Source organism: Salvelinus fontinalis, chromosome 31, assembly GCF_029448725.1.
Source record: "Salvelinus fontinalis isolate EN_2023a chromosome 31, ASM2944872v1, whole genome shotgun sequence".
Lineage (NCBI taxonomy): Eukaryota > Metazoa > Chordata > Actinopteri > Salmoniformes > Salmonidae > Salvelinus > Salvelinus fontinalis.
In genome coordinates this window covers 43549178-43614379 of record NC_074695.1, presented here as the reverse complement: position 1 = coordinate 43614379, position 65202 = coordinate 43549178, and the positions used below count along the sequence as shown (strand labels likewise).

The following is a 65202-nucleotide window of genomic DNA, read 5'->3' as shown; positions in this document are numbered from 1 at the left end:
ATCATGAAGTGCTTTGAGGGACTAGTCAAGGATCATATCACCTCCACCTTACCTGTCACCCTAGATCCACTCCAATTGCCATCACACTACACACTGCCCTATCCCAGCTGGACAAGAGGAATACCTATGTAAGAATGCTGTTCTTTTACTACAGCTCAGCATTCAACCCCATAGTACCATCCAAACTCATCATTAAGCTTGAGTCCCCGGGGCTCGACCCCGCCCTGTGCAACTGGATCCTGGACTTCCTGACGGGCCACCCCAGGTGGTGAAGGTAGGAAACAACATCTCCACTCCGCTGATCCTCAACACTGGGGCCCCACAAGGGTGCGTTCTCAGCCCTCTCCTGTACTCCCTGTTCACCCATGACTGCATGGCCATGCAGACGACACTACAGTGGTAGGCTTTATTACCAACAACGATGAGACAGCCTACAGGGAGGAGGTGAGGGCCCTCGGAGTGTGGTGTCAGGAAAATAACCTCTCACTCAGTAAAAACAAAAGAGATGATTGTGGACTTCAGGAAACAGCAGAGGGAACACCCCCCTATCCACATCAATGGGACAGCAGTGGAGAACGTGGAAAGCTGTAAGTTCCTTGGTGTACATATCACCGACAAACTGAAATGGTCTACGCACACATACAGTGTGGTGAAGAAGGCGCAACAGCGCAATAACCAGTGCGCCAGAGATCTTTCAGAGGGAGATCAGCAAGCTCCTGAGAGGACACGAGGGCTCAGTCGTGATGGATGGTCTACGGTGCAAACAAGGAAGAACACGACAGGAATCTGAGCGAAGTGCTACAGACCGTCAAAGAGTCAGGACTAAAGCTGAACAAAGACAAGTGCCACTTTGGGAAGTCGGAGATCCAGTTCTTTAGTCATGTGATTGGAGCGGATGGGATAAAGCCGGATGACAGAAAAGTTACCGCCCTCCACTTTTCATTATCAATATTTATTACAGACACTGTAGTAAACAGGCAACCTACTCTATTTCAATGAGACCACACATACAAGGCGCACTTGAACTCTCACGCCCAACTAGGAGAGGTAGGCTACTGAAGTTGAAGCAGCGAGTGTGTGAATAATGCGGAAAAATATGTGCTTTTAATACAATAGGTAGGCTAACACATACAAAGCAGAATGAGGACTGTTTCAAAATAATATTTGGGACAACAAAAATATTTTTGTCCAAAAGTCGTCTGTGTGACCGACTGCAGCATGAAAAATGCCGATTGCCGATGGTCTCTGTCGGGACCCACAGGCATCCCGCAGGAATGCAGCCCTTTATTGCTCATCATGTTTTAGCAGGATCAGGTGATGACGGGGGTCCCAGCAGGGTCAGACAGCCAGGGAAGACCAGTTTAAGGAGCTCAGGTGAATTGTTATGTATATTCAGTGAATTATATAAAGTTCCATCTTGAATTGATGGGTAGACACCTAGTGGTGTGGGGGCTGTGCTTTGGCAAAGTGGGTGGGGTTTTATCCTGCCTGTTTGGCCCTGTCCGGGGGTATCATCGGATGGGGCAACAGTGTCTTCTGACCCCTCCTGTCTCGGCCTCCAGTATTTATGCTGCAGTAGTTTATGTGTCGGGGGGCTAGGGTCAGCCTGTTATATCTGGAGTATTTCTCCTGTCTTATCCGGTGTCCTGTGTGAATTTAAGTATGCTCTCTCTTTCTTTCTCTCTCTCGGAGGACCTGAGCCCTAGGACCATGCCTCAGGACTACCTAGCATGATGACTCCTTGCTGTCCCCAGTCCACCTGGCCATGCTGCTGCTCCAGTTTCAATTGTTCTGCCTGCGGCTACGGAACCCTGACCTATTCACCGGACGTGCTAAAAAAGCCAACTGACATTTACTCCTGAGGTGCTGACTTGCTGCACCCTCGACAACTACTGTGATTATTATTATTTGACCATGCTGGTCATTTATGAACATTTGAACATCTTGGCCATGTTCTGTTATAATCTCCACCCGGCACAGCCAGAAGAGGACTAGCCACACAGTCTCAATGGGGATAGCTGAGCTGACTACATTGACTATGCTAGTGGCAGACTCCACTAAACTGGCAGGCTGGCTAACAGCCTGCTGCCTGGCCTGCACCCTATTTCATTGTGGAGCTAGAGGAGTTAGAGCCCTGTCTATGTTGGTAGATAAGATGAGAGCACCCCTCCAGCTAGGATGGAGTCCGTCACTCCTCAGCAAGCCAGGCTTGGTCCTGTTTGTGGGTGAGTCCCAGAAAGAGGGCCAATTATTTACAAATTCTATCTTTTGGGAGGGGCAGAAAACCGTTTTCAACCAGCGATGGAGTTGTGAGACTAAAGGGTCTGAATACTTATGTAACTAATGTTTCCAATTTTTTTTTTTTGATATATTGCCGGTTTTTGCTTTGTCATTAAGAGGTATTGTGTGTAGATTGATGAGGGGGGAATAAGGCTGTAATGTAAAAAATGTGGAAAAAGTCAAGGGGTCTGAATACTTTTCGAATGCGGTGCATGTTAATTCGGAAGGCAGATAAAGCCAAAAACAACCACTTTTGCAGGTGAAAACAGGGCCGGATTAACAAATCTTATGCTTTGTTTTTTTTAAGCCCCTAAATAGAAATATTTTCTGTTTCATAGCATTATATTCTTACTAAAAAATGTATGTGTGTTGTTGACTGTGATAAAGGCGTGGGATTATAAGCATGTCTTCTCTAAATAAATGAATGAAATAGGGCCTAGGCATGGGCATTGCACGTATACACAGCATGTTCACACTATTGATTCAGGACAACGGGACAGTTGATGCAACTGTTCACGAGCCATCGCAAAGAAAACAGGAGCGCGGCCTCTGCCATTTCAGCACCACCAGCTGGACAAAGCCTATCCAGCGGGCGAGCATTAGGCCTATGCAGTGCATTATTACAGAAAGTGTAATGGCTTACCTTCAAAGCATTTCCTCCTTGTTTTCTGAGCAGAAAAATCTGCAACGATGTCCTTGAAATCAAGTGTCCTGAGTACATCACTCTGAAGATCCATAAGAGTCAAATGGTTCAGTGGCCTTTCCTGTCTCATTGCTGATCTCTTTCTGTCTAAATTCTTGCTCCCCCTGTTCTTTTATTTTCTGGAATACATTTTTCGGGGACCCACTCAGGCCACTCTAACTTTCTCCCACCATAGCTAGGAAGATTTTTTTTCTCGCACGGTCACGGTAGACAACGAAAACCGCGTTGCGTACTGGTGCCATAATTGGTTAACAGCTTTCTGATTGGATTATAAATCGACACGTCTCACACAATTTACCAGTCACATACTCGTATTTATTTATTATGCAGTTAAATCATATTTTTATTAATCAGTTACCCAACCAAGGCAGAACCCCCTAGTTACTCAGCAGGGCCCCATACCTCCTCTCCTCCCCCATCTGATTAGCAGAGTGGCAAGAGGAGGCTATCTACACTTATTGAGTGCAGGTTCCTGTGATAGGCGGTTGCAGTAAAAAAAACTACAAAAATATTACATTTGCATTTTTTCTGCCTCAAGGACCCCCGACTGGCTTTGGCCCTGGGGCTTCAGCCCCTTCAGTAGTCAGGCCCTGTGTGAAAACACAGAATACTACTCATTACTCCATGTGCTTAACCTACTTTACTTTTGTTTTGAGTCGCCGTTGGCCAAAATGGGGCATCTGGCTCACGCCCGTTAACGTAGCCTGGTTCCAAAACTAATGCAATCACTTTTCACCTGGTGCAAACCCTTGCCAGATAATCAGGGGAAACCCTTGCCAGATAATCAAATCCCCATCTGATGTGTATATACCACATCAATGGGTACTGCCCCCACTGCAGGTTACTTTGATTTTCTCACCTCCACGTTAGTTGGGGCAGCAGATAGCCTAGTGGTTGGAGCGTTGGACTAGTAACCGGAAGGTTGCGAGATCGAATCCTCGAGCCGACAAGGTCAAAATCTGTCCTTCTGCCCCTGAACAAGGCAGTCAACCCACTGTTCCTAGGCCATCATTGAAAAGAAGGATTTGTTCTTAACTGACTTGCCTAGTTAAATAAAAAGTTGATTTTCTAGTCTGACTTTTCTCCAGCAGAAGGAGCTATACTCCATGTAATAACTCCTGTCTCATCAGCAGTCACTGGTAGGCTGTGTTCTGTTGCCTTTCTCCCTGCAGTGTGCATCATGTACTGTAGGTGTTTGCACTTTCACAGAGAGGCGCCATTACATGCCATGGGCAAGAGTGGTGGCTGGAGAGAGTGATGGAGGGAGAAAAACTGCATTCCCCTTTAACTCCGAGAGGATGAACCTAGCAGGATGCTCAAAAGACATTTGGATTCCCCAGGTGCATTACATTTGTATGCCATATGTAACCAAAATGAAAGAAAATGTACAAAACACAGGTTTGCTGAAGAAATGCGTCATTAGTTATTCCTTAACAACAACAACAACAACAGCGATATCTTCACTTGTTTTTGTTTTCTACTCTAGACAAATTTAAATAAACATTGTATAAATCCTCTACAGAGTACCTAACCCGGATCCGGGAGCACCCCCCACCCCACCCACACTGATTAGCATCGCTAGCATAGCGTCACAATTAAATAGTAGCATCTAAATATCATTAAATCACAAGTCCAAGACACCCAATGAAAGACACAGATCTTGTGAATAAAACCACCATTTCAGATTTTTTAAATGTTTTACAGGGAAGACACAATATGTAAATCTATTAGCTAAACACGTTAGCAAAAGACACCATTTTCTTACTCCAACAGTTTCTTACTCCATCAGGTGCTATCACCAATTCGGCTAAACTAAGATATTGATAGCCACTAACCAACAAACAAATTCATAAGATGACAGTCTGATAACATATTTATGGTATAGCATAGTTTTTTTTTTTAAATGTGCATTTTTCAGGTATAAATCACAGTTCTACATTGCAGCTGCAATCTGATATAGTGCTGATGCAGCTAGAACAATTACAGAGACCAACGTTATATAACTAATTACTTGTCTTAAAACATTTCAGAAAAAATACACAGCGTACAGACATTGAAAGCCCAACATCTGGTGAATCCAAACAATATTTCAGATTTTTTAAATGTTTTATAGCGAAAACAAAATGTAGCGCTAAATTAGCATAACCAGGCCAGCCAGAACCAGCTGGACGCGCCCGACCAGTTCACATGCACGACAGATATATGAAATAACATCGTAAATTGGGTCTTACTATTGCTGATCTTTCATCAGAATGTTGATCAAGGTGTCCTTAGTCCTGATGAGTCGTTCAATTCATTCACAATGGCAACTTCCCCTCTTCATTTAGCCTGGGTACTGGTCGACTGGCACGGTCCCTGTCCAAAGTTAAAAAACTCAAAGAACGGAACACGGCAAAACTCCCGAAAAAATTCTAATAATCTGATTAAACTATATTGAAAAAACATACATTACGGTGATATGGTCACATGTATCAAACAAACTTCGAGACGGAGATAGTTTTCATCCGTAACGTCAGCATAACAAAAGACAATGGCACCTCTACAACGCGCATTTCAGAAAACCGGAAGTTGTCGGTCACGCTAAAGAAATAGGTCTTATTTCACGTCAGTACAAGATAAACAAAAAAATTCTCCTCTGACAACTTCCTGACACCCAGAGGAAGAAGAATGAAGTGTGTTTCGGGTCATAGGTGGCATGACCATATATAGGCAGAGCGTTGAAGCGAGCATACACATCTTGCAATCTTCTTCTGGCTCAGGGAAAGTGCTGTGAAATGACCTGTGTTTCACTCAGAGACAAAATTGGAACGGTTTTAGAAACCATTGCTTGTTTTCTATCCAATGGTATATGGTTATATGCATATAGTAACAGCAATAATTGAATAAGAGGCAGTTTAATCTGTAGAGGCAATTATGCTAATGCGAAACAGCACCCCCTGTATTCTCAAGAAGATAAGTACCGAAACGTTAATAATATGTCTACATCAAAGTACTGTACACTAAATCTGTGTTTAGTAACAATAACCTCTAAACAGGGATAGGTGATCCATCTTGTGTGTATAGCGATGAAAAATTAGGACATTTACAATTGATTGATTATAATATCATAGCACCTGAATTAACACTAAGTGCACCAAGAAAATGATAAAGATGAATCCAGATAAAAATCTACTAATTCCCCATAAAACATTGATTAAAACATAGAAATTGTTTTGCATACATGTCATAAAAATTTAGTAAACAACAAAAAAAGGATATAGTTAATAAATCACATTTTATAACATGGCACTATTGTACCAGCATGCAAAGCTAAAAGCTAAGAAATAACAGTGTTTCACAGTTCCAGATTAGAAGTCTGTGCGTTCCATTCTGATGGTTGTTATGGTGATCCGGTGAGCTCTTCAACATGCTGACCTGCTCAACAAACAGAAGGGGACATGTCTGTGACATTATATTTAATAAAATACTCAAATCACATTTACTCAAACACATACTAGATTCTGTATACTTTCATATACAGTACATTCATAACAATTCTAAACTGGGTGGTTCGAGCCCTGAATGCTGATTGGCTGACAGCTGTGGTATATCAGACCGTATACCACGGGTATGACAAAACATTTATTTTAACTACTGTAATTACGTTGGTAACCAGTTTATAATAGCAATAAGGCTACGGCTAAGGGCTGTCCAGAATAGCCTTTAGCCGTGGTATATTGGCCCTATACTGTACCACACCTCCTCGGGCCTTATTGCTTATTGCTTATTGCATAGTCAACTCTGTATATATGCAACAGCTAGTGTGCAGCACACACAGTCCCAAGCCGTTGAAGGCATAAATAGCAGGAGTTGAAAGAGTGGCTGATTGGACTAACCTGCATTCAGTGTTAGCTATGTTCAGTAATGGTGTAGGGTAGAGAAATTCACCTGAATAGTGTTGACCTCAGCCACATTAAACCAGTTCCACATTCGGTTCAGAACACCTGTGCTAAATCATTTTTATTGTTGAAAGGTAGAGACTGTCACCTGGTTGGTCTTGGCGTGTCTTCCTGGGTACCCTGGTTTCCCCTAAACATAGTTATCAACACTTTACAACAGGGTTCAATCAGAGCTAGTTATCAACACTTTACAACAGGGTTCAATCAGAGCTACAGTTATCAACACTTTACAACATGGTTCAATCAGAGCTACAGTTATCAACACTTTACAACATGACTCAATCAGAGCTAGTTATCAACACTTTACAACAGGGTTCAATCAGAGCTAGTTATCAACACTTTACAACATGGTTCAATCAGAGCTAGTTATCAACACTTTACAACATGGTTCAATCAGAGCTAGTTATCAACACTTTACAACACGGTTCAATCAGAGCTAGTTATCAACACTTTACAACAGGTTTGAATGAGAGCTAGTTATCAATACTTTACAACATGGTTCAATCAGAGCTAGTTATCAATACTTTACAACATGGTTCAATCAGAGCTAGCTATCAACACTTCACAACGTGACTCAATCAGAACTAGTTATCAACACTTTACAACATGGTTCAATCAGAGCTAGTTATCAACACTTTACAACATGGTTCAATCAGAGCTAGTTATCAACACTTTACAACATGGTTCAATCAGAGCTAGTTATCAACACTTTACAACATGGTTCAATCAGAGCTAGTTATCAACACTTTACAACAGGTTTGAATGAGAGCTCGTTATCAACACTTTACAACATGGTTCAATCAGAGCTAGTTATCAACACTTTACAACATGGTTCAATCAGAGCTAATTATCAACACTTTACAACAGGGTTCAATCAGAGCTACAGTTATCAACACTTCACAACATGACTTAATCAGAGCTAGTTATCAACACTTCACAACATGACTCAATCAGAGCTAGTTATCAACACTTCACAACATGACTCAATCAGAGCTAATAATCAACACTTTACAACAGGTTTCAATCAGAGCTACAGTTATCAACACTTCACAACATGACTTAATCAGAGCTACAGTTATCAACACTTCACAACATGACTCAATCAGAGCTAGTTATCAACACTTCACAACATGACTCAATCAGAGCTAGTTATCAACACTTTACAACATAGTTCAATCAGAGCTAGTTATCAACACTTTACAACATGGTTCAATCAGAGCTAGTTATCAACACTTTACAACACGGTTCAATCAGAGCTAGTTATCAATACTTCACAACATGACTCAATCAGAGCTAGTTATCAACACTTTACAACAGGTTTGAATGAGAGCTAGTTATCAATACTTTACAACATGGTTCAATCAGAGCTAGTTATCAATACTTTACAACATGGTTCAATCAGAGCTAGCTATCAACACTTCACAACGTGACTCAATCAGAACTAGTTATCAACACTTTACAACATGGTTCAATCAGAGCTAGTTATGAACACTTTACAACATGGTTCAATCAGAGCTAGTTATCAACACTTTACAACATGGTTCAATCAGAGCTAGTTATCAACACTTTACAACAGGGTTCAATCAGAGCTAGTTATCAACACTTTACAACATGGTTCAATCAGAGCTAGTTATCAACACTTTACAACATGGTTCAATCAGAGCTAGTTATCAACACTTTACAACACGGTTCAATCAGAGCTAGTTATCAACACTTTACAACAGGTTTGAATGAGAGCTAGTTATCAATACTTTACAACATGGTTCAATCAGAGCTAGTTATCAATACTTTACAACATGGTTCAATCAGAGCTAGCTATCAACACTTCACAACGTGACTCAATCAGAACTAGTTATCAACACTTTACAACATGGTTCAATCAGAGCTAGTTATCAACACTTTACAACATGGTTCAATCAGAGCTAGTTATCAACACTTTACAACATGGTTCAATCAGAGCTAGTTATCAACACTTTACAACATGGTTCAATCAGAGCTAGTTATCAACACTTTACAACAGGTTTGAATGAGAGCTCGTTATCAACACTTTACAACATGGTTCAATCAGAGCTAGTTATCAACACTTTACAACATGGTTCAATCAGAGCTAATTATCAACACTTTACAACAGGGTTCAATCAGAGCTACAGTTATCAACACTTCACAACATGACTTAATCAGAGCTAGTTATCAACACTTCACAACATGACTCAATCAGAGCTAGTTATCAACACTTCACAACATGACTCAATCAGAGCTAATAATCAACACTTTACAACAGGTTTCAATCAGAGCTACAGTTATCAACACTTCACAACATGACTTAATCAGAGCTACAGTTATCAACACTTCACAACATGACTCAATCAGAGCTAGTTATCAACACTTCACAACATGACTCAATCAGAGCTAGTTATCAACACTTTACAACATAGTTCAATCAGAGCTAGTTATCAACACTTTACAACATGGTTCAATCAGAGCTAGTTATCAACACTTTACAACACGGTTCAATCAGAGCTAGTTATCAATACTTCACAACATGACTCAATCAGAGCTAGTTATCAACACTTTACAACAGGTTTGAATGAGAGCTAGTTATCAATACTTTACAACATGGTTCAATCAGAGCTAGTTATCAATACTTTACAACATGGTTCAATCAGAGCTAGCTATCAACACTTCACAACGTGACTCAATCAGAACTAGTTATCAACACTTTACAACATGGTTCAATCAGAGCTAGTTATGAACACTTTACAACATGGTTCAATCAGAGCTAGTTATCAACACTTTACAACATGGTTCAATCAGAGCTAGTTATCAACACTTTACAACATGGTTCAATCAGAGCTAGTTATCAACACTTTACAACAGGTTTGAATGAGAGCTCGTTATCAACACTTTACAACATGGTTCAATCAGAGCTAGTTATCAACACTTTACAACATGGTTCAATCAGAGCTAATTATCAACACTTTACAACAGGGTTCAATCAGAGCTACAGTTATCAACACTTCACAACATGACTTAATCAGAGCTAGTTATCAACACTTCACAACATGACTCAATCAGAGCTAGTTATCAACACTTCACAACATGACTCAATCAGAGCTAATAATCAACACTTTACAACAGGTTTCAATCAGAGCTACAGTTATCAACACTTCACAACATGACTTAATCAGAGCTACAGTTATCAACACTTCACAACATGACTCAATCAGAGCTAGTTATCAACACTTTACAACATAGTTCAATCAGAGCTAGTTATCAACACTTTACAACATGGTTCAATCAGAGCTAGTTATCAACACTTTACAACACGGTTCAATCAGAGCTAGTTATCAATACTTCACAACATGACTCAATCAGAGCTAGTTATCAACACTTTACAACAGGTTTGAATGAGAGCTAGTTATCAATACTTTACAACATGGTTCAATCAGAGCTAGTTATCAATACTTTACAACATGGTTCAATCAGAGCTAGTTATCAATACTTCACAACATGACTCAATCAGAGCTAATTATCAACACTTTACAACAGGGTTCAATCAGAGCTAATTATCAACACTTTACAACAGGGTTCAATCAGAGCTAGTTATCAATACTTTACAACATGGTTCAATCAGAGCTAGCTATCAACACTTCACAACATGACTCAATCAGAACTAGTTATCAACACTTTACAACATGGTTCAATCAGAGCTAGTTATCAACACTTTACAACATGGTTCAATCAGAGCTAGTTATCAACACTTTACAACATGGTTCAATCAGAGCTAGTTATCAACACTTTACAACAGGTTTGAATGAGAGCTCGTTATCAACACTTTACAACATGGTTCAATCAGAGCTAGTTATCAATACTTTACAACAGGGTTCAATCAGAGCTAGTTATCAACACTTTACAACATGGTTCAATCAGAGCTAGTTATCAACACTTTACAACATCGTTCAATCAGAGCTAATTATCAACACTTTACAACAGGGTTAAATCAGAGCTACAGTGATCAACACTTTACAACATGACTCAATCAGAGCTAGTTATCAACACTTTACAGCATAGTTCAATCAGAGCTACAGTTATCAACACTTCACAACATGACTTAATCAGAGCTAGTTATCAACACTTTACAACATGGTTCAATCAGAGCTAGTTATCAACACTTCGCAACATGACTCAATCAGAGCTAATAATCAACACTTTACAACAGGTTTCAATCAGAGCTACAGTTATCAACACTTCACAACATGACTCAATCAGAGCTAGTTATCAACACTTTACAACATAGTTCAATCAGAGCTAGTTATCAACAATTTACAACATGGTTCAATCAGAGCTACAGTTATTAACACTTTACAACATGGTTCAATCAGAGCTACAGTGTTCAACACTTTACAACATAACTCAATCAGAGCTAGTTATCAACACTTTACAACATGACTCAATCAGAGCTAGTTATCAACACTTTACAACAGGGTTCAATCAGAGCTAGTTATCAAAACTTTACAACATGGCTCAATCAGAGCTACAGTTATCAACACTTTACAACATGGTTCGATCAGAGCTACAGTGATCAACACTTTACAACAGGGTTCAATCAGAGCTAGTTATCAACACTTTACAACAGGGTTCAATCAGAGCTAGTTATCAACACTTTACAACAGGGTTCTATCAGAGCTAGTTATCAACACTTTACAACGTGGTTCAATCAGAGCTACAGTGATCAACACTTTACAACAGGGTTCAATCAGAGCTAGTTATCAACACTTTAAAACAGGGTTCAATCAGAGCTAGTTATCAACACTTTACAATATGACTCAATCAGAGCTAGCTATCAACACTTTACAACATGGTTCAATCAGAGCTAATTATCAACACTTTACAACAGGGTTCAATCAGAGCTAATTATCAACACTTTACAACAGGGTTCAATCAGAGCTAGTTATCAACACTTTACAACATGGTCCAATCGGAGATAGTTATCAACACTTTACAACATGTCTCAATCAGAACTAGTTATCAACACTTTAAAGCGTGGTTCAATACAAGCAACAGTTGTCAACACTCATGAGTCACAGTATAAGGCTGTTGCAAATTGTAAATGTATACACCATATCATGGTTAAGGTTCCTCACCTTGAGCCCAGCGTCTACGGCATTTCACCAGCAGTACGATGGTCACCAACAGGTAGGGAGACACCACCAGTAGACTACACAGCAGCCTGGGCAGAGACTCGGACCACACAGGCCATGGGCCTAGAAAGAGAATTATACAATTTAAAATATATATATTTTTTTAAATACACACACACACACACCTGTCACAGTCATCCAGCTCGCTGGTGATTCTCCTTCAGAGTTGTTACACTTGTAGAGCCCTTCATCTGACTTGGATACTGCAGGGATGGTCATCTGTCCTGTCGTCTCAGTCCTGATGAGGGATCCATCTTTGTAGAAATCAGCTGTGAAGTTTGATGACGTGTCCTTCGTTTTCTTGTCTTCATGTCTGCAGCGCAGAGTCACAGAATCTCCTTCAGTTACAGGAAGGGCGGGGCTCTCCAGGATCACAGCACCACCTGTACGAATGAAAGGTTAGTCCGTGTTTATCAATCCATTGCTGGGGAACCCTTAGGGTGTCACGTTCCTGACCTATTTCTGTTAGTTTGTTGTATGTGTTAGTTGGTCAGGACGTGAGTTTGGGTGGGCATTCTATGTTTTCTGTTTCTATGTTGGTTTAGGGTTGCCTGGTATGGCTCTCAATTAGAAGCAGGTGTTTGGCGTTTCCTCTAATTGAGAGTCATATTTAGGTAGGTTGTTTCACAGTGTTCGTGGTGGGTGGTTGTCTCCTGTGTTAGTGTTTGTTGCACCATACGGGACTGTTTCGTGCGTTCTTTGTTTTATGTAGTCATTTTTCCTGTTGTGCGTTCTTCGGGTTTTATGTAAGTTCGTATGTTCAGGTTTGTCTACATTCGTTTTGTTATTTTGTTAATTATTTCAAGTGGTTTCGTTTCGTGTTTTTCCCGTCTTGTTTAATTAAAATTATGTCATTTCAAAACGCTGCGCCTTGGTTCAATCCATGCTCCTCCTCTTCGGATGAAGAGGAGGAGGAACACCGTTACATAGGGTGTGCATTTTTTTTCTATAGTCCTGCAAAACACACCGATTTAACTAATCAAGCAAGCACCAAGCCCTAGATTGGTTGTATCAGTTCTGTTAGTGTTGGGCTGGAACAAAAATGTGCATACCCTGTGGGTCCCCCAGGAATGGATTGATAAAAACTGGATGAGCTATTTGACCTAAAATAATACGGTAATGTAGGTACTGCAAAGGCAATAAACACGAATGTAAATATTGTCTGTGGATGTACCGTGTACGGTGATGTTGACAGCATTGCTGCGTTGTCCAGACCGAGACTCACACCAGTACACTCCACTGTCTGATGTTTTGGCTGTCTTGATGATGTATTTGGAACCGTGATTGAACCCCCAGTCGACTCCAGTCACTGTGTACCTCTTCAGTCTCCATCCAGCAGAACTCACCTGAACCTCACAGCTCAGAGAGACAGACTTATATTCAAGGAACTGAGATCTGTCGGGACTGATACTCAGCGAGGCTGAAGACCAACCTGAGAGAGAGGGAGAGAGTGAGAGAAAGACAGGACACATTGCACATACAAATGTACTGTCACGCCCTGACCTTAGATATCTCTGTTTTCTATATATTTTGGTTAGGTCAGGGTGTGACTAGGGTGGGTACTCTAGGTTTTTGTATGTCTAGGTTTTTTTGTATGTCTAGGGGTTTTGTATGTGTAGGGGTTTTGTATGTCTATGTTGGCCTGATATGGTTCCCAATCAGAGACAGCTGTTTATCGTTGTCTCTGATTGGGGATCATATTTAGGCAGCCCTTTTTCCCACTTTCCGGTGTGGGATCTTGTCTACAGTTAGGTGCCTGTGTGCACACTAGTAGCGTCACGTTTCGTTTGGTTGTTTGTTGTTTTGTTGAGTTTCAGTTCATTAAAAATATGTGGAACTCTATTCATGCTGAGCCTTGGTCTCACTCTTACGACGAACGTGACACGTACAAAATGGCTTCACATTTATATTAACTAAACCAAAATAAGAAATATACGATTAAAAAATATATATATTATAATTCTGCATGTGATTTTATTTTACTCACCTGTCACAGTCATCCAGCTCGCTGGTGATTCTCCTTCAGAGTTGTTACACTTGTAGAGCCCTTCATCTGACTTGGATACCGCATGGATGGTCATCTGTCCTGTCGTCTCAGTCCGGATGAGGGATCCATCTTTGTAGAAATCAGCTGTGAGTTCAGCGAGAGTTGCCTGATATTTGCAGCGCAGAATCACAGAATCATCCTTAGTTACAGGAAGGGCGGGGCTCTCCAAGATCACAGCACCCCCTGTATGCAGGACAATTATAACATCATCAGATAATCAAAATAAAATAACGTAACATCATTTACAGACAATGGTATAGTGATAGCTTCTAGTCCAGGGCTATTCAACTCTTACCCTACGAGGTCCGGAGCCTGCTGGTTTTCTGTTCTACCCGATAATTAATTGCACACACCTGGTGTCCCAGGTCTAAATCAGTCCCTGATCAGAGGGGGGGAAATTAAAAAATACAGTGGAACTGGCTTCGAAGTCCAGTGTTGAGTTTGAAGGTTCTAGTCCAGGGGTACTCAGGTACTATTTGAGAAGGTCCCTTCACACGCATATCCTAGGTGGCAAAGGCCCAGATGGATAATGTCCAGATGGATAATGGATGATGTCCAGATGGATAATGTCCAGCAAAGGTCCAGATGGATATTGGCATTGTAACAAACCCCCACCTCGCAACCCATGCGACCTCAAACTGTTCATACTGTCACGTTCCTGACCTGTTTTTCCTTTTTCTTGTATTTATTTAGTTGGTCAGGGCGTGAGTTAGGGTGGGTTGTCTATGTGTTATTTTCTATGTTGGGATGTTTGTGTTCGGCCGGGTATGATTCTCAATCAGAGACAGCTGTCAATCGTTGTCCCTGATTGAGAATCATTCTTAGGCAGCCTGGGTTTCACGTGTGTTTTATGGGTGTTTGTTTCCGTGTCTGTGTTTGTTGCACCACACGGTACTGTATCGGTCTATGCACTTTGTTTATTTGTTTTGTAATTCAGTATTCAGTTTCGTTTTAATAAATCATTATGAACACTAACCACTCTGTGTATTGGTCCGATCCGTCTCGCCTCTCCTCGTCCGAGGAGGAGGAAGAATATGACGATATCCGTAACACATACCCCTCTTGTTGGCAGAGAGAAAACGTGCAGTTTCTACACATTTTGCATGGGGCAGAGACTTTCTGTCTCTGTTTTAAAGCGTATTTTCTGCAATTCTATGCACTCTTCCATGTCTTATGTGTGTTTATATGATACCAGGGGCCGAAGCCCGACCATGTAAAAAATTGTGTCCTTTTTTTTGGGGCCTGCGGTCTGTATTGACCCCATTCTGGGTCTGGGTCCGGGTCTGTTCCGCAGTCCGCCAGTTGAATATGTAGGTTCTAGTTTATTGTGTATCTATCTGGACGTACCATGTACTGTGATGTTGACAGCATTGCTGTGTTCTCCAGACCCAGACTCACACCAGTACACTCCACTGTCTGATGTTTTGGCTGTCTTGATGATGTAGTTGGATTGATTGAACCCCCAGTCGACCCCAGACTCTGACGGTTTCACAGTCGCTGTGTATCTCTTCAGTCTCCATCCAGTAGAACTCACCTGAACCTCACAGCTCAGAGAGAAAGACATATATTCAAGGAACTGAGATCTGTCGGGACTGATGCTCAGGGAGGCTGAAGGAGACCGACCTGAGAGAGAGAGAGAGAGAGAGGGAGAGAGAGAGAGAGAGAGAAACGGACAGAAGGGCGGACAGACAGACACATTGTACATAAGATTAAATTGTTGTATATATTACAATTCCGAATGTGTTTTTTTATGTGTATCTCTACAGTTTCCATCCAGTAAAACTCCCCTAAACCTCACAGCTCAGAGAGACAGACTCAAATTGAGCTGAGATCTGTCTGTAGGCCCTAATCATTGCTTCTGTGGTGGGTGTCTTCTGCAGTGGCCATTGCTTCATAAGAAGTGAGACCAACCAGAGTTTCTATCACCTGCGCTCCAAATGGCACCCTGTTCCCTATGTGTGCACTACTTTTGACCAAGGCCCATAGGGCTCTGTTCCAAAGTAGTGCACTATGTACATTTGGGATACACTCGCTATAGAGGCAGCAGGGTCTCAGACACCTCCAGGCCTCCAAACCACAAGCCAGGAAAACACAAAAGACCACAACTGGTGCAAAAGTCGTATCAAGTGTGTCAGAGTGCATGTGCTGACCTGGGACCAGTTTTGTCTTTTAGTTCATAATGAATAAGATTACATGGACAGGGGGGGCCTGAACATAGATCATCACTTCTACTCTGAAACACTTGATACATTTGGGGCCTGTACTAACATGATCAAACACAATATGTGAATGTAATAAATGGCTCTGCTTGGTCAATCCGACGTCTGAAGTGGCCGTACAGCATTTACTGCGATGGAGCCTCGGCAGACGTCAGGACTTTCATACTTATTGAGCTTCGCCGAGCAGCGCAGAGTCGTCGTGAAGGAAGTTTCCCAAGGAGGTGAGTTTGTGTTTATACTGGATCTCCCGCCCCCACCTACTGTCAACCAATCATGTCAATGTGGACCTATATGGATCCCTCCACATTGTTACAACGTTTGAGAGGCGCACAGCGATGCGGTACGGAGCTCACTTTGGCCTCAGCATGCGTCTGGAGGTTCAGCAATTGCGTCACACACTCCATACGAATCCTCTGACCACATTTTCGGATCAAGCATAAATTGGCTTTAAGATGGAGGCAATAAAATGAGAAAGAAGAGAGAGAGAGAGACAGAGAGAAGTGGAGGAGAAAAGGGAGGTGAAAATAGAGCAGTTGTGATGAACAAACAGAAATGTGCTCACCTCCCCTGTGACCGAGGCTAGAGTATACCAGTGTAGTCAACAGCACTGAAACACACAGAGAGAGAACTATCACTATGACACATGATGTATACTCATATTAAACCATACAGATACTGTATTAAACCATACAGATATTAAACCATACAGATACTAAACCATACAGATATTAAACCATGCAGATATTAAACCATGCAGATATTAAACTATACCGATATTAAACCATACAGATATTAAACCATGCCGATATTAAACCATGCAGATATTAAACTATACAGATATTAAACCATACAGATATTAAACCATACCGATATTAAACCATACAGATATTAAACCATGCAGATATTAAACCATACAGATATTAAACCATACAGATATTAAACCATACAGATATTAAACCATGCAGATATTAAACCATGCAGATATTAAACCATACAGATATTAAACCATACAGATATTAAACCATGCAGATATTAAACCATACAGATATTAAACCATGCAGATATTAAACCATACAGATATTAAACCATACAGATATTAAACCATACAGATATTAAACCATGCAGATATTAAACCATGCAGATATTAAACCATGCAGATATTAAACCATACAGATATTAAACCATACAGATACTAAACCATGCAGATATTAAACCATGCAGATATTAAACTATACCGATATTAAACCATACAGATATTAAACCATGCCGATATTAAACCATGCAGATATTAAACCATACAGATACTAAACCATACAGATATTAAACCATGCAGATATTAAACCATACAGATATTAAACCATGCAGATATTAAACCATGCAGATATTAAACCATACAGATATTAAACCATACAGATATTAAACCATACAGATACTAAACCATGCAGATATTAAACCATACAGATATTAAACCATGCAGATATTAAACCATGCAGATATTAAACCATACAGATATTAAACCATGCAGATATTAAACCATACAGATATTAAACCATACAGATATTAAACCATACAGATATTAAACTATACCGATATTAAACCATACAGATATTAAACCATGCAGATATTAAACCATACAGATATTAAACCATACAGATATTAAACCATACAGATATTAAACCATACAGATATTAAACCATGCAGATATTAAACCATACAGATATTAAACCATACAGATATTAAACCATGCAGATATTAAACCATACAGATATTAAACCATACAGATACTGTATTAAACCATACAGATATTAAACCATACAGATATTAAACCATGCAGATATTAAACCTGTCACGTTCCTGACCTGTTTTCCCTTGTTTTTGTATTTATTTAGTATGGTCAGGGCGTGAGTTGGGTGGGTTGTCGATGTGTGATTTTTATGTTGGGATTTTGTGTGTTCGGCCTGGTATGATTCTCAATCAGAGGCAGCTGTCAATCGTTGTCCCTGATTGAGATTCATACTTAGGCAGCCGGCGTTTCACGTGTGTTTTGTGGGTGTTTGTTTTCCGTGTCAGTGTTTTTTTTTTATTTTTTATTATTTATTATTATTATTATTATTATTAGTATTTTTTTTGGGGGGGTGGATCAGCTTAATATTGCGGAAAGAATGTTGCTTCCAATGTAATTGTCTGCATCATTTCCAATCCCCCATATTTTTTGGGGTAAATATATATATCCATTCACGTATGCATACATATACACATATATACATACTGTAACGGTCCTGACCTGTTTTATGTTGTTTTTGTATGTGTTTATGGTCAGGGCATGTGTTTTGGGTGGGCAGTCTATGTTATCTGTTTCTATGTTGGTTTTGGTTGCCTGGTATGGCTCTTAATTAGAGGCAGGTGTTTTGCGTTCTCCTCTAATTAAGAGTCATATTTAGGTAGGGTGTTCTCACTGTTTGTTTGTGGGTGATTGTCTCCTGTTTCGTATATGTATGTACCATACGGGACTGTTTGGTTGTTCGTTCGTTTTGATGTAGTCTGTTCCTGTCCGTGAGTTTTACGTTTTAGTTAAGTAAGTTCATGTTCAGGTTTTCGTCTACGTCGTTTTCTTGTTTTGTAAATTTGTAAGTGTTTTGTTTTCGTGTGCCGTCGTGTAAAATAAAGAGATGGCATATTTCCCTAATGCTGCGTATTGGTCCACTGATCCTTCTCTCCTCTCCTCGTCCGAGGAAGAGGAGAACGACAGCCCTTACAGAATCACCCACCAAACTAGGACCAAGCGGCAAGGGAGTGCTCAACAGAGCAACAAGGACTCCTGGACTTGGGAGGAGATCCTGGATGGTAGAGGACCCTGGGCTCAGCCAGGGGAATATCGCCGTCCCAAGGAGGAGTTGGAAGCAGCGAAGGCTGAGAGGCGCTGGTATGAGGAGGCAGCGCGTCGACGCGGTTGGGAGCCCGTGAGTCAGACCCAAAAATTTCTTGGGGGGGGGGGGCACACGAGGAGTGTGGCAAAGCCGGGTAGGATACCCGAGCCAACTCCCCGTGCTTACCGTGGAGGTAGAAGGCGTCGTACTGGTAAGACACCGTGTTATGCGGTAAAGCGCACGGTGTCCCCAGTACGCGTGCTTAGCCCAGTGCGGGCTATTCCACCTTGCCGCACTGGGAGGGCTAAGTTGGGCATCGAGCCGGATGTCATGAAGCCGGCCCAACGTATCTGGCCTCCAGTACGTCTCCTCGGGCCGGCGTACATGGCACCAGCCTTACAGGTGGTGTCCCCGGTTCGCCTGCATAGCCCAGTGCGGGCTATTCCACCTCGCCGCACTGGCAGGGCTACGGGGACCATTCAACCTGGTAGGGTTGGGGAGGCTCGGTGCTCAAGAGCACGTGTCCTCCTTCACGGTCCGGTAGACCCGGTGCCACCTCCATGTACCAGTCCTCCGGTGGCAGCCCCCCGTACCAGGCTGTCTCTCCGGGTTCTCTCTCCTGCTGTTTCCTCCTCTCCAGCGCAGCCAGTGCCTAGACCACGCACCAGGCTGTCTCTCCTTCTCCTCCCTACAGAGCCGTCCTGCCATGACCAGCCAGAGCCGTCCTGCCATGACCAGCCAGAGCCGTCCTGCCAGGACCTGCCAGAGCCGTCCAGCCAGGACCTGCCAGAGCCGTCCAGCCAGGACCTGCCAGAGCCGTCCAGCCAGGACCTGCCAGAGCCGTCCAGCCAGGACCTGCCAGAGCCGTCCAGCCAGGACCTGCCAGAGCCGTCCAGCCAGGACCTGCCAGAGTCCCTCAGCCAGGACCTGCCAGAGTCCCTCAGCCAGGACCTGCCAGAGTCCCTCAGCCAGGACCTGCCAGAGTCCCTCAGCCAGGACCTGCCAGAGTCCCTCAGCCAGGACCTGCCAGAGTCCCTCAGCCAGGATCTGCCAGAGTCTCTCAGCCGGGACCTGCCGCCCCTTATCCCGGTGCTGCCCCTTATCCCGGTGCTGCCCCTTGTCCCGGTGCTGCCCCTTGTCCCGGTGCTGCCCCTTGTCCCGGTGCTGCCCCTTGTCCCGGTGCTGCCCCTTGTCCCGGTGCTGCCCCTTGTCCCGGTGCTGCCCCTTGTCCCGGTGCTGCCCCTTCTCCCGGTGCTGGCCGTTTATTTAGGGGATGTTAGTTTTAGGGTGGTCATTGGGAGGGGAAGACAGAAGCGGGGAGTGACTATGGTGGTGTGGGGACAGCGTCCAGAGCCGGAGCCACCACCGTGGTCAACTGCCCACCCAGACCCTCCCCTGGACTTTGTGCTGGTGCGCCCGGCGTTCGCACCTTGAGGGGGGGGGTTCTGTAACGGTCCTGACCTGTTTTATGTTGTTTTTGTATGTGTTTATGGTCAGGGCATGTGTTTTGGGTGGGCAGTCTATGTTATCTGTTTCTATGTTGGTTTTGGTTGCCTGGTATGGCTCTTAATTAGAGGCAGGTGTTTTGCGTTCTCCTCTAATTAAGAGTCATATTTAGGTAGGGTGTTCTCACTGTTTGTTTGTGGGTGATTGTCTCCTGTTTCGTATATGTATGTACCATACGGGACTGTTTGGTTGTTCGTTCGTTTTGATGTAGTCTGTTCCTGTCCGTGAGTTTTACGTTTTAGTTAAGTAAGTTCATGTTCAGGTTTTCGTCTACGTCGTTTTCTTGTTTTGTAAATTTGTAAGTGTTTTGTTTTCGTGTGCCGTCGTGTAAAATAAAGAGATGGCATATTTCCCTAATGCTGCGTATTGGTCCACTGATCCTTCTCTCCTCTCCTCGTCCGAGGAAGAGGAGAACGACAGCCCTTACAATACACATACCTACATAGACATACATACTTTTTTTAAAGAGTATACCTTTATTATTATTCCCCGCAAACCCTACCACCGATCCCCCAATTGGAGTAAACTGATAAACATTTCTGTTTTTACCTTCAATTTATACATCTTATACACATTTTACAGACACAGTCTACTTTATAATAGTTCTCTCTTGTTTGTTCTTAGTCCTTCCTCTATTTCTGTTGTCCATCCAGTTTGATTTCCACTTGTAACTGTGCTATTTCACAATAGCTCCGCACCTATACACATTTCACAGATCCCGTATGCCCTACATTGTTTATCTTGTTATTAGTCCCACCCTTCAGCTCCACTCAACCTTTCCCATCTATCTTCCAACATCATCCATTTCGGATTTTTATTTGCCATATATTTTTCAACTGTGCTGTGATGCTTCACAAAAGATTTGAATCTTCCTATTCTCATAGCTTCCACGGATTGTAAATTAAAAATAAACATTTTTGCTAAAATAATTATTATATTATTGATTGATTGACTATGGCTTTTCAAATCCCCCAGTATTGCTATCTGTAGCGTTAGTTCTACGCAAATGTTGCAATTCTTCGACCATTCCTGGACCTGTGACCAAAAACAAGCTACATGCGGACAATACCAAAATAAATGGTCTAATGACTCTGCCTCCTCACAGCAGAATCTACAGAGCTGGGAAGATTGTATCCCCCATATATATAACATTCTATTAGTTGCAAGAATTTTGTACAATAATTTAAATTGAAAAATTCGAAGTTTTGAATCCGGCGTTGTTTTGCGTATCAATTCATAAACCATGTGCCATGGAATGGGTACATCGAAAATCTCTTCCCAACTATTTTGCAATTTATATGGCACAGCTGTAAGTTTTTTGGTCCTTAAATGAAATTGGTATATGTTTTTATTTATCACACTTTTCTTTAACCATTTATGTTCTTTAATATAAGGCCGACATACAAGTTCCTTACTTTTATCCCCTTCCACCTGCCTCTTCCATTTTTGTGGTAATGCCGCAATTAATTGGTTGTAATTTTGGGTAGAGCAGACATTTCCATATGTCTGTGTTAGCTGCATGTGTGACATTACTCCACCAGTCCTATTTATGATATCATTCACAAAAATTATACCTTTTTTAAACATTTCTTCGATAAATACAGTTTTTTTATCAATTACTATATTTGAATTTAACCACAAGATTTGTTGTACTATTTGTTCCGTCCTTTCAGGTGGATTAAACTGAAATTGCAACCAACTTTCTAAGGCTTGTTTAAAAAATAAAGATATTTTGGAAATTATTTCCTTTTCAAGCAACCGAAAGTGAGCATGTGTAATCTGAATAAAGGGAAAAAGGCCCTTCTTGAACATAGGATGAGACATTCGTACCAATCTACTAGAGAACCAGTTTGGATTTAAGTATAACTTTTGTATGACTGATGCCTTTAGTGAGAGGTCTAATGCTTTAATATTTAATAATTTCTGCCCTCCGAATTCATATTCGTTATATAAATAGGCCCTTTTAATTTTATCTGGCTTGCCGTTCCAAATAAAATTGAATATTTTTTGTTCATATAATTTAAAAAGCAGGTCACTAGGTGTAGGCAAAACCATAAGCAAATAGGTAAACTGTGATATGATTAAAGAGTTAATCAGGGTGATTTTCCCACAAATAGACAGGTATTTTCCTTTCCATGGTAGCAAGATCTTATCTATTTTTGCTAACTTTCTATAAAAATTTATTGGAGTGAGATCATTTCTTTCTTTGGGGATTTGTATACCGAGTATGTCCACATCACCGTCAGACCATTTAATTGGTAAACTACATGGCAATGTAAAATGTGTATTTTTTAGTGATCCAATACGTAATATGGTACATTTATCATAATTTGGTTTTAATCCAGAGAGGATAGCAAATGTATCTAGATCCTCTAAGAGGCCGTGGAGAGTTTCTAGTTGTGGTTTTAAAAGAAAACATGAATCATCAGCGTACAATGACACCTTAGTTTTTAGGCCCTGGATTTCTAATCCCTTAATATTAATGTTTGATCTAATTTTAACAGCTAACATTTCGATGGCAATAATAAATAGATATGCCGATAGTGGACAACCTTGTTTTACTCCTCTAGATAGTTTAAAACTTTCTGAGATGTAGCCATTATTTACTATTTTACACCTAGGTTTACTATATATAATTTTTACCCATTTTATAAGAGATTCCCCAAAATTGAAATATTCTAGGCATTTATATATAAACTCCAGTCGTACTTTATCAAAAGCCTTTTCAAAATCAGCTATGAAAATCAGGCCTGGTGTCCCCGATATTTCATAGTGTTCCATTGTTTCCAGTACTTGCCTTATATTATCTCCAATGTATCGTCCATGTAAAAAACCTGTCTGATTAGGATGAATAATATCTGACAAAACTTTTTTTATTCTATGTGCCAAGCATTTTGCTAGGATTTTTGCATCACAACACTGAAGTGTAAGAGGTCTCCAATTTTTTAAATGGACTGGATCTTTATGTATACCACTTGGGTCCTGTTTCAGTAATAATGATATCACACCTTCTTGTTGCGTGTCTGATAATCTATCATTTATATAGGAGTGGTTAAAACAAGCTAATAATGGTCCTTTGAGTATATCAAAAAAATGTTTGTATACTTCCACTGGTATGCCATCCAGTCCTGGAGTTTTCCCATCCTTAAAGGCCCCAATTGCATCAAGTAGTTCCTCCTCTGTAATTAAGCCTTCACATGAGTCTTTCTGTACAGATGTTAATTTTACATTATTATTAGGGAAAAAATCCATACAATTAGTTTCAGTTAGTGGAGATGGAGGAGCCTGAAACGAGAATATATTCTTAAAGTACTTTACTTCCTCTTTCAAAATATAATTTGGTGAATCATGCGTGACTCCATCATTTGTAACAAGTTTTAATACGTTTTTTTTGGTAGCATTTCTATATTGACGATTGAAAAAGAATTTGGTGCATTTTTCCCCATATTCCATCCAGTTCGCTTTATTTTTGTAATATATTACACTGGATCTTTCTTGAATAAGTTCCATTTCTTTTTGTTTTTCCTCTAACTTATTCTGTGCCTCTATGATACCGTTTTTATAGTTATCTAACTGTACTGTTAGTCTTTCAATTTCCTTTGTTTATATGGACTCTTTTGATCGAAATTGCTTTTGTTTTATAGATGAGTACTGAATTGCATGGCCTCTAAAGGCACACTTAAAAGTGTCCCATACAATATGGGGATCTGCTGTACCTATGTTATGTCTAAAAAAGTCAGTTATAAATTCTTCTGTCCTAGTTCTAAACAATTTATCATCTAGTAGGCTTTGATTAAATTTCCAATATCCTCGCCCATGTGGAAATTCTGTAAGAGTAATATATATGCCAATTATGTGATGGTCCGATCGCATTCTGTCCCCTATCAAACACTTTTTAACTTTTGGTGCCAGAGAGAATGATATAAGAAAGTAGTCAAGGCGACTAGCTTGATTAAGCCTCCGCCATGTATATCTCACTAGGTCAGGGTATTTAAGTCTCCATATATCCACTAATTCCAATACATCCATGACATTCCTGATTTCCTTAAGTGCCTGAGGGTGATAGTTTGTAGTGTGATTTCCTTTCCGGTCCATAGAGGTATTTAAGACCGTATTAAAATCTCCCACTATAATAATAGAGTCTAGTGTTGCTTGTAGAGTTGATACATTCTTATGTATATTGTCAAAGAAGCTTGGATCATCATTATTCGGACCGTATAGGTTAATAAGCCATATATGTTTATTGTCCAATAACATATTTAACATAATACATCTACCTTGAGGATCTGTTTGGACAAGTTGCACATTTGGATCAAAGTTATTATTAATTAAAACCATCACCCCTTTTGAATTTCTTTGCCCATGGGAGAAATATATTTTGCCCCCCCAGTTCTTTTTCCACAAAACTTCATCTAAAACTGTCGAATGGGTTTCCTGTAAACAGTAGATATTATAATCCTTCTCTTTTAGCCAGGTAAATACTGATCGTCTTTTCTTATTATCTGCTAAGCCATTACAATTGTAACTGGCTATACTTATTTCACCACTTACCATAATGAGACACACCTTTCAATTATTTTTATCAAAATATATGTTTGTAAACGTCCTATTAAAAAGTAACATAATGATTGAGTGTCTATATAGTTGTACCATGACATTTGCATCTCCACTAAGCAAACCTCCAATTGGTCCCCACTATTCCACCCGCCAAAAGCCCCCATCTCGAGTTGGGTTGTCATCCCAATGCCCGGCAGACCACCCCCGACCCCCCGCATCGCACAGCCCCGGACCGACTGGGATCCATCCTTCGAAAAGTGCACACAGCACCATCCACCGAACCGAAGCAGATCCATTGCCAAATGCATTTCCATCGCCCTCACCTCGATTTTTATTACATATTGCTGTGAATCATCCTCTATAGTCCCTAACATCTTTTACTTCTTCCTTCGCAACAGTTGTGGGATACACACATACACCCACACACATTCAGCCCTTACCCCCACACAACCATAAGCTCACCCTCTTAACAATTGCACCATCCCAGAGCCTAACTCAAGATGGGTCATGATTTACAAATGTACTCGCAGTTGCAGCTGCATGAGAAGGCCTGCAAGACCGCGCAAAAAATGAGCATAAATGTAGAGATTTATTTACCATTGTCACATCCTAGATGATGGAGGTCAAATGTACACCTTCTTCCTGAAACACCCACAATACGGTCATCCATTTTGACCATGTTCCCAAACATCTCCATGCAGTCCGATTGGTTTCGTGCCACCAGGGCCACAATAATATGTTTGTACCACACAGGACTGTTTCGTTTCTTTAGTCTGTACCTGTTTGTGCGTTCTTCGTTATATGTAAGTTCACATGTTCAGGTCTGTTGACGTTGTTTGTTGTTTTATATAGTTTGTCAGTGTTCTTCGTTTCGTCTTCTTTAAAATAAATCAAACACGTATTCTCCACAAGCTGCGTTTTGGTCCGACCCATGCTCCTCCTCAGACGAGGAGGAGAACAATCGTTACAGAAACACCCACCTACAAAGGACCAAGCAGAGTGGGAAAGGGCAGCAGCGGCAGAAGACACAGGACTCGTGGACTTGGGAAGAGATCCTGGACGGCAAAGGACCCTGGGCTCAGCCAGGGGAATATCGCCGTCCCAAGCCAGAGTTGGAGGCAGCGAAGGCAGAGAGGCGCTGGTATGAGGAGGCAGCGCGGCGACATGGTTGGAAGCCCGAGATTCAGATCCAAACATTTCTTGGGGGGGGGGGGGGGGGCACACGCAGAGTGTGGCAAAGCCGGGTAGGAGACCTGAGCCAACTCCCCGTGCTTACCGTGGAGTGAGAGGGCGTCATACTGGTCAGACACCGTGTTATGCGGTGGAGCGCACGGTGTCCCCAGTACGGTGCTTAGTCCAGTGCGGGCAATTCCACCTAGCCGCACTGGTCGGGCTAGGTTGGGCATCGAGCCGGGTGCCATGAAGCCGGCCCAACGCATCTGGTCTCCAGTGTGTCTCCTCGGGCCGGCGTACATGGCACCAGCCTTACAAATGGTGTCCCCGGTTCGCCAGCATAGCCCAGTGCGGGATATTCCACCTCGCTGCACTGGCAGGGCTACGGGGACCATTCAACCAGGTAAGGTTGGGCAGGCTCGGTGCTCAAGAGCTCGTGTATTCCTTCACGGTCCGGTATATCCGGTGCCACCTCCACGTACCAGTCCTCCGGTGGCAGCCCCCCGCACCAGGCTGTCTCTCCGTCTTCTCTCTCCAGTTGCTCCCACCTGTCCAGCGCTGTCAGAGCCTTCCTCCTCTCCAGCGCAGCCAGAGTCAGAGCTGCCCGTCTGTCCCGAGCCGTCAGAGCCGCCCGTCTGTCCCGAGCCGTCTGAGCCGCCCGTCTGTCCCGAGCCGTCAGAGCCGCCCGTCTGTCCCGAGCCGTCTGAGCCGCCCGTCTGTCCCGAGCCGTCAGAGCCGCCCGTCTGTCCCGAGCCGTCAGAGCCGCCCGTCTGTCCCGAGCCGTCAGAGCCGTCCGCCAGACAGGAGCAGCCAGAGCCGTCCGCCAGATAGGAGCAGCCAGAGCCGTCCGCCAGACAGGAGCAGCCAGAGCCGTCCGCCAGCCATGACCAGCCAGAGCCGTCCGCCAGCCATGACCAGCCAGAGCCGTCAGCCAGCCATGACCAGCCAGAGCCGTCAGCCAGCCATGACCAGCCAGAGCCGTCAGCCAGCCATGACCAGCCAGAGCCGTCAGCCAGCCATGACCAGCCAGAGCCGTCAGCCAGCCATGACCAGCTAGAGCCGTCAGCCAGCCATGACCAGCCAGAGCCGTCAGCCAGCCATGACCAGCCAGAGCCGTCAGCCAGCCATGACCAGCCAGAGCCGTCAGCCAGCCAGGAGCTGCCAGAGCCAGCCAGGAGCTGCCAGAGCCAGCCAGCCAGCCAGGAGCTGCCAGAGCCAGCCAGCCAGCCAGGAGCTGCCAGAGCCAGCCAGCCAGCCAGGAGCTGCCAGAGCCAGCCAGCCAGCCAGGAGCTGCCAGAGCCGGCCAGCCAGCCAGGAGCTGCCAGAGCCAGCCAGCCAGCCAGGAGCTGCCAGAGCCACCAGCCAGCCAGGAGCTGCCAGAGCCAGCCAGCCAGGAGCTGCCAGAGCCAGCCAGCCAGCAGCTGCCAGAGCCAGCCAGCCAGGAGCTGCCAGAGCCAGCCAGCCAGGAGCTGCCAGAGCCAGCCAGCCAGGAGCTGCCAGAGCCAGCCAGCCAGCCAGGAGCTGCCAGAGCCAGCCAGCCGGCCAGGAGCTGCCAGAGCCGCCAGCCGGCCAGGAGGTGCCAGAGCCGCCCGCCGGCCAGGATCTGCCAGAGCCGCCAGTCAGCCAGGATCTGCCAGAGCCGCCCGCCAGCCAGGATCTGCCAGAACCGCCCGCCAGCCAGGATCTGCCAGAACCGCCCGCCAGCCAGGATCTGCCCCTCAGTCCGGTGCTACCCCTTGGTTCAGTGGGGTTGATATGGAGGGTGGTTCTGGTTAGGAGGCCACGGGGGGCGATTAAGGAGGCGGGAAAAAACATTGTTTAAGTGGGGTCCACGTCCCGCGCCAGAGCCCACGTCCCGCGCCAAAGCCGCCACCGCGGACAGACGCCCACCCAGACCCTCCCCTAGAGTTTTAGGTGGTGCGCCCGGTGTTCGCACCTTAAGGGGGGGGTTCTGTCACGTTCCTGACCTGTACTTTTGAGCAATTATTCTATAAAGCTGCAGGAACTCAAGCAGTAAAACATTTGAAGTGCCACTACTCAGTTCAGGTGAGCGCCTGCTAAAATCAAGCACGGGATATTAAACCATATGCTTGCCCCCCGTAGCCACCCGTTTGTCTCGATGACAGCTTTGCACACTCTTGGAAATCTCTCAACCAGCTTCATGAGGAATGCTTTTCCAAAAGTCTTGAAGGAGTTACCACATATTCTGAGCACTTGTTGGCTGCTTTTCCTTCACTCTGCGGTCCAACTCATCCCAAACCATCTCAATTTAGTTGAGGTCGGGTGATTGTGGAGGCCAGGTCATCTGATGCAGCACTACATCACAATCCTTGGTCAAATAGCCCTTACACAGCCTGGAGGTGTGTTTTGGGTCATTGTCCTGTTGAAAAACAAATGATAGTCCCACTAAGTGCAAACCAGATGAGATGGCGTATCGCTGCGGAATTCTGTGGTAGCCATGCTGGTTAAGAGTGCCTTGAATTCATCAAGGCAAAGGGTGGCTACTTTGAAGAATCTCAAATATAACAACTATTTTGTTTTGTTTAACACTTTATTTTGGTTACTACATGATTCCATATGTGTTATTTCATAGTTTTGATGTCTTCACTATTATTCTACAATGTAGAAAAACACTTGAATGAGTAGGTGTGTCCAAACTTTTGACTGGTACTGTATATATGGGGGATTGGAAATCTGCAAATATTAAAGCTGATCTAATATAAAAAATATATGTAAAAACAAATAGGGGGACTACGTACAAAAACTGCTGTAATTTCTAAACGGTTTAACCGATATGGATGAAAATACCCTCAAATTTAAAGCCGACAGTCTGCACTCTAACCTCACAATCATTGAATCATTTCAAAAAAGTGCTGGCGTACAGAGGCAAAATTAAGGAGGGCACTGTAAAGTAGATATCAAACAATAAAGGGACTCACAGGGTAGAAGATAGGTGCGTTCCATTTCGACGTGTCGATCACTAACGCTCTCTAAACTATATAGTCAATTATAGCCTGTGACCATCAGCTCCACTTCCTGTGTACTCAGACCAAGACTTTGAGATGAGAAGAGGTGCAAGAGAGATGGAAAGAGAGACACACCCACACACTACCTGGCCTACTGTTTTTCAGCTGATGTTAACCACATCCTCTGTCACCTCTACCCTTTCTATCTGACAGAGTTAGCTGAACTACCATCATCTTCATCATCACCATTGTCATCTTTCCTTTTGGGGACACTGGTTATATGCTGTTTTATTTGAACTTGTATTATTTTTCAAGCATATGTTCACAGCACAGCAATTCATTATAGAGGTATTAGAAACACCATTTTCAGTGTCTGAGTCTCCTACCTGTTCCCCTGCTACCCTGATTCAGTATGTGTGATCTCTGACAGCAGCGAGGTCTGTGTCGCTGTGTGTCCAGCCCCCATACCTTTCCCAACTACTGCGGAGTGAGTGTCGCTACAATTTTTTAAAACCTTTATTTAACTAGGCAAGTCAGTTAAGAACAAATCCTTATTTACAATGTACAACCCCGGGCCAATTAAACACCTATGGGACTCCAAATCACAGATGTGATGCAGCCTGGATTTGAACAAGGTACTGTAGTGACGCCTCTTGCACTGAGATGCAGTGCCTTAGACTGCTGTGCCACTTGGGATCCCTAGTTCTATGCATCAGTACTACTGTAAGTGTAATCGACTAACAATTTGTTTCTATGAGGTGAGTATTATTAAGGATCTGGTCTTCTGAGATATAAACAGACCACAAGAAACAACAAACCTCAAGAAAATCCAATCAATAGAGAAATAAGTAATCACATTTATCATATGTTTGGTTGCTTCAAGAGAAATAAGTCTGACTGTATGTCTACACAATATAATTTAAAAGGAGCGGTTTCTATCTTTTTTCACATATAGGCCTATCTGTTGGCAATTTCATAACCCTATAAATTATATAAAATGTAAGCGAATCCTGATAGAAAGAAAAAAGGCATCTCCATTTAGGCTAGAGACAAGCCGTTTTCTTTGCTGTAAAGCTGCAAGCATGCCTGTCGCGAAGCGGTGCTCCATTTTCACTCTCTGACATTCAGAGTTCAGTGAACTTGCACTGTCATGCAGTCTACTCAGACTGGTATGTGCTCTTGGTTATAACAGGCGATGAAATGATACAATGTATCAACATTGCTCGCTTTGCAAGCTGAAACAAATGTACAAATCTAACAATAGAAGACTCATCAGGATCTGCATCTCTGCTCGGCCTAAACGGCGAAATTATATATTTTTTAAACTGGCGGAGAAATGGACGTGCGTGAAGAGCGGATGGAGAGAAGCAGGTGAGTGGTATCTGTATACCATGCAACACTACAAGTACAGTATATAGTTATAATGAGCCCACAACCCTGCACTAGACTAACATTATCACACACACATATAATGTTTCAGTCAGAAGGGAGACCTACCCAAGCGAAAATAAATAATATTTACATATACTTACATCATACTTTATTAACATATTTTAAGGATATTTAAAATGATCTAAATTGGAACAATTTTAAATACATTGAATGCATTGAATGTAAATTGTATTTGTATTTGATTAGCATTTAAAACTTGTTAAGGCTAGGGGTTCCGCTAGCGGAACTCGACAACATCCGCTGAAAACATCCGCTGAATCCCCTCGACAACATCCGCTGAAAAGGCAGAGCGTGAAATTCTAAATTATTTTTTTGAAATATTTAACTTTCAAGTGCAATACACCAAATTAAAACTTAACTTCTTGTTAATCTACCCATCATGTCCGATTTCAAAAAGGCTTTACAGCAAAAGCACACCATATGATTATGTTAGGTCAGAGCCTAGTCACAAAAACACATACAGCCATTTTCCAGCCAAAGAGAGGAGTCACAAAAAGCAGCAATAGAGATAAAATGAATCACTAACCTTTGATGATCTTCATCACATGGCACTCATAGGACTTCATGTTACACAATACATGTATGTTTTGTTCGATAAAGTTCATATTTATATAGAAAAATCTCAGTGTACATTGGCGCGTTATGTTCAGTAATGTTGTGCCTCGAAAACATCCGGCGAATTTGTAGAGAACCACATCAATTTACAGAAATACTCATCATAAACTTTTATAAAAGATACAAGTGTTATGCACAGAATTATAGATGTACTTCTCCTTAATGCAACCGCTGTGTCAGATTTCAAAAAAGCTTTATGGAAAAAGCAAACCATGCAATAATCTGAGTACAGCGCTCAGACACAAAAACAAGCCATACAGATACCCGCTATGTTGTGGAGTCAGTAAAAGTCAGAAATAGCGTTATAACTATTCACTTACCTTTGATGATCTTCATCAGAATGCACTCCCAGGAATCCCAGTTCCACAATAAATGTTTGTTTTGTTCGATAAAGTCCATAATTTATGTCCAAATACCTCCTTTTGTTAGCGCGTTTAGTTCACAAATCCAAACTCACGGGGCGTGGGCAAGTCCAGGCAAAAGTTCAGACGAAAAGTTCAAAAAGTTATATTACAGTTTGTAGAAACATGTCAAACGATGTATAGAATCAATCTTTAGGATGTTTTTGACATAAATCTTCAATAATGTTCCAACAGGAGAATTCCTTTGTCTTTAGAAATGTAATGTAATGCAGGTCGCTCTCACGGGTGCGCGCGTGATCAGCTCATGGCATTCTGCCAGACCTCTGGTTGAAACAGCTCTCATTCTCTCCCCCTTCACAGTAGAAGCCTCAAACAAGGTTCTAAAGACTGTTGACATCTAGTGGAAGCCTTAGAAAGTGCAATAGGACCCCTTAGACACTGTATATTCGATAGGCAATGAGTTGAAAAACTACAAACCTCAGATTTCCCACTTCCTGGTTGGATTTTTCTCAGGTTTTCACCTGCCATATGAGTTCTGTTATACTAACACACATCATTCAAACAGTTTTAGAAACTTCAGAGTGTTTTCTATCAACATCTACTAATAATATGCATATATTAGCTTCTGGGCCTGAGTAGCAGGCAGTTTACTCTGGGCACGCTTTTCATCCGAACATGAAAGTGCTGACCCCTATCCCAAACAGTATATTAAATACACTTACAATTATCTAAATGGGGGGGGTGCACTTAAGTATAGTCTTAGTATATTAGATAAAGAGCAAAACAAATACACTTTGAATACACCTTAAGTACATTTTATGTACAGTGCTGTGCAAAGGTTTTAGGCAGGTGTGAAAAAATGCTGTAAAGTAAGAATGCCTTCAAAAATAGACATGTTAATAGATTATATTTATCAATGAACTAAATGCAAAGTGAGTGAACAGAAGACAAATCTAAATCAAATCCATATTTCTTGTAGGTACACTTGCACAAAGTCAGGGATTTTGTAGGCATATAGTCAGGTGTATGATTTAACAATTATACCAAACAGGTGCTAATGATCATCAATTCAATATGTAGGTTGAAACACAATCATTAACTGAAACAGAAACAGCTGTGTAGGAGGAATAAAACTGGGTGAGGAACAGCCAAACTCAGCTAACAAGTTGAGGTTGCTGAAGACAGTTTACTGTCAAAAAATCATACACCATGGCAATACTGAGCACAGCAACAAGACACAAGGTAGTTATACTGCATCAGCAAGGTCTCTCCCAGGTAGAAATGTCAAGGCAGACAGGGGTTTCCAGATGTGCTGTCCAAGCTCGTTTGAAGAAGCACAAATATGGATTTTGGCCGACATTCTTCAAACAAGCATACTCACCAGCCACTATGTGTTTACAATACCGCGTTGGTAATAAGCCACTATTTGTTCGACCGAATGGAAAAACGTCTGTGTGAGCATTTGAAATAAGATTAGGATCAAACGAGACGGATCAAAAATGTTAGCTACCAGTAGGTAGTCCAACATTCTCCCCGACATGCAACCATCCCAGAGGTAGGGGAGAAAGGATGGTAATCCTTCTGCTTTGAGAGTCCCTACTGCTAATGCCTGCCAGACACATCCCAAGCAGTTGCACTCGATTCAGCCTAGCTAGACATAAAAAAGCATTTTGTTAACATTGATGACAGTTTGGAAACTGGAGGTAGGCTGTCTCCCTACTACGTTTTGCAGTAATTCACTCACAAATATTTTTGATCCAGATGTTATTAGCAACTTCTGGGGTAGCTAGCTTGCTTTAGCTTGGTACCTAGCTAGCACCAATGGAACCAGCCTGAAAACAATGACCAGAAATGACCAGGAATTATTTTCAATATTCTTAGCAATGATTTAGGAATCTATGTGACTAAGTATTAGCTAGCTAGGCAGCCACTTGTTGTTCTCCTATTGTCAAGAAAATAACTAGCTAGCTAGCTAGATAAGGAACTAACCAAACTAGCCAAGTACCTAGCCCTGTTGCCACAAGCTAACATTGTAAGCAGCTCGCTAGTTTCACCTGGCTAGTGTGGCTTGAACCAGAGAGGAAGAGCTAAAGAGAGAGTCCCAACTCAGTGGAAAATTTGTCCAGCAGGTTGCGTTTTTTTGTTGTTTTGCCCACCAAGCAAGGAGTTTTGTATTAAGGTCAATGAGAGCACATAGTTTCTAAACCCAGAGAAAAGTCAGAACACCTGCTGTCTCAGCCACTGCCTGTCACCAAAGGAGTACCCCAAGGCTCGATCCTAGTCCCCACGCACTTCTCAATTTACATCAACAACATAGCTCAGGCAGTAGGAAGCTCTGTCATCCTTTTATATGCAGTCTTATACTCAGCTGGCCCCTCCCCGGATTTGGTGTTAAACGCTCTAAAACAAATCTTTCTTAATGTCCAAGAAGTTCTCTTAACAAGCCTTAACCTTGTTCTGAACAACTCCAAAACAAGGTCATTTTGTTCGGTAAGAAGAATGCCCCAAAGCACACACATACCTAGGTCGCTCCTCTTTTCAGTTTTCAGCAGCAAGCGACTGGCACATTAATCAACATCAATATTACAATAATGAAACATTAGCCAAAAGCTAACTTGCACCCATAGTCCCAGGGCAGGTAAGGGCAATTACACAGCCACAATACAAACATTAAAACAATATAAAACACAAATACATTACATCCATTAATATGTACATCTAACAACAACAAGTTACTTGCAATAAAAACACTATCATCAACTGTTGTCTTAAATATGAGGAACCACAGATAACTCATGTGTACAGGTTTGGATAGATTTGAGCCATGTTTTCAATTTAAATGTAAAAGTACAATAATCAGCTTCTCAAGTCCGTGGGCATTGCATTCCAGTGTATTGTAGCTCTAACATAGAAGGCCGATTGACGGAATTTACTATGTCGAAAAGGGACAACACAATCCCCTCTAGTTACTGCCCGTGTTATCCTGGAGGTGACAAGCATCTACATACCGCTTAAAGCTATCCAGACTGAATAAATTATGTCTGTGAATGATGTGAAAATGGTGGTAACTGTTTGGTTCGTTATCAAAAATCTTGTGTTTGTTTGTAGAGTGATTCAATTGGTTTCAGAGTAGCAGCTCCTGCTTGTGACCAGCATCAGGCAATATCTCAGATGTGAGAAGATCATAGAGTGCATATATAGTTTGGCGGCCTATAGAGGAAGGAGAGGTCTTATAAACCTAAAGTTGGACAATACAAACTTGACCGTGTTAACCACCTCCTTCACATGTTTCTTAAATGTCAAGTTGGAGTCCAAAATGACGCCGAAATACCTGAAGTTAGACACAACTTTGAGATTCTCCACATTAACAACAACAGCTCATTGGGAAGAATCAATGGATTTCTTAGAGAAGTACATACAAACAGTCTTGTCGATATTTAAATGCAGGCAAGAATCAGTCATCCAGTTAGAAATGTGTACCTTAGCTTCAGTTAACTTACACATAGTAGGTTGATTGGTACGATTAATGTGGCTCATTTCACAGTGGTTTCAGAGTCCCGCAATATGAGCTACTATGCTAATATTTGTTTAATCACTTCACAGTTGTGTTCTGTGGGTGTCACTGAGTAGACTAAATAAACAAAAGTGATTTAACCTTTATTTAACTAGGCAAGTCAGTTAAGAACAAATTCTTATTTACAATGACGGTCTACCAAAAGGCAAAAGGCCTCCTGCGGGGACGGGGGCCTGGGATTAAAATAAATAAATACAATATAAATATATTCGACAAAACACACATCACAACAAGAGAGACAACACAACACTACATAAAAAGAGACCTAAGACAACAACATAGCAAGGCAGCAACACATGACAACACAACATGGCAGCAACACAACATGGTAGCAGCACAAAACATGGTACATACGTTATTGGGAACAGACAACAGCACAAAGGGCAAGAAGGTAGAGACAACAATACATCACGCAAAGCAGCCACAACTGTCAGTGAGTGTCCATGATTGAGTCTTTGAATGAAGAGATTGAGATAACACTGTCCAGTTTGAGTGTTTGTTGCAGCCCGTTCCAATAGCTAGCTGCAGCAAACTGAAAAGAGGAGCGACCCAGGGATGTGTGTGCTTTGGGGACCTTCAACAGAATGTGACTGGCAGAACGGGTGTTGTATGTGGAGGATGAGGGATGCAGTAGGTATCTCAGATAGGGGGGAGTGAGGCCTAAGAGGGTTTTATAAATAAGCAACAACCAGTGGGTCTTGCGACGGGTATACAGAGATGACCAGTTTACAGAGGAGTATAAAGTACAGTGATGTGTCCTATAAGGAGCATTGGTGGCAAATCTGATGGCCGAATGGTAAAGAACATCTAGCCACTCGAGAGCACCCTTATCTGCCGATCTATAAATTATGTTTCCGTAATCTAGCATTGGTAGGATGGTCATCTGAATCAGGGTTAGTTTGGCAGCTGGGGTGAAAGAGGAGCGATTACGATAGAGGAAACCAAGTCTAGATTTAACTTTAGCCTGCAGCTTTGATATGTGCTGAGAGAAGGACAGTGATCCGTCTAGCCATACTCCCAAGAACTTGTATGAGGTGACTACCTCAAGCTCTAAGCCCTCAGAGGTAGTAATAACACCTGTGGGAGGGAAATTCTTACCTAACCACATGACCTTTGTTTTGGAGGTGTTCAGAACAAGGTTAAGGGGAGAGAAACCATGCGATCACGCAAGGCTACCCGAAACATTTGACCCAAGTTAAACAATTTAAAGGCAATACTACCAAATACTAATTGAGTGTATGTAAACTTCTTACCCACTGGGAATGTGATAAAATAAATAAAAGCTGAAATAAATCATTCTCTCCACTATTATTCTAACATTTCATATTCTTTCAAATAAAGTGGTGATCCTAACTGACCTAAGACAGTGCAGACAGTTTTACTAAGACAGTTTTACTAGGATTAAATGTCTGGAATTGTGGAAAACTTTAAATGTATTTGGCTAAGGTGTATGTAAACTTCCGACAACTGTACATAGAACCACACCCCCTGTCTTACCAGAGGCTGCTGTTCTATCCTGCCGATACAGTGTATAACCTGCCAGCTGTATGTTATTCATGTCGTCGTTGAGACACGACTCGGTGAAACATAAGATATTACAGTTTTTAATGTCCTGTTGGTAGTATATACGTGCTTTTAGTTTGTCCAATTTATTATCCAGCGATTGTACGTTGGCGAATAGTACAGATTAGCCACCTGTCGGCGGATCCTCACAAGGCACCACGATCTCCTTCCACGATACCTTTTCCGTCTCTTTCTCCTGCAAATGACGGTGATGAGGGCCTGTTCGGGTGTCTGGAGTAAATCCCTCTCGTCCGATTCATTAAAGAGACATTCTTGTCCAGTTCAAGGTGAGTAATCGCTGTTCTGATTTCCAGAAGCTCTTTTGGTCATAAGAGATGGTATCAGCAACATTATGTACAAAAATAAGTAACAAACAATGCAAAAAAACATACAAATTAGCACGGTTAGTTAAGAGCCCATAAGAGCTCATAAAACGGCAGCCATCCCCTGCCACCTTCTTCAAATAGGGACCACAATGGAAATAAGTCCCTAACTTTGTCGAATTCCGGTCACTTTTAAAAATCTTTGTGTATATACAGTATATGTATATTTTTTTAACTGATAAATACAATTAATCATTCATCATTTGCAGCAGCCAATTGATGAACGGAAAGAGACATCTGTTACAAAACAACAAAAAGTGTAATGACATTCAGAGATCGTCAAGCCAAGCCTTCAACACTGGGTAACCTACAAGGTAGGGAGGGATGGATTTTCTGTTAGTCGAGGTTGACGTAGTCTGTTTATTATGGTGTTGAAAACACTAACAATGATATTGAAGTGCCCAAAGCCTCTATGCTTTTTTATTGATTGTGTGTTGCATTGGCTCAGAAACCTGTTGGCGGAAAATTTGCTGCATATATTTTATATAATTATAAGTATGGCATCAAAAGGTTTAAAATCAGATTTACCCCTAACTGATCATTGTCTGCAGCCGGCTCTGATTGTAGTGTAATGAAACAGGCTGGGAGAGGGAGCTCATCTGTTGTGGTCTGCAAACCCCCAACCTTTTGGCCAATAGCCCTGTGGGGCATCGAATGTGCCACAAAAGCATGGCAAAGTCGATATCCATGTTCATAAACACAGCTACGGTTCTTCTTATTTGTGGTTGTAAACATTATTTGAGGTTAATTATATGAGGAGGGAAGGGTGTTACATTTATTTTACTGTACAAGAAGCGGTTCATGTGAAAATATTTTTTACATTGGGGAGGGGGGTGTATTTTTGGGAGTGGGGTGCACTATCTGTATAATCATCAACTTGATTAAGTAAAATATGAGATATTCTGTCAATCGTTGTTGGTTTATCTAGCAAGTTTAGCAACTTTGGTCATTTGGCTTTTGTTTTGACTGCCGTTACATGATTCGACAACGCTATAGCCTACTCGGGGTAAACTCTGTGTCGAGATAGCCTAAGCCTACTGCTGAAATGCGCTGAATTAATTGATGCACATGGTAATGCTTGGAATTTATGAACGGCCTGTTTCGCAATTCACATCATCATCTTTGGCGATCGAAGTTACTCAATCATTACTAAATATCAGTTTCATTTGCTGTGAAATCTTCACATCGTGGCGCAGCGGCAGTCTTATTTTCAGTGGTGTAAAAAGTACCCAATTATCATACTTGAGTAAAAGTAAAGATACCTTAATAGACAATGACTCAAGTAAAAGTGAAAGTCATCCAGTCAAACACTACTTGAGTAAAAGTCTTTAAATTATTTGTTTTTAAATATACTTACTCCAATTTGCATACCGCACTTACAGATCCACAGATGATGCAATCTCTATTGCACTCCACACTGCCCTTTCCCACCTGGACAAAAGGAACCTCTATGTGAGAATGCTATTAATTGACTACAACTCAGCGTTCAACACCATAGTACCCTCAAAGCTCATCACTAAGTTATGGACCCTGGAAGTAAACTGTAGTGGAGCAGGTTGAGAGCTTCAAGTTCCTTGGTGTCCACATCACCGACAAACTAACATGGTCCAAGCACACCAGGGCAGTCGTGAAGAGGGCACAACAAAACCTATTCCCCCTCAGGAGAGTGAAAAGATTTGGCATGGGTCCTCAAAAGGTTCTACAGCTGCACCATCGAGAGCATCCTGATTGGTTGCAACACTGCCTGGTATGGCAACTGCTCGGCCTCTGACCACAAGGCACTACAGAGGGTAGTGTGTACAGCCCAGTACATCGCTGGGGCCAAGCTTCCTGCCATCCAGGACCTCTATACCAGGCGGTGTCAGAGGAAGGCCCCCAAAAATTGTGAAAGACTCCAGCCACCCTAGTCATAGACTGTTCTCTCTGCTACCGCATGGCAAGCGGTACCGGAGCACCAAGTCTAGGTCCAAGAGGCTTCTAAACAGCTTTTACCCCCAAGCCATAAGACTCCTGAATATCTAATCAAATGGCTACCCAGACTATTTGTTTTGCCGCTCTCTTTTACGCCACTGCTACTCTCTGTTGTTATCTATGCATAGTCACTTCAATAATATTAATACCCTACCTACATGTACATATTACCTCAACTAACCGGTGTCACTGCACACTGACTCTGTACCGGTAGACCCTGTATATAGTCTCGCTATTGTTATTTTACTGTTGCTCTTTAATTACTTGTTACTTTTATTTCTTATTCTTATTTTTTTTTTTTAATTGCATTGCTTGTTAAGGTTTGTAAGTAAGCGTTTCACTGTAAGGTCTACTACACCTGTTGTATTCGGTGCATGTGATTAATAACATTAGATTTATCAAAATTAAATGTACTGCTAAAATATCAAAAGTAAAAATAATTTCACATTCCTTATATTGATCAAACCAGACAGCACAATGTGTTTTTTTAATTTACGGTTAGCCAGGGACAAAATATACAAACTAAGCATTTGAGTTTAGTGAGTCCGTCAGATCAGAGGCAGTAGAGATGACCAGGGATATTCTCTTGATAAGTGTGTGAATTGGACCATTTTCCTGTACTGCTAAGCATTCAAAATGTAAAGTGTACTTTGGGTGTCAGGGAAAAATGTATGGAGTAAAAAGTACATTATTTTCTTTAGGAATGTAGTGAAGTAAAAGTTGTCAAATATAAATAGTAAAATACAGATACCCAAAATAAAATCATAAGTAGCACTTTAATTTTACTTAAGTACTTTACACCACTGCTTATTTTGGGAGTACTCTGGCAATATCTTGGTTTTAAACGCTTTAAATGGGCACTTCCGATTTTTGTGGTATTTCCCGGGATAAATATGAATTGTTCCTGGTATTGAAACTTGGTAGAATTCCAGGAAAATATGAATCCGTAATGAACACTACCTACTTGACCCAGTTTGAGGGCAAAGCGCTTGGCTTGGACAAAGCCATCCTGCACAGCATCAAATGCTGTGGTACAGAAACACTGCTTCAAAACTCTGTCTTACAATACCTTGTTTTAGTCTGCCATAAACATAAGGGTCGACACTTTTGAATAAAAAATATAAATAGATAAACCTTATTGGTCATGCTGTTCCACAGGGCCCAGGTGTTCCTGCAGCACTGCATCCTTAACAAGATCACCACCCTGCAGAAGGAGGGTGGTTGAGCATGTGGAGGTTATCACACGACCCAAGGTACACTGGCTGGCACTCCTTTTACACCAGGCTTAAGCTCGGTGGGCTAACGCGGTTTTGAGGCATGTTGAAGATCAGGGTTTTGATACCCAGTCTGATATACAGTGAGTATAAAATACAATATGGTTTAAGGTTCAGTACCAAGGGAGAGTTGTGTGGCACACACACTCTGCAAGCAGTAGTGGTTAAAGACTGCTTTGCATTTTCCAGGACTTGAACCCTTGCCTGGTCTTGTGGAAGGGGGGCTCGGTTCCTGCCTTCCTGGACACCACCCAGGAGATGTGGTTCCACCAGAGAGTGCTAACGCTTTGGGGTGCACATGCTCAGGGCCGCGTCCGTCTGGTGAACCTCAGAGAATAGAACCCACCGGAACAGAGGGAGAAGCCAGTTACCCTGATGACAGTAGAACTCTGGCAAAGGTAACACTCATTGAGAAAGACATTGCCAGACACACAAGATAATGCAAATGCTTAACCTGGGCGATGACCCTCGTAGGCTTCAAACATCTCTCCCTTGGTACTTTATATTGAGTCCACTTAATAGACGTGTACAGCATGTGTGTCTTTTGGACAGGTTAACGGAGTGATGGATTAAATCAAATTTTGTTCCGAGTTTCTATTTTGGTATTTGTGTGGGTGTTTATTTTAAATTAAAGCTATATTTATTTCTGGAATAGAGGATTTTTACAGTTTTCACTTTTATTTTTACAGAGCATATGTAGGTGCCAATACATTTTTAGATAGGAGGCATTTTTAACTTGGTAAAATGATATCACCTGTGGTACCTTTCCTATAGTGCAATTAGCTAAGACGTCAAGCGGGTGGTCACGTGTGTTTGCGAGGCAGCGGCTCCGAGATTGAGTACTGGTAAGGACTTGTGAAGGAAGCTAAACTGTGAATCTATATTTATCATGCCCCTAGTAAATTACATTTCAACATATCATTGCTCTCAACATTCTTAGGAAGTACACAGGTACACAGCACAGGACTTTATTTAACAGTGGGATACAAAAAAGTATTACAGCTTCGGAGAGGGATGTGATATGATTCACAATGGGACAAGAAGAGGGGACAGAAACAGGAAGCTGCCGTATCGGCCGCCCTGGCCCCTACGTGTAGGAATTCCCAGAGCAGCGTCAGGAGTCTGTGGTGAGCAGAGGCAGCTGTAGAGGATGGGGGCTGGCACACATGCACGTCATTGCAGCCTAAATTAGGCTACATGTCTGCAGCCGGTGTGCCACAACCCACGCCTACACAAAAATGTGTAGGCGTTTACCTATGGAGAGGAACAGGGAAGACGAAACAATGTAGTTATGTTCTACACTACCACATTCACAGAAATACATTACCAGCTACAATAGTTATTTACAACATTAACAATGTCTACACTGTATTTCTGATCAACTTGATGCTATTTTAAAAATCGACCAAAAAAAGTGCTTTTCTTTCTAAAACCAAAAAGGACATTTCTAAGTGACCCCAAACTTAAGTGTACATGTAGGTAGAGTTAAAGTGACTATGAATAGATACTAAATAGAGAGTAGCAGCAGTGTGAAAGAGGGGTCTGGGTAGCCCTTTGATTAGCTGTTCAGCAGTCTTATGGCTTAAAAGACATTCTCTTGAAAAATAGAAAAGCGGCAATAGTACTGTTAGTCCATTTTGAGACGCTTCCTCAAAATAGTCAGAATTCATCTGTGATGCATTATAAACTCAGGACCCTGTCTTTCAAAGATAATTCATAAAAATCCAAATAACTTCACAGATCTTCATTGTAAAGGGTTTAAACACTGTTTCCCATGCTTGATCAATGAACCATAAACAAGTAATGAACATGCACCTGTGGAACGGTTGTTAAGACACTAACAGCTTACAGACGGTAGGCAATTAAGGTCACAGTTATGAAAACTTAAAACACTAAAAAGAGGCCTTTCTACTGACTCTGAAAAACACCAAAAGAAAGATGCCCGGTGTACCTGCTCATCTGCATGAACGTGCCATAGGCATGCTGCAAGGAGGCGTGACGACTGCAGATGTGGCCAGGGCAATAAATTGCATTGTCCGTACTGTGAGACGCCTAAGACAGCGCTACAGGGAGACAGGACGAACAGCTGATCGTCCTCGCAGTGGCAAACCACGTGTAACAACACCTGCACAGGATCGGTACATCCGAACATCACACCTGCGGGACAGGTACAGGATGGCAACAACAACTGCCCGAGTTAAACCAGGAACGCACAATCCCTCCATCAGTGCTCAGACTGTCCGCAATAGGCTGAGAGAGGCTGGACTGAGGGCTTGTAGGCCTGTTGTAAGGCAGATCTTCACCAGACATGCAATCTCCATTGACAAACATTGGCAGTAGAATGGGCTTACTGAAGAGCTGAGTTACTTTCAACGTGGCACCGTCATAGGATGCCACCTTTCCAACAAGTGTGTTAGTCAAATCAACTGGTATTGTGAAGTGGAATCATCCAGGAGCACCAACGGCTCAGCCGTGAAGTGGTAGGCCACACAAGCTCACAGAAATGGAACCGCCGAGTGCTGAAGCACATTAAAAAAAATTGCCCGTTGCAGCAAAAGTACTAAGTGGAGGGGGAGCCAGGCCATTTGGGATCTTGAATACAAGACATGCGTCGGTGTATTGCACAAGATTTTCCCAACTCAGAAGCTCATGCTTTCTGAGGATGTAACAGTGATGATGGCTATTGGGCTTCCTATCAAGCACTTGAGTCTGTTTGTGGACAGACTGAATGGGTTTTAATGTTGTACAGCAAGCCTGGGCCCAACTAGACAAGCAGTATGTTAAGTGGGGGAGTATCATAGATTTGTACAGTTTTGCTACCTCTGTAGTCAAACAATTGTGTGAATCGGGAAATTAGCTCTGTTGACTTGGTTATTTTAGTTACCTTTTTCACCTGCTTTTTAAAAAGAGGTCAGAATCAACTATGATGCCAATGTACTTAAAATCAGATACCACCTGGAGCTTCTCCCCTCACACATAGACATCTGGCTCAGTAGCATCAGTTGCCCTCTGAAGAACATGCAGACTGTTTATTCACATTTAGATGCAAACAATGAGACAGTGAGCCACTTTGTAACATGGACCATTAGATTGAGCTCTTGTGCAGTTTGTTTGTTCATTGCATGCACACATATCACTGTATATTCTGCATACATTTGAACTTCAGACCCAGTACAGACAGACTCTGGAGCAGTGGAAATGCCTTCTCTGGAGTGTTGAATCACGCTTCACCATCTGGCAGTTCAACGGACTAATCTGGGTTAGGCGGATACCAGAAAGCTACCTGCCCCACTGCATAGTGGAGGAATAATGGTCTAGGACTCATTTTCATGGGTCGGGCTAGGCCCCTTAGTTCCAGTAAAGTGAAATCTTAATGCTACAGCATACACTGACATTGCAGACAGTTGTGTGCTTCCAACTTTGTGGCAACAGTTTAGGGGGGAGGGGCATTTCCTGTTTCTGCAAGACAATGCCCATGTCACAAAGCGACAAAGCGTCAATACAAAATTGTTGTCGAGATTGGTGTGGAAGAACTTGACTGGCCTGCACAGAGCCCTGACCTCAACTCCATCGAAGACCTTTGGGATGAATTGGAACGCCGACTGCGAGCTAGGCCTAATTGCCCAACCTCACTAATGCTTGTGGCTGAAAGTCCCTGCAGCAATGTTCCAACATCTAGTGGAAAGCCTTCCCAGAAGAGTGGAGTCTGTTTTAGCAGCAAAGGGGGGGACCAACTCCATATATGAATGCCCATGATTTTGGAATGAGATGTTTGACAAGCAGGTGTCCATATACTTTTAGTCATTCATTTTGAGGTTCTTGCGTAGGGAATATTAGTCGCGCAATTTTACATAAAACAAAGATGTTTGGTGCAGTGTCTCTCAATCTAAATGTGCATGAAAACAAGTCTCTCGTTGAATGACAACAAAGACTTGACCATTCACCGCCGAAGGGGCGTTGCCTCAAAAAAAAGTGCCCCCGAACAGCCGAAAAACCCTTACCAGAGTCCCAAATGAACAAAAACTTCACAAAATGGCGTCATAATATACAGTGCATTCGGAAAGTATTCAGACCCCTTGACTTTCTCCACATTTTGTTACATTACAGCCTTATTCTAAAATGAATTAAACTGTTTTTGTTCCTCATCAATCAACACACAATACCCCATAATGACATAGCAAAAACAGGTTATAAATTGCTGCAGATTTATAAAAAAACTATAACAGAAATATCACATTTACATAAATATTCAGACCCTTTACTCAGTACCTTTGGCAGCGATTACAGCCTTGTTTCTTCTTCGGTATGACTCTACAAGCTTAGCACACCTGTATTTGGGGAGTTTCTCCCATTCTTCTCTGCAGATCCTCTCAAGCTCTGTGAGTTGGATGGGGAGTGTTGCTGCACATATATTTTCATGTCTCGCCAGAGATATTTGATCAGATTCAAGTACAGGCTCTGGCTTGGCCACTCAATGACATTCAGAGATTTGTCTCGAAGCCACTCCTGTGTGGTCTTGGCTGTGTGCTTAGGGTCGTTGTCCTGTCTGGTTCAATCTGGTTTCATCAGACCAGAGAATCTTGTTTCTCAAAGTCTGATTCTTTAGGTGCCTTTTGGCAAATTCAAAGCAGGCTGTCATGTGCCTTTAACTGAGGAGTGGCTTCCGTCTGGCCACTCTACCATAAAGATCTGATTGGTGGAGTGCTACAGAGATGGTTGTTCTTCTGGAAGGTTCTCCCATCTCCACAGAGAAACGTTGGTGCTCTGTCATAGTGTCCATTGGGTTCTTGGTCACTTCCTTGACCAAGGCCCTTCTCCCCCAATTGCTCAGTTTGGCCTAGCGGCCAGCTCTAGGAAGAGTCTTGGTGGTTCCAAAGATCTTCCATTTAAGAATGATGGAGGCCACTGTGTTCTTGGGGACCTTTAACGCTGCAGAAATGTTTTCGTACCCTTCCCCAGATCTTTGCCTCGACACAATCCTGTCTCGGAGCTCTCAGACAATTCCTTCGACCTCATGGCTTGGTTTTTGCTATGACATGCACTGTCAATTGTGGGACCATATATAGACAGGTGTGTGCCTTTCCAAATATATGTCCAATCAATTGAATTTACCACAGGTGTACTCCAATCAAGTTGTAGACATCTCAATGATAATCAATGGAAACAGGATGCAACCAAGCTAAATTTTGAGTCTCATAACATAGGTATCTGTTTTTATTTGAAATAAATTAGCAAAAATGTCTAAGCCCGTTTTCGCTTCGTCATTATGGTGTATTGTGTTTAGATCGATGAGGAACATTGTACACTGCTCAAAAAAATAAAGGGAACACTTAAACAACACAATGTAACTCCAAGTCAATCACACTTCTGTGAAATCAAACTGTCCACTTAGGAAGCAACACTGATTGACAATAAATTTCACATGCTGTTGTGCAAATGGAATAGACAAAAGGTGGAAATTATAGGCAATTAGCCAGACACCCCCAAAAAAGGAGTGATTCTGCAGGTGGTGACCACAGACCACTTCTCAGTTCCTATGGTTCCTGGCTGATGTTTTGGTCACTTTTGAATGCTGGCGGTGCTCTCACTCTAGTGGTAGCATGAGACGGAGTCTACAACCCACACAAGTGGCTCAGGTAGTGCAGTTCATCCAGGATGGCACATCAATGCGAGCTGTGGCAAAAAGGTTTGCTGTGTCTGTGAGCGTAGTGTCCAGAGCATGGAGGCGCTACCAGGAGACAGGCCAGTACATCAGGAGACGTGGAGGAGACCGTAGGAGGGCAACAACCCAGCAGCAGGACCGCTACCTCCGCCTTTGTGCAAGGAGGTGCACTGCCAGAGTCCTGCAAAATGACCTCCAGCAGGCCACAAATGTGCATGTGTCAGCATATGGTCTCACAAGGGGTCTGAGGATCTCATCTCGGTACCTAATGGCAGTCAGGCTACCTCTGGTGAGCACATGGAGGCCTGTGCGGCCCCACAAAGAAATGCCACCCCACACCATGACTGACCCATCGCCAAACCGGTCATGCTGGAAGATGTTGCAGGCAGCAGAACGTTCTCCACGGCGTCTCCAGACTCTGTCACGTCTGTCCCATGTGCTCATGTGCTCAGTGTGAACCTGCTTTCATCTGTGAAGACCACAGGGCGCCAGTGGCGAATTTGCCAATCTTGGTGTTCTCTGGCAAATGCCAAACGTCCTGCACGGTGTTGGGCTGTAAGCACAACCCCCACCTGTGGACGTCGGGCCCTCATACCACCCTCATGGAGTCTGTTTTTGACCGTTTGAGCAGACACATGCACATTTGTGGCCTGCTGGAGGTCATTTTGCAGGGCGCTGGCAGTGCACCTCCTTGCACAAAGGCGGAGGTAGCGTTCCTACTGCTGGGTTGTTGCCCTCCTACGGCCTCCTCCACGTCTCCTGATGTACTGGCCTGTCTCCTGGTAGCGCCTCCATGCTCTGGACACTACGCTCACAGACACAGCAAACCTTTTTGCCACAGCTCGCATTGATGTGCCATCCTGGATGAACTGCACTACCTGAGCCACTTGTGTGGTTTGTAGACTCCGTCTCATGCTACCACTAGAGTGAGAGCACCGCCAGCATTCAAAAGTGACCAAAACATCAGCCAGGAAGCATAAGAACTGAGAAGTGGTCTGTGGTCACCACCTGCAGAATCACTCCTTTTTTGGGGGTGTCTGGCTAATTGCCTATAATTTCCACCTTTGGTCTATTCCATTTGCACAACAGCATGTGAAATTTATTGTCAATCAGTGTTGCTTCCTAAGTGGACAGTTTGATTTCACAGAAGTGTGATTGACTTGGAGTTACATTGTGTTCTTTAAGTGTTCCCTTTATTTTTTTGAGCAGTGTATATTTAATCCATTTTAGAATAAGGCTGTAACGTAACGTAGAAAAAGTCAAGGGGTCTGAATACTTTCCAAATGCACAAACTCTTCCGACTGGGAAGCATGCGGACACCTTTATGATAACTGTGGCCGGTATCACCATATATCCCTCACCTTCCTCATCCTCCTCCCCCCATGGGAGGGGCGCTGGGCCCCCCACCGTGGTTTATCCTCCCCATCCGCCTACGGCCACCAGGGGGTCCAGGGGGGCTGGTGGAAGAGAGAAGACCGCCATGGGAATGTTAGAACACCGGAACACTTGTCCACTGTCATAATGAAATCAGTCAACCCTTACTCTGCATCAACATGACAATCTTATAGTTGCACTATAAGTGCAACTATAAGATTGTATTCAGACCTGGTTGCTAGAACTCTAATAGTGCGCCTAATTTCAGTGTAAGTGACAAAATAAGCTACTATAGTGTAGAGAATCATTGTACCATCTAAACCGCTGTGAAGTACAGTACCAGTCAGATGTTGACACACCTACTCAATCAAGGGTCTTTATTTTGACTAATTTCTACATTGTACAATAATAGTGAAGACAAACTATGAAATAATACATTTGGATTCATGTAGTAACCAAAAAAAAGAAGTGTAAAACAAATCAAAAATTATATTACATATGAGATTTTTCAAAGTAGCCACCCTTTGCCTTTGACAGCTTTGCACACTCTTGGCATTCCCTCAACCAGCTTCATGAGGTAGTCACCTGGAATGTGTTTCAATTAACAGGTGTGCCTTGTTAAAGGTTCATTTGTGGAATTTCTTTCTTCCTAATGCATTTGAGCCAATCAGTTGTGTTTTGACAAGGTAGGGGTGGTATACAGAAGATAGCCCTATTTGGTAAAAGACCAAGTCCATATTATGGCAAGAACAGCTCAAATAAGCAAAGAGACAACAGTCCATCATTACTACTTTAAGACATGAAGGCCAGTCAGTCCGGAAAATGTCAAGAACTTTGAATGTTTCTTCAAGTGCAGTGGCAAAAACAATCAAGCGCCATGATGAAACTGGCTCTCATGAGGACCGCCACAGGAAAGGAAGACCCAGAAGTTACCTCTGCTGCAGAGGGGCTCAGCAAGTTCATTAGAGCTACCAGCCTCAGAAATTGCAGCCCAAATAAATGCTTTACGGAGTTCAAGTAACAGACATCTCAACTAGAGGTCGACCGATTAATCGGAATGGCCGATTAATTAGGGCCAATTTCAAGTTTTCATAACAATCGGAAATCGGTATTTTTGGACAGCGATTTTGTCGATATATATATATATTTTTTTTACACCTTTATTTAACTAGGCAAGTCAGTTAAGAACACATTCTTATTTTCAATGACGGCCTAGGAACGGTGGGTTAACTGCCTCGTTCAGGGGTAAAAAGACATATTTTCACCTTGGCTTACTGCACCTTGTCAGTTCGGAGGATCCAATCTTGCAACCTTACAGTTAACTAGTCCAACGCAATAACGACCTGCCTCTCTCTCGTTGCACTCCACAAGGAGACCGCCTGTTACGCGAATGCAGTAAGCCAAGGTAAGGTGCTAGCTAGCATTAAACTTATCTTATAAAAACAATCAATCAATCATAATCACTAGTTAACTAAACATGGTTGATGATATTACTAGATATTTTCTAGCGTATCCTGCGTTGCATATAATATGACTGAGCATACAAGTATCTGACTGAGCGGTGGTAGGCAGAAGCAGGCGCGTAAACATTCATTCAAACAGCACTTTCGTGCGTTTTGCCAGCAGCTCTTCGTTGTGCGTCAAGCATTGCGTTGTTTATGACTTCAAGCCCATCAACTCCCGAGATGAGGCTGGTGTAACCAAAGTGAAATGGCTGGCTAGTTAGCACGTGCTAATAGCGTTTCAAACGTCACTCGCTCTGAGCCTGTGGTTGTTTCCCTTGCTCTGCATTGGTAACGCTGCTTCGAGGGTGGCTGTTGTCGTTGTGTTCCTGGTTCGAGCCCAGGGAGGAGTGAGGAGAGGGACGGAAGCTATACTGTTACACTGGCAATACTAAAGTGCCTATAATGAAATACAAATTGTATAGAGGGAAATAGTCCTATAATTCCTATAACCTAAAACATCTTACCTGGGAATATTGAAGACTCATGTTAAAAGGAACCACCAGCTTTCATGTTCTCATTTTCTGAGCAAGGAACTCAAACATTAGCTTTCTTACATAGCACATATTGCACTTTTACTTTCTTCTCCAACACTTTGTTTTTGCATTATTTAAACCAAATTGAACATGTTTCATTATTTATTTGAGGCTAAATTGATTTTATTGATGTATTATATTAAGTTAAAATAAGTGTTCATTTAGTATTGTTGTAATTGTCATTATTACAAATAAATCAATAAATAAAAAATATATATATATATATTTTTTTTAATCGGACGATTAATTATCGGCTTTTTTGGTCCTCCAATAATCGGTATCGGTGGTGAAAAATCATAATCGGTCGACCTCTAATCTCAACATCAACTGTTCTGTTGAGACTGCATGAATCAGGCCTTCATGGTGGAATTGCTGCAAAGAAACCCCTACTAACGGACACCAATAAGAAGAGACTTGCTTGGGCCAAGAAACACGAACAACGGACATTAGACCGGTGGAAATCTGTCCATTTGTCTGATGAGTCCAAATGTGAGATTTGTTTCCAATCACCGTGTCTTTGTGAGACGCAGAGTAGGTGAACGCATGATCTCCGCATGAGTGGTTCCCACCCTTAAGCATGGAGGTGTGATGGTGTGCCGGTGACACTGATTTATTTAGAATTCAAGGCACACTTAACCAGCATGGCTACCACAGCATTCTGCAGCGATACGCCCATCCCTTCTGGATTGCGCTTAGTGGGACTATCATTTGTTTTTCAACAGGGCAATGACCCAAAACACACCTCCAGGCTGTGTAAGGGCTATTTGACCAAGAAGGAGAGTGATGGAGTGCACAATCACCCAACCTCAACCCAATTGAGATGGTTTGGGATGAGTTGGACCGCAAAGTGAAGGAAAAGCAGCCAACAAGTGCTCAGCATGTGGGAATGAACTCCTTCAAGACTGTTGGAAAAGCATTCCTCATGAAGCTGGTTGAGAGAATACCAAGAGTGTGCAAAGCTGCCATCAAGGCAAAGGGTGGCTACTTTGAAAAATATAAAATACATTTTGATTTGTTTAACACTTCTTTGGTTACTACATGATTCCATATGTGTTATTTCATAGTTTTGATGTCTTCACTATTATTCTACAATGTAACATTTTTTTTAAATAAAGAAAAACCCTTGAATGAGTAGGTGTCCAAACTTTTGACAGGTACTGTATATATTCCATAACCAAATATATTGTTTCAGCTGTTTGAAGATGGTGTACAAACCAGAAAGTGAAATACAAAGAACAAAAGTGGACGGGAAGCATAGAGGAATGGGAAGAATAGAAATAGCGAACATAGAACATATCTACTGCTTCTTAGAAGCTTTCAAGTAGAATGACAGATCTATAACCTACTCTTCTATGTAAATTTGGTCAGGTCGCCCAAAAAGTTACATATTGCCACTAATTATTTCTTAAGTCATTCATCTTAACCATTAAAGCCCTAGTCTTGCACTAGGAGTGTTTAGAGATTGCCACTTCAGCCTGACATGATGGGAAGTAGACTAACTCTCTGTTTGGACCCTAGGGACTTACCCTCTGCCATCACTGTAGCCTGCAGAGGATGAGCCAGAGTTTCCCTTCTTTGTCAGATCTGGCTGGACCAGGGATTGGAAACTGTGAAAAAAAATCAAAGCAGTTGATTATCTCTGTATTCAAGGCCTATAATTGACTTTCTAATGATAATCTTCACAGCAAGATGCATTGCTAGTGCCATACGAATGCACAGAGGCCTCTGTGTTGACTGCTGACTTACAACAAGCCAATGAACTCTACAGCACCCCAGAAGAGATCAGTGAGGAACGACATTCGCCATGGAGACTGGCTTCTGTTGTCCAGGACCTGACCTGGAGGGAACACTTGTTAGTGATGATTATATCCAAACTATAACACCTGGAACTAGCCTCTTGGTCCATCAGCCAGTGTGACTAGCATTGACAGGTGCTAATTTCAGGCCCAACATTAAACAACACAGAGGCTTTATATATTTCACTAACATTACATGCCTACAAATCAATAGTGGAGACTGGAGAGACACACGCAGAAGAAGCCTAACTAGCTAGTTATATAGCCAGGCTCAATAGAATGATCCAATTTCCACTCTTCAGCCCATAGAGAGCTAAAACAGACTCAAATAACTTTCAACCTGCCATATTTAGCTGCTGTTTATCGTAACCGTTTGTTGTCGTAGCTAGTGTTAGCTACTTAGCTAGCATAATTTATCATTTCTAGCGAAAAGTGAAGACAGTGAGCTCGCAGAGATGAATTACTACGATGTGTATGTTAATTTGCGACTTTAATGAAACAATAAACACATACATTGCAACAATATTAATAAACCACTAACCATTCGCCACGTACACCATTTTTGCAGCTCCCAACTACTGTTGTTCGCTGCTAAATTTCCGCATCCGGTGTTTACGTCACTTCGTAAAATGAACCCTCCCCCAGGGCTCCGCCCAGCTGTAAATTGAGGTTGCCTGATTAGGCAGGCCTATTCTTCTTACACCTTTTAGGGTAAATTCAGTTTATCCTAAATGTCTCTTCTGTGGTGTATATTTTGTGTCAGACTATGATACCTTTGAAGTTTCGTTTGAAGTTTCGTTTGAACGTTTTTTTGAACGTTTTTTCTCACTTTGCACCACTGTCTGTAATTCACTTTTGAGCACCTAGCTGGCAGACACTTGCATTGTCTTGCTAAATGAATACGGGGATGTTACATAACGAGCTATAAGTCACCTACTTACAATTGATACATTTGCATTTGTACAAAAGGTTGTAGATTTTAGGCTTTTTAAAACAACGTCAGCAAAGGCTTTCGTGTTGTAATTTGAAAAGGGTTGGATGTTTATCACATTCCCATACCCATAGGTGAAGTATCCTATTCATTTATTGAAAGCAATCTATGCCCACCAGATGGCAGTCCATACCTATTCTTATGATTTATTTTACTATCAATGTCTGCCCTATGCTACCCACTGCAAAGTAAAGTGGCTACTTAGTGACTTTGAAAAATGTCTCTTCTGCAGATAGACAGCCATCATATAAATCCATGTTTTACTATCGTCTCATTATTACCTTCCTGATGAACTTTGGTGCCTTTTCAATCTTCCAAGAGATTCAAATTATTACACACTTTTTCATTCTCTTCCTCCTCTCACACAAAACACAGACCACACCATCTCTATGAATGTCTTCTTATTTCTACAAACAGACACCATCATTGTGCTCGGCTGATTGCGCACTACTGTTTGGGACTCATTTGTAGAAAAAGGAAGCGAGTGATTCAGAGAGGGTCGAAGAAAGCTATAGAACCACAAACTTCCATTTGTGCACCAGCAGGGTAGAAAAGACTGTGTTTTGTCCTGCTATGATGAGCCCCCATGAAACACATTCGGGTCACTGTAGCTGCTGACTGGTGAATTCACCAGCATGTGGGTGTCGTGTGAGGTCATCACAGAGCACTGGGTGTCAGAGACAATGGAGGAGCAAAGTGTGGGGGAAGCCAGTGGCGCTCTTCTCTGTCCTGGTAATGTTGTACGTGGGCAGGGGGGACAGTCAAGGGGACAGAGTTGCTGGGTGTTTTCTATCAGGAGCACAAAGAGCCATTGAAGTGGGTTTGTTCTGCTACTTCCCCTCTCCGGCCTCACACAGACCAGAGCCCTCCTCTTTGGACCCTGGGCCTCCCCCTGGTCCTCTATGTTCATACAGATAGGTCCACACAGATAGGACTACAGCCCTGGCTGTGAAGTGTGATGTTTGAATCTGGTGTTATAAATTCTGTGGTACTTTAGACATTGGAGCCCCTTGTATTGGGGTTCCCAATGGGTTACCTGTAGGGCAGTTTTCGAAAGTATTAGATAATACTCTTCAGGAATTTAGAGTCCTTATAACTGCTTTTATACCCCAAAAAGCAATCGTCTCTGAGCTGTTCAGCATCTCCCATCCTCTGCACCCCTGCCCAGAACTCTTACAGACAGTGGATGAGAAAGGGAGGGGTGGACAGAGGAGGTGTGCGAGATGGGTGGGTGGGGGGGTTCTAAAAGGCCGTGGCTTAATCTGTCCCGTCCTGTCCCGTCCCCCAGCGCTCTTCCTGTCTTTCATTCCTTTTGTATTTTTCTTTGTCTTCTCTTCTTCCCCCAGAGAGAACGTTATATGCGTGCGCAGTGATGTTCATGAGCCTACGAACACAAAGCTAACAACAGCCCATTTGGACCGTCTCTTTGGATTCATTCTTTCACTCTTCAAGGTTGTCGGGAACAAACGTCGTCGTTCGTGTAACGAGACAGTCCGCGGCAGTGCTTTGTCAGAGCCCTCTGCGGTGTGACCTTCCACAGCGCAGCTCTTACTGCCTCTGCCTCTTTGTCATGTGATGATGAATTGCAACAGCAGGCCAGTGGGTTTGTCTCTGTAGTCCATTCTATGACGACCAACAGAGTCCAGGGAGACTGCTTACGTCTTTGTGGCTGAAAACAGGTGGATCTGTTGTCATCAGTGGAATAATACGGGATTGTAAAAGTTTGGATGAATCATTTTGAATACTTCCTGGAGGTGGCGGGTGGGGAGACAAAAAGGAAATGGAAGGAAGGAAGAAACATAGGGATGGGTTGGGATTGTGTGTGTGTGTGTGTGTGTGTGTGTGTGTGTGTGTGTGTGTGTGTGTGTGTGTGTGTGTGTGTGTGTGTGTGTGTGTGTGTGTGTGTGTGTGTGTGTGTGTGTGTGTGTGTGTGTGTGTGTGTGTGTATTATCCATTTTTTACACAAGACAAGAGGTGTGGGGGCAATCTTCAGAAGAGCTTCTTGTCCTGAAGATCCATCAGAGGAGCAGGGGAATGATCAGAAACATATTTGTTCTCACTCCCTGTGAGAGTGTTCTGAACCCTGTCCCACGCCACAGTTAAACCCGTTTCGGTATCATCTTTCACACACGTTGTTCCCCAGTGGTTGTTCCCGTTTCTCGGCCCATTTGGCAAGGCATCTTTGTTTTGTCATGTTGATTACCCCTCTCTCAAGCTGTGATTTGGGTTCCAGTTGTACCAGGGCCATTTTTGGGTTAGTATGTTTTGGCCTTTCTTGGCTCTCTCTCTCCAAGCTGTAAAACATCCCAAGTTGACAGTTTACAATTTACACATGTTTTTTCCGTTGCTATGTTTGTCCAGGTTGCCATGATGCACTTCTGTAGTTCTGAATCACACACCTGTTCATTGGGGGTGTTCCAGACATTATCAATGGTTACAGTGTTTACTTCCACTGCATTCCTGCTCTTGAATTGTGTAGATGTGCTGATTGCACATGAGGGCGTGACATTCCCTGGATTACTTCATGTTTAGAGGGTTGCGGGGTTGTTGATAAGGGTGAATATTTAGTTACTATGAGGTCTTAGCGCAACATGTCACCTCTTCACCCTCGCTTACAAATCACATGGTTGAACGGCGTGCTACAGGGGTGTGTCTCACTGACCGTGCCAGGCGTGTCTGTCTGTCTACAGGCCTTATGAATTCCACTTCCCTGATTAAATGAATAATTGACCAACCACATTTCTGGTTTCCAGGGTTACCTTTGGCTTTTTGCGCAATGGCAGGTGATGCGTTGATCTGTGCCGTGATAGGGCTGGAGGAAGGGCGGGGCTTCGGGCATAGCTTGGTGGATAGGTTTTTTGTAGGATTTTTTTTGGGGGGGGCAGGGAAAATCCTGCTCTCAACATACCGGAGGTTAACACTTCAACAATCCAATCACTTGAGCCAGGTGAGGAGTTTCTGCTGGGGGAAACAGGGGCAGGGGTGGAAAGGGGAGAAGAGGAGGGAGAGTAGTCAAAAGGAGCTTCTGTCAGAGGATGAGTATAGGAGGTAGAATGGGCTCTGTTTTTCCCATGGGACCACTCAGTACCCCTGTGTATGGTAAAACTACAGAGTACTTATACAGTATCTGTGGGATTGAAGGAGTGACAAGATAGAGTAATCAATCACTACAGGCACCTTTCATCTCTGTCGCCTATCTTAATTCCTGTGTGTGTGTGTGTGTGTGTGTGTGTGTGTGTGTGTGTGTGTGTGTGTGTGTGTGTGTGTGTGTGTGTGTGTGTGTGTGTGTGTGTGTGTGTGTGTGTGTGTGTGTGTGTGTGTGTGTGTGTGTGTGTGTGTGTGTGCATTTGTGTGTGTGTGAGAGATAACAAGGGACAGAGAGAAATAAATGTGTCCCTCCCCTAATGTACATGTGCAAGACTGCATGCATCATGCATGTGTGTGTATGCATTACAGTATAACATACAGGTAACTGCCAAAATAAAGGAAACTCTTGAGTAAATGAGGGATACAAAGTATATTGAAAGCAGGTGTTCCACACAGATGTGGTTCCTGAGTTAATTAAACAATTAACAACCCATCCTGCTTATGTATAAAAATGCTGAGCAGGTCATAATTTTGGCTACCATGACTAATTATTTTTTACATTTAACCTTTATTTAACTAGGCAAGTCAGTTAAGAACAAATTCTTATTTACAATGACTGCCTACCGGGGAACAGTGGGTTAACTGCTTTGTTTAGGGGCATGTCAACAACCGATTTTTACCTTGTCAGTTCAGGGATTTGATTTATCAACCTTTTGATTACTGGCCCAACGCTCTAACCATTATGCTACCTGCCGCCCCGATAGGATGACATTGTCTCAATTCACAGGGCATGAGTGGTCACTGAATGGTTTGATGAGCATGAAAACGATGTAAACCATATGCCATGGCCATCTCAGTCACCAGATCTCAACCCAATTGAACACTTATGGGAGATTCTGGAGCAGCGCCTGAGACAGTGTTTTCCACCACCATCAACAAAACACCAAATGATGGTCTTTCTCGTGGATGAATGGTGTCGCATCCCTCCAATAGAGGTCCAGACACTTGTAGAATCTATGTCAAGGTACATTGAAGCTGTTCTGGCTCGTGGTGGCCCAACCCCCTATTAAGACAGTCTATGTTGGTGTTTCCTTTAGTTTGTCAGCTACCTGTATGAAGGTGTGTTTAACATGTACAATGCATAATTCATTCAATAAAGGACGCTCTTTCATTAGTCAAACCAATCAGAGGAGTGATGCCATCTATGCACATCCCCAGAAACTGGAAAGTGCTCTCTCTCTCTCTATATATATATATATACACACTACCGTTCAAAAGTTTGGGGTCACTTAGAAATGCGGAGTTCCTTTGTCCAGTGTCTGTGTTCTTATGCCCATCTTAATCTTTTCTTTTTATTGGCCAGTCTGAGATATGGCTTTTTCTTTGCGACACCTTGAGACTGGTGTTTTGCGGGTATTATTTAATGAAGCTGCCAGTTGAGGATTTGTGAGGCGTCTGTTTCTCAAACTAGACACTCTAATGTACTTGTCCTCTTGCTCAGTTGTGCACCGGGGCCTCCCACTCCTCTTTCTATTCTGGTTTGCGCTGTTCTGTGAAAGGGAGTAGTACACAGCGTTGTACAAGATATTCAGTTTCTTGGCAATTTCCCGCAGGGAATAGCCTTAATTTCTCAGAACAAGAATAGACTGACAAGTTTCAGAAGAAAGTTCTTTGTTTCTAGGCATTTTGAGCCTGTAATTGAACCCACAAATGCCGATGCTCCAGAAACTCAACTAGTCTAAAGAAGGCCAGTTTTATTGCTTCTTTAATCAGGACAACAGTTTTCAGCTGTGCTAACATAATTGCAAAAGGGTTTTCTAATGATCAATTAGCCCTCTAAAATTATAAACTGGGATTAGCTAACACAACGTGCCATTGGATCACAGGGGTGATACTTGCTGATAATGGGCCTCTGTAGATATTCCATAAAAAAAATCTGCATTAACAACATTAACAATGTCTACACTGTATTTCTAAACAATTTGATGTTTTTTTAATGGACAAAAAATTTGCTTTTCTTTCAAAAACAAAGGACATTTCTAAGTGACCCTAAACCTTTGAGCAGTAGTGTATAAATATATACACTGCTCAAAAAATAAAGGGAACACTAAAATAACACATCCTAGATTTGAATGAATGAAATATTCTTATTAAATACTTTTTTCTTTACATAGTTGAATGTGCTGACAACAAAATCACACAAAAATTATCAATGGAAATCAAATTTATCAACCCATGGAGGTCTGTATTTGGAGTCACACTCAAAATTAAAGTGGAAAACCACACTACAGGCTGATCCAACTTTGATGTAATGTCCTTAAAACAAGTCAAAATGAGGCTCAGTAGTGTGTGTGGCCTCCACGTGCCTGTATGACCACCCTACAACGCCTGGGCATGCTCCTGATGAGGTGGCAGATGGTCTCCTGAGGGATCTCCTCCCAGACCTGGACTAAAGCATCCATCAACTCCTGGACAGTCTGTGGTGCAACGTGGCGTTGGTGGATGGAGCGAGACATGATGTCCCAGATGTGCTCAATTGGATTCAGGTCTGGGGAACGGGCGGGCCAGTCCATAGCATCAATGCCTTCCTCTTGCAGGAACTGCTGACACACTCCAGCCACATGAGGTCTGGCATTGTCTTGCATTAGGAGGAACCCAGGGCCAACCGCACCAGCATATGGTCTCACAAGTGGTCTGAGGATCTCATCTCGGTACCTAATGGCAGTCAGGCTACCTCTGGCGAGCACATGGAGGGATGTGCGGCCCCCCAAAGAAATGCCACCCCACTCCATGACTGACCCACCGCCAAACCGGTCATGCTGGAGGATGTTGCAGGCAGCAGAACGTTCTCCACAGCGTCTCCAGACTCTGTCACATCTGTCACATGTGCTCAGTGTGAACCTGCTTTCATCTGTGAAGAGCACAGGGTGCCAGTGGCGAATTTGCTAATCTTGGTATTCTCTGGCAAATGCCAAACGTCCTGCACGGTGTTGGGCTGTAAGCACAACCCCCACCTGTGGACGTCGGGCCCTCATACCACCCTCATGGAGTCTGTTTCTGACCGTTTGAGCAGACACATGCACATTTGTGGCCTGCTGGAGGTCATTTTACAGGGCTTTGGCAGTGCTCCTCCTGCTCCTCCTTGCACAAAGGCGGAGGTAGCGGTCCTGCTGCTGGGTTGTTGCCCTCCTACGGCCTCCTCCACGTCTCCTGATGTACTGGCCTGTCTCCTGGTAGCGCCTCCATGCTCTGGACACTACGCTGACAGCCACAGCAAACCTTCTTGCCACAGCTCGCATTGATGTGCCATCCTGGATGAGCTGCACTACCTGAGCCACTTGTGTGGGTTGTAGACTCCGTCTCATGCTACCACTAGAGTGAAAGCACCGCCAGCATTCAAAAGTGACCAAAACATCAGCCAGGAAGCATAAGAACTGAGAAGTGGTCTGTGGTCACCACCTGTAGAACCACTCCTTTGTTGGGGGTGTCTTGCTAATTGCCTATAATTTCCACCTGTTGTCTATTCCATTTGCACAACAGCATGTGAAATTTATTGTCAATCAGTGTTGCTTCCTAAGTGGACAGTTTGATTTCACAGAAGTGTGATTGACTTGGAGTTACATTGTGTTGTTTAAGTGTTCCCTTTATTTTTTTGAGCAGTGTATATATATGTCTCTCCGTCTCTCTCCCTTTCTCTTTCTGTCTCTCTCTCTTTCTCTCTCAATTAAATTAAATTCAGTAGACCTTATTGATATGGCAAGTTGAATTACTTACATTGTCAAAGTATACATATAACAAAAAATTGTGAGACCAACAGCAATAAGGCATCAGTAATAGTAGTGTAAATGTGATTACCATTAACAGCAACTACAACAACAATATTAAAGAGAATGGCAATACATTAAAGCAATAGTAGTAGACCCGTCTCAACATGACGGAGAAGCCACATGACAGGATATGAAAGCCAAAACAAAACCAAAATGGGAAATGTTATTGGCATTACAATGCACTTTTCACTGGCTGTCCCTCATGTTGTGGCAGGAGGACACACATTTTGGCTTTTCACCCAATAAATATTCGATTTTTCCTCATGTTTTTGTAGTTTAAAATTCTTTGTACTGAATGATAGTTTTGGGAAAGAAATATTGTCTTAGGTCTGAGTATTTGTCACAATGTAATAGAAAATCCAACTCTGTCTCAACCGCTCCGCTGGAGCAGAGTGAGCACAGCATGTCCTATCTGGGCAGCCAGGTTTGCCTGTGATGACCGGTCTCTATAGCCAGACTGTGCTCACTGAGTCTGTACCTAGTCAGTGTTTTCCTCAGTGTTCTGTCTGTCACTGTGGTCAGACAGACTGACACCATGTACTGTTTGTTTAGAGACAAATAGCATTGAAGTTTACTTAAACATTTTGTGGTGTCTTTCCAATAGGTTATTTATATTTCTATTTTTGCTTTGTGATGATATGGTTGGGTCATATTTTCTGAGTGCTGTCCTGACACTCTATGGGGTTGGTTTGGGTTAGTGAATTGAGCCTCAGAACCAGACTGACTGAGGGGACTCTTCTCTTGTTTCATCTCTTGACATTGTAGAGCTGTGTGATGAAATGTTTTGGGGTCGCTTGTTTTTAGATGGTTGTAAAATTTGATTGCTCTTTTTTCTATTCGAATAAGGAAGGGGTATTGGCCCAATTCTGCTCTGCATGCGTTAGTTGTGGTTTTTCATTGCACATGAAATACAGTTTTGAAAAACTCTGCATGCATTTTTTCGATTGGATGTTTGTCCCATTTGGTAAATTCATCCTTAGAGAGTGGACCCCATTCTTCGTATGGCAGCAAATAAAATTTGATTTGATTTGAAGTATGGGGTCCACTCTTTAATGAATTTCAATTTTAATGTTCCTTTTAATGGCATAGAATGCTGTTCTTGCTTTCTCTCAGCTCATTCACAGTCATGTGAAAGCTACCTTTGTTACTCATATTTAGTCCTAGATACGTGTTATTTTTGGTGTGTTCTAATAGAACTGTGTCCAAATATAATTTATATCTGTGATGCTGATTTACGGACCTCTTTTGGAATATCATTATATGTGTTTTTCTTTAGGTTAACTGTCAGAGCCCAGGTCTGACTGAACCTGTGCAGATGATCTAGGTGGTGCTGTAACCGCTTGTTAGTGGGAAACAACAGCACCAGGTAATCTGTGTACAGCAGACACTTGATTTCAGTGTTGTGTAGGGTGAGACCAGGTGCTGCAGATTCTTGAAATGTTTTGCCAATTCATTCATGTAGATGTTAAATAGTGTTAAACTTATTGAGCAGCCCTGTTTCACTCCACGTCCTTGAGAGAAGAAGTCTGTTTGCTTGTTGCCAATTTTAACCACACATTTGTTTTTAGTGTACATTGATTTAATAACATCATACGTTTTCCCTCCAATACCATTTTCTATTAGTTTATAAAAAGACCTTAGTGCCAAGTCAAAAGTCAAATAAAGTCAAATAAACATGAGTAGATTTCACCTTTGTTTTGGTTTACTTGTTTAGTGTGGAGGGTATAAATGTGCTCTCTCTCTCTCTCTCTCTCTCTCTCTCTCTCTCTCTCTCTCTCTCTCTCTCTCTCTCTCTCTCTCTCTCTCTCTCTCACTCTCACTCTCACTCTCACCCTTACTCTTGAGACTGCACCACATTACTTTGTTCTACCTCCACTGCTTTTTGATTGGCTATCATTGACATTTTCCCTAAATGTACACGTCATACCAAGGCACTGATATTATAGTATAGTTACATTGTTCAAGTAAACATCAACTAAGGCTTTAAAACAGTGTTATGCCAATTTGTTGTTATGTTGTATCATCATCCAAGATCCATCTCTTCCTCTCCTAATCAGTACCCTGTGTGAGCTGTCTTTAGTTGGGATGCATCTCATCACTGAGCCCCAGAGACCTTGAGGGAGCTGCCGTGAGCAGGGAGCTCTGAGACCCAGGCATGCAGCCCAGTGGATCATTTTCTGCACTCACAGCATCCTCCAAGCTGCTGCCCTCAGCTAATGGGGTTCTGAATTCATTAAACAAAATCTGCTTCAATGTATGTGTGCAAGTGTGTGTGTGTGCGTGTCTGTCTGTGGACATGTTTAACTATACTTGTGGGGACCAACTGGGGACATTTTGCCGGTCCACACAAGGACAAATGCTATTTGCAGGGGGGTTAGGGTTAGAATTAGTGTTAGGGTTAGAATTAGGGTTAGGGGTTAAAGGTTAGGGATAGGAGTTAGGGTTAGGTTTAGGGTTAATGTTAGGTTTTGCGGTTAGGGTTATGTTTATGGTCTGTGTGTGTGTGTGTGTGTGTGTGTGTGTGTGTGTGTGTGTGTGTGTGTGTGTGTGTGTGTGTGTGTGTGTGTGTGTGTGTGTGTGTGTGTGTGTGTGTGTGTGCGTGTGTGAGCTTGTATGTGTGAATGCGTGTGTGTCTGTGTGTGCGTGCGTGCATATAAGCAGCAGAGCTGACCTCCTTTCTGAGGCTGGCTCCTCCACTGAATATTCCTGCTTCCGATAGCACAACAATCTGCCCCGGCATGCTAACGACAACAGCCCTTAAAACACTTATCAAGGACCCCTACAATACAAATAGCATCTCTCACCACTTATCGAGTAGTCGACCAGTCTCACCTCCGTACCTATCTCTCTCCATATGACAGACAGGCAGACAGACAGGCATACAGACAGGCAGCAAGGCAGACAGACACCCTGACATAGGTAGCCAGACAGGAGTTGGCGAGGCAGGCTAGCCAGGCCTGGTCCAGGGTCAGCTCCTCTGAGGCCCGCCTCAGCGTCTGTCTGCAGGGTGGTCCTAAACGAGCTGACGTCAGATGCTGCTGTGTGGCAATGGACACAGTCCTGATGGTTGTGTGTGTGTGTGTGGGTGGGTGCTTCATTACAAAGATGACCATCCTGACAAAGCACCAGAGTGATTGATTGGATCGTTTTGGGTGCTCAGGGCCCCTGAGCTCATTGGTTTGGCTGATTGAGATCTTCGTTAAATTAGAGCGGCAGTAGAATAGAAGGGGACAAGGGGGGTGGAGGAGGGGGAGAGCAGAGCAGTTCAACAAGCCAGAGCAACCTTACCCCATCGTGTCTCTGAACTTGCAGGGCTGCTGTAGATCTTGGGTTCTGTCTCTGTTTTGTTTTCCCTGCTTGAAGATATTTGATTGGTGTGTTGACGGGGCAAGGGGTGTCTGAGGGATGCAGTGGTGCAGCAGGGGTACAGAGACCCCCCACTCACTGTTTCTGTTTCAGACATACTCTGGGTTGTGTTTCTGCGACTGTAAGAACTAACTCGGACACACACAGTTGATGTTGGGAGAGCTGCTACCAGGACCTCTGTATGTGTGTGTGTGTGTGTGTGTGTGTGTGTGTGTGTGTGTGTGTGTGTGTGTGTGTGTGTGTGTGTGTGTGTGTGTGTGTGTGTCAGCAAGGCTGACAGAGTTTGAAATAATTATCTAATTACTTCACATTTAAGTTTTTTTAGCCCACAAGGTAAGATCCTGAATGAAAACAAAACCATGTTCACAATGTTTATTTGGCTTTGCTACTTATGTGCTTCTGATTGGCAGGGACAAATTTCCCATAACACACGCTGTGCCAAGCGGCTCTACTACCATCGTTATTTAATCCTGAGAAGGTGGAGGATTCAGAGTATTCATTACTTTCATATAACAACAACCTAAAAAGTACAGTGTATAATCAAGTTCAGAAGCAAATGGCAACTTTTTGGACAAGTGACAGGGAAAGGGGAAGGAAATGTTGTTGTTTTTGTCGCACTGCTTTGCTTTATCTTGGCCAGGTCGCAGTTGTAAATGAGAACTTGTTCCCAACTGGCCTACCTGGTTAAATAAAGGTGGGAAAAAAAAAAAAAATGAATGAAGAAGACAAAGTTGTCAGATGTAGCAAATATTTCAGGAAGACAAGGTGAAGTAACGTTAATGAAGAAGGTCTCCCATTAGTGCCTAGTACTTCCCTGCTATCTGCCCTCCTTTCTTCCCCCTCAATCCCTTGTCCCCTTCCACCCTCCTCCCCTCGCCCTCCTCATGTGCAGGGTTGGGTAGGTTACTTTCTAAATGTTATCTGTTACAGTTACTAGTTACCTGTCTAACATTGTAATCAGCAATGTAATTTTTTGGATTACCCAAACTCAGTAGCGTAATCTGATCACATTCCGTTACTTTTAGATTACTTTCCCCTTAAGAGGCATTAAAAGAAGACAAAAATGTATTTTACCAATTGAACCACATCTATTGCAGGATAAATCAATGTTAAAGTTGACATAGCTGGCCAGATATGGATGTTCAATTTTACTTTATGGGTAGGTTATGTAGGCTTCTTCTAACCCATCGCTTTCAACTACATATAATAATATGATTAAATAATATATTTTAGACCGTGTGGCGCAGCGAGTGGCACAGCGATCTAAGGCATTGCATCTCAGTTCTAGAGGCGTCACTACAGAACCTGGTTCGATTCCAGATTGTATTACAACTGGCTGAGATTGGGAGTCCCATAGGGCGGTGCACAATTGGCCCTGCATCCTCCGGGTTAGGGTTTGGTCGGGGTAGGCCGTCATTGTAAATAAGAATTTGTTCTTAACTGACTTGCCTAGTTAAATAAAAGTTAAATAAAATAAACATCTTTACATTAAAAACCAATGTCTATCAGAATTCCAAAAATGTTATACACCTTGATCTTCAAGAATAGGACTTAGACAAATTGTTTTACCTGAGCATGACCCCAAAACTAAGGACTTGTTAGCCAGCCCTACTCTGTTTATGATTTTGTTGTCATGGAGGACTAATTGGGCTCATTGATTCGAGTTGAAAAATAAATGCTGCGCTCTTGAAATGGCATGCTTTGAGCAGTACTGAAAAGTGCTATTTACATGTGAAAAATGAATGCCATATGCTGCATTTGCTATAGGCCTATTGTTTACTTTTTGTTGGTGACACTTTGATATCTTGATAATATGCAGCTGTTTAAAGGGCAAATCCACAGATGAAACAGTAACAAAACGGTCACCCCGCCTCTGTTTTGGTAAAAAGCTGAGGGATGGGCCTGTAGAAATGCAACCACTTTCAGATTAATAGACAGAGCTGTGGATGCCAGGACTGACCATCCATGATATAAAATTATTGATTTAAACATGTTATGAGGCTATACAGTGTCGTTTACATTTACAATGTTTACAAACATTGGACAAAAACAAGCTTATATTTTGAGTTCTTATGGAGTGTGACAGTTGTACTAAGCTCGCGAGGCATTTATAAGTTATATTCTTCAAGAATCAATGGATATATATATATATATATATATATATATATATATATCTTATTTATAAGTCCAAAAATGGATGTAGCAATTACACCTTGCTCCTTTAAGTCTATCAAAAGTGTGTGAGTTTGAAAGTGTCCATTAGGCCTACGGATAAAACATTTTTATCAGCATGAATTAGATTGAGCAATAAAAGTCCCACTTATATTATATAGGTTGAGATCCCCACCGTGCAGCTGTTGCAAGAGCACATTTTTAACTGGCTGTCCACTGGTTTCAAAAACAAGGATTT

General features: G+C 42.6%; 2 protein-coding genes across 3 annotated transcripts; both read right to left on the bottom strand.

Moving 5' to 3' along the window:
• Positions 1-5138: 5138 nt before the first annotated feature.
• Positions 5139-29481, bottom strand: LOC129830320 (Fc receptor-like protein 4). The gene is made up of 9 exons (XM_055892807.1): positions 29431-29481; positions 16951-16995; positions 15517-15792; positions 14110-14352; positions 13297-13554; positions 12248-12505; positions 12066-12185; positions 7010-7051; positions 5139-6397 (listed from the first exon to the last, which is right to left on the bottom strand). Exons 1-9 carry the CDS (start codon positions 29453-29455, stop codon positions 6363-6365), a joined length of 1302 nt encoding a protein of 433 aa, XP_055748782.1. The 5' UTR covers positions 29456-29481; the 3' UTR covers positions 5139-6362.
• Positions 29482-47670: 18189 nt separating this feature from the next.
• On the bottom strand, positions 47671-52167 carry selenok (selenoprotein K). Of its 2 annotated transcripts, none has more exons than XM_055892805.1 (4): positions 52063-52167; positions 51472-51562; positions 51252-51332; positions 47671-47770 (listed from the first exon to the last, which is right to left on the bottom strand). In XM_055892805.1, exons 1-4 carry the CDS (start codon positions 52079-52081, stop codon positions 47671-47673), a joined length of 291 nt encoding a protein of 96 aa, XP_055748780.1. In that variant the 5' UTR covers positions 52082-52167. The 2 variants fall into 2 exon arrangements, with proteins under 2 accessions (XP_055748780.1, XP_055748781.1); XM_055892806.1 differs by having other exon boundaries at positions 47680-47770.
• Positions 52168-65202: the final 13035 nt, after the last annotated feature.

What these genes read in the sequence shown, in the direction of transcription:
- selenok (XM_055892806.1), bottom strand. An exon ending in GTAGAGTTCATTGGCTTGTT is followed by an intron (nt 51,333 to 51,471) that starts GTAAGTCAGCAG and finishes TTTTTTTCACAG; the next exon opens with TTTCCAATCCCTGGTCCAGC. An exon ending in GGCTACAGTGATGGCAGAGG is followed by an intron (nt 47,771 to 51,251) that starts GTAAGTCCCTAG and finishes CTCTTCCACCAG; the next exon opens with CCCCCCTGGACCCCCTGGTG.
- LOC129830320 (XM_055892807.1), bottom strand. Translation starts at nt 29,455, where the DNA reads ATGGAACGCACCTATCTTCTACCCT. An exon ending in ACGCACCTATCTTCTACCCT is followed by an intron (nt 16,996 to 29,430) that starts GTGAGTCCCTTT and finishes TGTGTGTTTCAG; the next exon opens with TGCTGTTGACTACACTGGTA. An exon ending in TAGCCTCGGTCACAGGGGAG is followed by an intron (nt 15,793 to 16,950) that starts GTGAGCACATTT and finishes TCTCTCTCTCAG; the next exon opens with GTCGGTCTCCTTCAGCCTCC.